General features: G+C 48.0%; 2 long non-coding RNA genes across 3 annotated transcripts in view; one reads left to right on the top strand and one right to left on the bottom strand.

The window, feature by feature from the left end:
* Positions 1-3537, top strand: part of LOC122464788 — a 19575-nt gene extending 16038 nt beyond the window's left edge. Inside the window, exon 3 of the long non-coding RNA XR_006289153.1 lies at positions 3375-3537. This is a non-coding gene — a long non-coding RNA (uncharacterized LOC122464788). The remainder of the gene's footprint in view (positions 1-3374) is intronic.
* Positions 3538-36514: 32977 nt separating this feature from the next.
* On the bottom strand, positions 36515-56820 carry LOC122464787. 2 transcript variants are annotated; one of them, XR_006289152.1, is made up of 4 exons: positions 56432-56820; positions 54599-54881; positions 53670-54106; positions 36515-36809 (listed from the first exon to the last, which is right to left on the bottom strand). It is a non-coding gene; the product is annotated as an uncharacterized LOC122464787 (long non-coding RNA). The 2 variants fall into 2 exon arrangements; XR_006289151.1 differs by lacking the exon at positions 36515-36809 and having other exon boundaries at positions 51371-54106.
* Between the last annotated feature and the right edge of the window lie 15110 nt (positions 56821-71930).

The raw sequence follows: 71930 nt of genomic DNA, 5'->3' as shown, positions 1-71930 counted from the left end.
TAAGTTGGAAAAGGGTTGAAATTAGCTCTCTGGCCTGCGCCTGGGGTAGCCCAACGACCCACTTACTCAGGGCTGAACACTGATCCCTTTATGCAGCAAATTAAATGTAATAAAATAATCCTGTTCCTTGCCAAATATGTTAAGGTTGCAAAGTTAAGCACTGTGGAACAAAAGTTAGTTGTATGCGATATCTTAATTTTGCCCCCTTGTGTGGATGCATTATGAGACAGTCTTTAATTATACAAATTTGAAAATAATACAATATCATATACAACGTGTCCTAGCTGCTCTTAGCTGCTCACCTGTAGCCTCTTTTGTTGTACTACAAAGTCAGACCCAACACTGCCGTGGGATGAGTACAGTTACCCGGCCCTTTCCAGACCAAGTAGATTTCATTGGCATGAAGGAAAAATATTTCCTGAAATAGCAAAATAAATGCATACATAAATACGTGTATTTACCAATGTAGATATATGCAAAAATAGGTTTTAATTATTTCCTGTTGTTTAGCGTCGCTGCTAACTACGGCTAGAATACAGTTACTATGTATAGCTATTATTATTATGTATAAATGCACAGACACCAGAATTAACTTGTCACACTTAATTTTAGTCAAAGTCTTTCTTTCCATCCCTGATTCAGAAAAGCACATAAGCATTAAAGTCAGTGCAACTTACGCACCTGCTTAGCGTGGACTTAAGAGCTTTGCAGAATCAGGGCCTACATTGGCTAGAATGAACATTAGCCCAAAAGACCTTTTCCTTGCAGCCATGCTGTTAGACATTATTACACTACCAAAGACCATTTTCTTTTAGAATCCATCCACCTCTACACAAAATATCCCCTGCAAAAAGGGGTTAATCTAGACTGAAAACAGCAGCTCTTTTTAACATCACTCAGCCTCTGAATGGTGAAATTTAAAATGGAGCAAAGGAGATGGTACTGATTTTTACCAAACCTTTTTAGTCTGCCTTTAATTCAGTTCAGTACAAGGCTCCCAGTGAAAATGAGGGATGCATTTACAGGTCCCCTCTTTATAATTATATGGTCCACATCACCACAGTAGCTGAGCATCTCCCAGATATTTATGGATGTAGCTTCGTGACCCAGTATCTCAGTAGGACAGAGTGATTAGCTCCATTTTACAGATTAGGGAACTGAAACATGAGATGAAGGCTCAGGTCCCCAGAGTGATTCAGGTGCGTAACTTCCATTGATTTGAATGGGCATTAGGAGCTTAAATACCTTTGAGGATCTGGGCCGCAGTGACATTTCCACGGTCACACAAGGGGTTTGTGCAGAACTGAGCCCAGATCTCTTGAGTCCCAGCCTAGTGCCTTCATCACAGCTTTCCTCTCTTCTCATTTCCCCCAGTTTCACTGAGGGGACTGCATTAAAGTATGGAATGATTCTGATATTTGCAAGTAGGGTGTGGCCTCCATAGACTTTATAATAACAGCTGTTTCCCCTTTCATTCTTCACTGTGGTTATGTACTCTAATATAAACTCATTAAATAATGAGCAAGCTTCTGTTGCTTGTATCTTTTCCCTACAGTAGCTGATTTTCCAACACTATATTAAATTATTAAAACTGACAGAAGTTTTTCAGTCTAATTTTGTTCACAATATACACTGTTTATTTATGATTTATTACATTTCACTTGGTATATACAATTTGTCTCTTTCAAGGTCTATTTCTAGTCAGGTTCATTTTCTACCTCTCCTGCAAATACCCTAATATTTCCCAGCTACCGTCTCTGGGGCACCCACTGTGGATCTGAGAAGAAGTCAGTCGCCACATAGCATTGATTCTCTTCCTTGTTTCCAGCTGCTCCTGCAGATGCTCAACACTGTTGCTGTTGTTTAATGAGATTATTTCACTGACCTTTCTCTATCACACAATGGAGGGTTTTAGGAACACCAGCCTTTCCTTTTGGTCTGCCTTCAATATCAGCATGACGCCCCATCTCTCTGAGACGGTGTTGGAGATTCTGTAAGAGGGCAGGGTCTTATATGAATAATATACAGAGACAATGGAAAAGTGCTGAGAATATCACCGGTATCATGAGGTATTTGGTACATGAACCACCCCTAAGACAAATGAGACCAGCGGTGAATGCTACCTGGACATGGGCAGTGTTCTATCTGCGAAATCGCTGCTCAACTGAGCTGAAAATGGGCTGACACTGTGTACAGGGCACAAGTGATGCTTTGAACTGGAATGTGCAAGAACCGTGCATCTCTGTCAGACTGAGGCATGTTTTTAAGGGAAGATGAGGCACCTTGAGGGGTCTGTTTTCTGTGATTCGTGCTGTGGGATCAACACTCATTTTCTCTTTTCACAACAGCTCGGGGAAAATTGCATCTGGACAAGGAGCTGGCTGTCCAGGCCAGTCAGTAAAGCAATTGGCTTAAGGGAGCTAAGTCCACAGGACCCATTTGTAATAATTTTGTGCAGAACTGGGTCTCATGAGGCACGGGATCAAATTGCAATGGCCTTTGAGGGGTTTGCACCATGGGGCACAGAATCGTCTCATGATAATAGCTTCCCTTGAGAGACTCTGCATCTTTTGATGCAGCATCCCTTTCAGATGGCATCTCCCGAGCACGTGCATACCACCAGGGGCAGGATCCGTCAGAAGTTACTGGGATCACTGGCTGAAATTCTCTGGCTTGTGTTAGACAAAAAGGTCATTCGAAATGATCTCCAACGGTGCCCTGTGGTCTGAATATCTGTGAATGAACTCTTGGACACAGCTCCCTAAAACAAAGAGTGAGAGATCGAAACACAGCGTAAGAAAAGATCTGAATGGGAGAAGAGAATGAAGGGGAGACACACAGACCAAAGGGCAGAAGATGATAGCAGTTGGCCAGTGTTGTCGGTAGCTACCGGTGTGGTGCTCCGCTCTTGTTCAATAATAACAACAGTCAGCTGCGTGCGTGTTCCCCCTGTGTGCTGCCCCAGTTCTGCGCAGATAGCTAACACAGCAGACCCCCAGAGAACCCGCAAAACCCACAGACTCTAGTAAGGTACAAAGGAACCCAAGCCAGGTTTATTGTCAAACGAAGCACGGTAATAGTGCCCTACAGACTCTACAGGGCATACTACAAATTTGTGCTCCCTGGCAATGGACACAGCTCAGTCAGTGGCGGGACACTCCACTGCCCCCGAGGCTGGACAAAGATATGCGCTCTGGGACCTACTTTTATACCGTTGCAGGACAGATTACTCATCATAGGTCAAACGAAATCTATCCATCATGTTGTCCTTTTGACCCTGTCTTTAAGATGCACCTGCCTGTTCCTTGTTATGTCTATGGAGTGTCTTGCCGCCATCTTGGCGCAAGTTCCTCTCATTAGCCCTTATGTGTGAGTGTGCACATGCCTCCAACAACCTTTTCTTGCCAACGTCTGTGAGTGGGACCTGCCTCTGGCTCACAGCCCAGCTGTGCTTATCACTGCCTGGAAATACTTTGGTTCAGGCTTTACTTTGGTTCAGGCTTCAGGCCTCGGACTGGGCCTCTGATACAAGAACTTATGTTTCAGGGCCTCCTCTTACTACAGCCAGAAAACCTTCCCCTCCCCCAACCTTTGTAAATAAACTTTGCTGGAGCCCAGCTCTGAGATAAGTTTCTCTTTCTCTTTGATGAAAACTAAAGGTTTGAGCATCTTCTAGCCCAGAGCTGTCATGGAAATTGGCAGAGGGCCAAACTGTGACAGAGGGGACCACATTTCTCAGGGGCCTTGTGATGGGGTGTACTCCCCACACCAGCCCCGTAAGAGCTGAATAAGGCCAAGTGGACCCAGTTAAGCTGCAAAAGGCAGAAATTTAGGCTGTGTGGAGGGAGTTAATTAGAAAGAAGCTCAGCTGTGAGGCATCAGGCGGGGCTTCTAGAAAGCCAGGAGCAGCAGGAAGGAAGCTGGCAGTTCCTTTCCCTGAGGTAAGGGAGAGCAAGCCTGGTAGGAAAGGTCCAGGGGTGAGAGCAGTAAAGTTGGCGTAGATACAGACCTTAACCCTTCACTACAGGGCCCCAGACTGGAACCCAGAGTAGAGGGTGGGCCTGGGTTCCCCAACCAACCACTGCAGAGTGGTGTTACTATGGGCAGTGGATACAAAGACTGCCAGAGTGACATACTCAGGGTGGTGGGCATGAAGATTGCCTGCTGCTGCTTGTGGAGTCCTTGAAAGACCACCCCAGAAAGGGAAACCACTGAGTGACCTGGCTGGAGGGCCAAGTCACAAAGAGTAAGCAGCAGCTCCTTGCATGAGAGAGGGGCTGCAGGCTGAGAGAGTGACACAGAGTGATGGTGTGCAACCGCAGGAAGGGACGTTGGTCTTGCAGAGCTAATCCCCAGAACTGCCAGAAGGAACTGCTATCCAGCCATGCATAGAGCACCCAGCTGGAGGCCTGTAATACCCCAGTGCCTACCTGGGGCAGGGGGTGAGAAGGCTTCACTAAATACATGTAAGCAGGGTCTGAATGAGCTCTCCCCTGACATCTAGTGATGACTTGGGGAAGAGGGCTTCAGGAGCTGACCTTGTTTGCAAGGACGCACGCATTCTGCCTCGGTGAGCTGCCTGATGGAACTGCTTTGCCCAAATGATCACTTTTGGTGGGCATTGGATTGCAAGCCACTTTGTTATTGGCTGCAGGGGTACTAGAGGGTTGTTTCCTTGTTGTGAGAGTCAAGGGTAGTAGAACTGTGCTTGGCATGCCCTGATTGAGGGGTTCACCCTCAACTGAACCGTGCCCGCTAAGCAGTGCTAAAGCCTAGTAGAGAAGAAAGAGGGTGGGGAGAGGTACCAATACTGGAGAGATAGGTACTGCCTGGGGGTCCTTGACACCATTTGATCCTTCTCTGTTTCTACTGTGTAATAACAGAGCTGATTAAGACTCAATTGAGAGTCTTTTGTTGCTGAACAATAGAGCTGAGATCACTGATAACCATGTGTAAGCATTAGACCTGCTTTGGGACAGTGTGTCTGGTGCAAGAGACTGTCCAGTCTGCACTAGCAGTGAGGTTCCCCCACTAACAGCTGAAATCACTGAGGGCTGTGTTAAGTGGTGGGACCTCAAGACATCCCAGAGGGTGCAGAGCAGAGCAGTGAGCAGCCAGTGGAATGGTTGGCTGGCAGGGCGGAGCAGATGACAGCAGAGCGAGCAAAGTGCCTTCCCTCCCTTCTCCCCACCCCAGGGTAGGAGGTGAACTCCTGCAGATGCACCTCTGAACTCTGGGTTGTCACTACCCAAGGAGAAGAAGTGTGAGTGCGGTGTGGTGGAGAGAGACGGGAGGGGCACATTAAAGGAACTTTTGGTTGTTGGACGTAAGAACCTGAGGCAAAAAGACACTGCCCAAAGTACTCCGGGGTGTGGGTGGTGCTCGTTGTTTTATGCTTCTGAATCCTGCTTGGGGCATTTTCCCAAGTTAATGCCGGGTTATTTTCCTCCTTTTTATTAAAAGTTTCTTTCTACGCTCAGACTCTGTGCATGTGAGAGGGGAAGTACTGCCTCTCAGAGGCGCCCCAGGGGTGTTTTGTAATTGCCCCAGGTTACCGGGTGGGAGCTCCCGCTGGTTCTGTGTTGTCTTGTTGAAGAGGAACCCCTAGATATTGAACTCGGCCCTTCTCACTGACGACTCCAATTGGAAAAAGGGTTACAGGCACAAATAGACTAAATACACCCATGTTAACACTTGTCAATTATCGTCAGCGAACCTTCCCTGCGTTCTCGGGAACAAATCCAGACCCAGTTTCCTCAGGAGCTCTGAACAGTTTCTCAAAGGAAACCAAGAGTCCCAGGAATGCCCTTACCATAGCAGTGAGGTGGCTGACGCTGTTCTTCCTCAGTCAGTGAGGTCACCGGAATTCCTGGTGGGGCAGATAAAATGAGAGAACCGGGTATGCTACGGTTTGATTGAGGGGAGCCATCCAGCTGTTTCCATACCGGGTTTTACTGGTTCCTCTGAAGCCTCCAGCACCTTAATAATGAGAATAAGAAACTGGTGAACAGGGCACTGATTCTCTTGTCGTTTTGTCCCAACAGCTCCACAGCCCTGCATTGGCCTGGGGTGCTTTCCTGATGGCCAGTTTGGTTCCAGTTCCCTTTCATTCCCTCCTGGGCTTTAATTCACTCTCCTGTGTGCTGCCCGTCTCTAGGCGATAGCCAGGCCTAGCTCACTTTACATACAGTAAAATTTAGACAGGGCTGGTGTTGAACATCCTCCATGTGCCTCTACCCTTTTGGGAGCACCAGTATGAGGTCATCTGAGTCCTTACATACCTGGCCCCATTGTGACCTACTTGGTTGGGTTCATGCAGCAAGTAACTGTCCACCACAGCTTGACTTTCTGGAGCCTGGCTGACGTTGTCTCAGCACAGCGATGATTTCCTGTGGTTTTTACAGCTCTAGTGATACCCTGGGTGTGATGGAAGCAGTGCTGAGTGTTCCAGGAAGCACTGGCCAGCAGTAAGTGGACGTTCTCTCTCCTGTTCCTGCCTAGTTCTGCCCACTCTTCCAGCCACCAGCTGGCAGACACTCGGTCACAACTTGTTTTTCTGGGGAGGGGTCAAACATTGTGACTTTTCTATAGCTTGTCTGTGTTCTAGTGAACTGGTTTGTCATCTAATCAGAGCGTTGTCCAACGGTGTGGCCCTGGAAGGGGATACGGAAGGGGATACAGCAGGGTATGAATAACAGAAGTTAGAAATGGAAAAGATCTGCTACGTGATCTTCCATCCCCACCAGGGCTCTTTGGCCGTGGTTCACCGCTCCAGGCCAATGGGGGCTGCAGGAAGGGCGGCCAGCACATCCCTCGGCCCATGCCGCTTCCCGCAGTCCACATTGGCCTGGAGCGGTGAACCACGGCCAGTGGGAGCCGCGATCAGCCGAACCTGCGGATGCGGCAGGTAAACAAACCGGCCCAGCCCGCCAGGGGCTTTCCCTGAAGAAGCGGCAGCCCTAGTTTGAAAACCACTGCTCTAGATCAGGGGTTCTCAAACTGTAGGTCTTGCGGGGCTATTTTGTGGCAGCCACAAGCTGTCAGCCCCGACCCCGGCCAGGTGGTGGAGCTGTCAGCTCCCAACCCCCACTCCACCTCCAAAGAACGGACTCCAAACCTGGGGCACCATTTCAGATTTGGTAGTGGGGAGGCACCTTTAACCGTGATTCCGGGGGCTACTTAGGCACTTGAAAACTCTAGGTTTTTTTGGCAGATAACTTAGCAATTAGCTGACAGGAGCCCTGTATCTAATTCCTTTATAAAAGAAAGAAAATTAAATAAATATTAGACCCACTCACCTCTAATAACAACATGTTCTGACATCTTGTGGCAAGTCACACTGGTTAGGTTTAAAATTTTTATGTATCTTCTTACTTTATTACTAACTCTGAGAGACCCCGTCAGGACTCCTGGGTTCTATCCAGGGAGGAGAGCGGGGTCTAGTGGGTTACTGCGGTGAGCAGATACATCTGGGTTCTATATAAGAACATAAGAACGGCCATACTGGTCAGACCAATGGTCCATCTAGCCCAGTATCCTGTCTTCCAACCGTGGCCAATGCCAGCTGCCCCAGGGGGAATGAACAGCACAGGCAATCATCAAGTTGCCCTGTTGCCCACTCCCAGCTTCTGGCAAACAAAGGCGAGGGACATGCAGAACATGGCATTGGAATCCTGCCCACCCTGGCTAATAGCCATTGATGGACCTATCCTCCATGAACTTATCTAGTTCTTATTGGAACCCTGTTATAGTTTTGGCCTTCACAACATCCCCTGGCAAAGATTTCCACATGTTGACTGTGAAGAAATACTTTTTTTAAAAAATCTAGTGCTTATTAATTTCATTTGGTGACCCCTATTTCTTGTGTTACGAGAAGGAGTAAATAATATTTCCTTATTTACTTTCTCCACACCAGTCATGATTTTTGTAGACCTCTATCATATATCCCCCCTTAGTCGTCTCTTTTCCAAACTGAAAAGTCCCAGTCTTATTCATCTCTACTCTTATGGAAGCCGTTCCATACCCCTAATCGTTTTTGTTGCCCTTTTCTGAACCTTTTCCAATTCCAAAATATCTTTTTTGAGATGGGGCGACCACATCTGCACGCAGTATTCAAGGTGTGGGCGTACCATGGATTTACATAGAGGCAATATGATATTTTCTGTCCTCTTATCTATCCCGTTCATAATGATGCCCAACATTCTGTTTGCTTTTTGGACTGACGCCGCCCATTGAGTGGATGTTTTCAGAGAACCATCCACAATGACTCCAAGATCTCTTTCTTGAGTGGTAACAACTAATTTAGACCCCATCATTTTATATGCGTGGTTGGGATTATGTTTTTCAATGTGCATTACTTTGCATTTATTTAACATTGAATTTCATCTGCCATTTTGTTGCCCAGTCACCCAGTATTGAGAGATCCTTTTGTAGCACTTCGCAGTTTGCCTGGGACTGAACTATCTTCAGTAGTTTCGTATCATCTTCAAATTTTGCCACCTCACTGTTTACCCCGTTTTCCAGATCATTTAATGAATATGTTGAATAGGACTGGGCCCAGTACAGACCCCGGAAGGACACCACTATTTACCACTCTCCATTCTCACCTTTTATTCCTACCCTTTGTTTCCTATCATTTAACTGAAGTGCCTGGCAGTGCTTTCAGGATCATCTAATGATCCTTAATTTACTTTAATGGCAAGCCTTTTGTTATCTTAATCGCCCTGCCTCGGTTTATAAACAAACTCCCTGCCTTGAAGGTTGTGCTGTTCCCAGCTTCCGAACGTCACATATCACACTCAAGCTATTGTAGTTAAGAGCTCCGTCTGGGGCTAGGGTGAGTAGACCTCCCCTATGAAACTCAAGTGTGGGGGGGCTAGAGCCCTCCCCTGCCCCCCCTAAATGGCACCCCTGCTCCAAACCTCATGTCAAGGGCTTGTTCCAGTTCTGAATCATCAGTCTCTTTTCTGGAGGTAAGTTCTGCAGCATTGTCATCTCTGGGCCACTCATGTTGGCTGCTAAAACCAACCTTTCCTGCCATTCAGTAGGGCTATAATGTTGAACTGAGCCAAATAAGCCTTGCAGGGAGTTTTTTCCTCAATGACAGTGAGCTTTTTCATTATTTGAGCTGGGACAGCCTGACCTCTCCCCTCTGGGGGTTACAAACACAATAGAAAACAGCTGCAAACCTCTGGTCTTACCCAAGTCTTCTGGCTATCTCAATTCCTCATCCAGGTGGCTGCCTTCCACTGTGGTCTGCGACCCTTTGATTTCCAGACCTGATATTTTAGCTCCTTACATTCTTGCTGCAGCTAATCTTTGTTATCAAGTTGACCTGTTTTGATGACAAACTAGCCCAGACAGCGCTCAGACAGATTGGGAAACTCCAGCCTGGCAAAGTTGTATCTGGGTTTCCCAATCTGTTGAGGCACTCAGCAGTTGCTGTTCCAACAAAGATTTCATCTAGTTATGTCTGAGCCCTTTCAGGGAAACCTTCAGCTCCTGTTTTAGGTCTTGTTTCAGTTCCTTCCGGCCATCGTTGATCTCTGTGAGCACGGCCTTCATCTGTTCCCTCTTGATTCAACAGGAATACCTGCTCATAATGTTTCTCCTTGGAAACTGAATCTCACACCTGACCCCAGTGTTACCCATTTAGACTCTAGCCAAAAATCGGGGGTTGTGTAGGTTGTTCCAGTTATGAGGAAAAATTGAAGATGGAATGTGGTACTATTGACGCAATCTTGTTTATTTAGAGAAAGTACCAAGTCCTGTTTCCCTGAACACAGGAGGAACCAAAATAACAGGAGCCGGTGTCCGTGCTCACAGGCCCAAGCTTCCTTGAGCCAGCACCCCCAACCCAGACCCTCTCCAGGCTTCTCCCCGGGCTTGCTTTTGTGTCTCTGTGTACCCTCTTCGTTTCTGTCTGCCCTTCAGCTTGTCACACTCCCACACAGTCAAAAATACCAGTGGAACTCCCTGCCCACATGGTGCTAGTTTCTGTGGGCCTCCGTTATGCCTTGTTTTAGGTGGGGCTTCTTAACTGTCTCTTACAGCTCTCATAAATGAAGGGCACATTCACACCCATCAGTCTCAACACAATTTTAATCCAACCCCTAACATGCCAGAGGGTTTTTCAGCTTCAGCCAGCTGGGAGGGGAGAGAGTATACCTTTTCCCTCAGCCCTAGTCTTCTTCCATAGCTCGGCCTACATCTTCTATAGTTCCTAAAGGTGGCAACCTGATTTCCTGTTCACATGCCCTCTGGACATTCCCTCCCTCTTGGGAAAGCACTGTTACATGTGTGAGAAAGTGGGAATTTCCTGTACTTTTTTTTGTGAACGATATGCATGGCACTGACTTACTTGCTGAGGTGCATTGATCCCTGAAGAGGCCAAAACATCTCTGAACAGGAGTCTACCACCGTTGGACTCACTGAGCAGAACACATCATATGAAACTAGGGTTGGAGCCCAGAGGTTCAGTCTCAGAGACACTGAGGCTGTGTGGCCTACCCTTAAGGAACAGTGGGACCCCTTAGGGGTCTGTCACACTGAAGTGGTTCCTCTGAGGGGCTGTTTAAAAGCTGGGCCATAGCACGGGTCCCATAGATCTGTGACAACATGCACCAAGCGCCTAATCTTCAATCAAACATGCATAGCCTAATACTAGGGCCCGTTATGCCAGTCGGAGTGACTGATGTTGATGGTGACACATCAGGCGTCGTGTAGCACAGTTCCCAGATCTGGCTCAATCGTGCAAATCCACAGATCTCTGGGGCAGCCCCATGGGCTGCTCCAAGTTGCGTCAGGGCACGCACCCATCATGTGTCGATGGAGAGCGTGGCATGATGGGGTGGTGACATGGCTGAAGGGATTCAATACCGCTTTTGAGTATAGTGAGGATGGTTGGATCTTACACTTTAACGCCTAACTATTTCACTTGTTATGCGTTTTGGGAGTAATGTCATTTCATAGTCCCTGGCCAAAATGAAATTTTATCATGGTGTTTTGCTGCTTTCACCCATCTTAAGAATGCAGTGGGATTCCAGTTCTCAGTAAAATAAGGCTAATACTTCCTTTTCCCAACCTTTGCCAGTCTCGTTTATACTGAATGCAAACCTCTTGGGGCAGGGACCGTCTCATGTTACGTGTATGTACAGCACCTGCCACAACGGTATGCTAACCCTGGTTGGGTCTTATTATTTGTTGATTGCGTGTATTGCCAATAATTCCTAAGCATGTAAAGATCTGAGATTCTTATCTGGCAGCAGATCAAAACTTCATAGTCTTCCCGGAGAACGTGATAACGGATATGTTAACCATATATGTAAGTTCCCTCATTTGGAAGATTGTGACATTTTGCACAAAGTCAAACCACTTCTGCTTAGGATCTGGTACTGACAGTGCATATGGAATGTCTCAGCTGCCCCAAGTCCGCGTGTAAGAGTGTCCAGGTTTCTGACCCATTATAGCAATACATCTTGCATCTCCGTCTTGCAGGTCTCCAACTTGGATGGCGCTTGGTGGCATTAGGGATTAAGGCCCTGGGGGACAACCCCCTCAGCGTCCAGCCTGCCCCACAGCAGGTCCCGCACCAGGTCTCCCCATACACACTGAGTGAGCCTGATGGGGTCTGTGCACAAAGGTTCAAGGGCTTGTTTGCTTAGGAAGGGATGAAGATTGTATCCCAGCAACAGAAGAGATCTCTTCAGCACCTTGTCATGGCAGGAAACTCTCGAAGTCAGGCATGAGACACTGGCCGGATTTACCGCCGAGTTACTTAAATTGTTCTTGTGGAACCACTTTGCATCTGCTCTCTCAGACCTCTGCCCCGTTACAGCATGAGCACCCTGCCAGTCCTGCTCCTCACATGCATGGTGACATCACTGGTGATAGTGAATCCTCCTACTGCAAGCTCCGCGGCAGGTGATCTAACATACCTGGTTTGTAGCGCTTGGCAGCCACTCCTGTCTCCGTTAACTCACCAGTGTGGCTGGGGCTGACACTTTTTGCTGTAACTGGTCACTGTAGGGGTATGGCTAAACCCGGGTTCTGATTCAGGTTGGAACAGGTTGGGCAGCTGAGACATCCCATATTCCCATAAGCAAGCTGGCGAGCAACCCAGGGTGCTGCTGCTGCGTCCAAGAGAACCCAGAAAGAGCCATGCGGTGTTACAGACATCACCTTCCCATAGCCCTGGCTGTCCGTGCAAGGGGCCCCGTGGGGAGAGCACGCAGCACATCCACCACAACCCCAGACTCTGGGGGCTCAGAGCTGAAAGCAAAACACAACTTCAGAAAGTAAAGTTTAGTAGAACTAAACCCCTCCTGATTCTGCCATCCCTCCAAGTTTGTAGCTCGCATCATGGGCCCATTTTGCTCCCAAACTCAGATCTCAAATGCTTGGTGTGTGGATAATGTCAGGATCTGGGAAGCCTCCCCTCTGCATGTCCCAGGGGAAGGGCAGGGATGTGGGTTCCACGGCACAGGCAGGGTGTTGAACGTGTGACTAGAGCTCAGGCTCGAAGCCCCTGGGTTGGGAAGCTGCGGGGGCTGGGCAATATAAAGAAGAGCTCCGACAGTCCTGAGATGTGTGTGTCTGATATCCACTGCCCATGCTTGGGCATGTTATTGGTGCCATTGTGTGGTTACAGGGGTCGTTTAACTAAGGAGTTCTGCTCTATGCAGGTTAAAGCCTCAGCTATTTGTGTTCTGGGATTAAAACACCTTCCTTCTCAATTTTAGCTCTGAACAAATTGCTGGAGGACCATAAACCATCTGCCATCAGGTAAACTAATGCACTTCCTGAAGACCAGATAATGGGGATCGGGGCCACAGGAAGTATTTACAAGATCAAGGGCAAACATCCCGTGGCTCAGCATATCTATTAGCGTCACCCACTTTACCCCATCCTGTCGGACATGGGATCAGCCCATAGCAACATTTCCGCAGGATCCTCTCCCACTGGGCATCAGATGGTAACAAATCCTGAGGAAGCCTGTTCCATCACATGCTGCTCCAGCTCTCAGGAACATCCATGCTGGAAAACTTCCACAAAGCGAGTGAGCAACAGGAAGAAAGAATCCAAGGAGGAAATCCAAGGAGAGAGAGAAGCAGATTAGAGGGGGACATGAAGACCACAGAGGCGAAGATGCCAGCAACTGTCCAGAAACTCTCCCCATCCCTGTCGTACATAAACTTTGCCAAAACCCAGCTGTGCAATGGGGGTTCCTTTTCCCTTTGACAGAGACTGAAGGTTTGAGCATCTTCTAACCCAGAGCAGCCATGGACGCTGGCAAAGGGCCAAACTGCGACAGAAAGGCCTGAGGCCCCAGATCAAAGGTATTTAGGTGCCTAACTCCCAATTAAACACCTACATACCTTTGAGGATCTGGGCCTGAATCTCTTGGGAGGGGACCATAAGTGGGTTATCAGCTGCAATCATCTTTCCCATCCTCCCGAGGGAGTGTGCAACTTCACTCATTCATGGGCTGAGAGACCCTGGGAGGGAAGAGGGTGAGGTTCTCATTATCAGAGTCAGGGGAGCTCCTTCCTTAGCACTTGGAGTGGGGCACCAAGCTCTTCGCACCCAAACAGAGGGGCCGGTGAGAAGAGAGAGGCTTCTGGCCCTAATGGGCACAGAGGCCAATACTGCTCGCAAGCTGCAGCTGCCTGCCAAGTGCTCTCAGCTGGTTGTTCTCCCCTTCCAGGCTTTGCCTGAACTGGTTTCTTTTGCTTGGGTTTTGGAGCTTCTGGGACGAATTCACTGCTGTAGAGCAAGTGGCTACCCTGCGTCTTTATGCTGCCCCACAGCTGGGCAGGGCTTCACAACCCAGTAAAATAATGGGTCCCTGCCCCCCTGTAGCTTATAGTCTAACTGGGCTCAGGAAGCAGCATGGGGAGGATGAGGAATGCAATAGGGAAAAATCATGAGGTGGGCTTCTCTGACAAGCCCGGGAGACTCCGAGTCCTTAAACCTATCCTTAGGCAGCCCAGCCCTCCCTAGACAAGCTGGTCCTTTGTTTACACTCCATTTATCCTTCCCTCAGGTCCCGACAGGCTGGAATATGCCGGTGGGGTGAGCTGCCTCTCCTCTGGGAGCATACAGCCCTCAGCGTTCCACGGGCATTGCTCAGGGCCGTGCACAGTGTCCGGCTCTTAAAAAGCTTATCCAAGACTCTGCAAGACTGCCTGAGCCACGCACACTGCCAGGCCAACCCAGCTCAGTACGGGAAAACAGACGTGGAGCTAAGCTGGGGGTATAAAGAGTGCCTGGGGAGGAGCCTGGGGAGTCACGGGAACAGGCGTAGCCTCCACAGAGAGAATGAGCTCTGCCTGACCACACCAGAGGAAGAGAAGATTGACAGAAAGGTTTAAGAGAAGAGAAGGACAACACTGGAGAAGTGTTGGCCCAGGGCTAGGGCAGGACCTTTCTCTGCCACATTGTGGAAACGACTTAACTCCTCCCTACCTCCTCTCCCCCATATTTAAATGTTGGCTAACATGTCTCACTAGGACAGAATGCATTAATGTCTGTAAAATGCTTTGGATGCAAGACTCCGCATAGGAGGAAGGATCATCTTGTGTAATTGGCATGGGACTGGAAGTCACGAAAGCTGGTGCTTCTATGAATTTACCTCCATGACCTTGAATTAAATCAGCTCTTCTCCCTGTGCCTCGGTTTTTCCCATCTAAAAATGGGGAGAGTGATTCTTCTCACCCACGCAGGAGTATTGTGAGAATTAGTTCACAAACATTTGCGAAGTACAGCCGGATCATGGCCTGGAAGGAACTGCATGTCAGCTAGATCCAAGCTACAGAAGTGGAGTTGTGTTCTTCTGCCCTGGGCAGCCACACGCTCCAGGAGTTTCCCTCTCACGGTTTCCCTTCTGTTGTGGGGGAGAGTGGTAAATACAAAAATAGGGGGCCTGATTCACCATTTATGTCTCACTGTCAGCATAAAGGAGCCTTAAATTGGGTAGAAACAGCTCCCTAAGAATATCCCATGTATAGGGACCACCTTAGCCGACATAACGGTTATAACCCAGCCCTGCTAGCAGCAACTGGGTAAAGGGCAAATTAGGGGCATGGCCAGAGTACAATGCACTGGGCCCACTGAGGATTATGGGAAGAAACTGGAAAGTTGAAAATTAGAGCAGCCCTGAGGCTGCTCTGACTTACATCAGAGGGCTGGATAGGCCCATGCATGACCCCAGAATAGAGTACAGAGAGTTTAAAGCCACTTTTCCCTTCCCACATGCAGGAATGGAATAACTAAGAATACAGTCCTGGGGGGAGGGGGGATGGAGCAGGCCACATCCTCAAAGGTGCCTAACTCCCCTTGAAATCAATGGGAGTTAGGCCCAGATCCTCAAAGGTATCTAAACCTCTAAGTGCCTTGTTTGATCCAGTCCTAGAAAGTCAGCCACGCTTGCTTACGCACAGCTGCTGTCTAGTCACATTCAGCAACCACATGCTATAGAACCATGAATCAAATGGACTCATATTAGGGGAAAAACACACACACAAGAACCTGACCGCTGGGTGCTCTCTCTAATGAGAGCGGCTACGAGGAGTACACGAGCCATGAATGGCACCATTCCATTAACCTGTCCTTCAGCGCTGACCCACCGCGGGGGAGGTATTTTGAATTTTCTCAGTGAAATGCTCCTTGTGGCTTTATGCAAACACTGAAAGCACCTAGAGCACGCAGCCTGGTTACCTTCCCCTCTGTGCACACGAGACCTGAAAACTGTTCCCCATTCTTCCCTCACAACAGCTCCACTGACGCAAACAGCCCCGCTCTCCCCCCTGCCTTCGGCCTTGAGAAGTGTCTCTCATTTCCGTGAACGCACACTGACTCACTCACCTGATTCAAATGCGCAAAGACACATGCTAAGCCCATCCGGCCGGCGCCGCTGGCTTCATTCAGGCCCATTCAACTCAGTGAGGAGACCTTGATGGAATGGCCTTGTCGAGCGCTCGGGGCTCCTTTCCCCTCGGCTCGCCAGTGGCTGTGTCTTTCAGCACAGGCCACGTGCTGTCTCTCGTGCTCACCGATTTCTGAACCCCGGGTGGGCCGTGCACTTGAGGGGCTCAGGGTTAGATCTGCAGAGGGCCCAGGGCTGCGCTCCTGAAAGGGGCTGAGCTCCCACTGAATTCAATGAGCATTAGGCACCCACATGCCTTTGAGACGCTGGGCCTTAGGCCCCTACTGCCACTTTAGGCACCACTAAGCCACTCAAAGAGCCTTGCTCAGCTCTGTCTAATGTTGGAGGTACCTAAATTCCCTAGCTGGCTAAATTTCTGCCAATAAAGTCCCCATGCTTCAGCTGCCACTGCCAGGCATGCACAAAGCAGGTGGGTCTCAACCAAGGGGGTCCATGAGCTCTGGACCCCCGCCCTAGGGCTAAAGTTGGGAGCCTGGGGCCCCGCAGGGCTAAAGCCTGGCACCCTGGCACCCCATGGGGCAGACACCCCAAGCACCGCCCCTCCTCCATCCCGGAGGGCTAACGCCAGGAGCCCCAAGCCCTGGCACCCCACAGGGCAGAAGCCCCAAGCCCCAGTGTCCTGCAGAGCTAAAGCCAGGAGCCCTGAACCTGAGCACCCCATGGGGCTAAAGCAGGGAGCCCGGAGCCCCTGTGCCGCGCAGGGCAAAAGCCCCAAGCACCCTCCCTTCCAGTGGCTGAAGCCCCCCCATCTCCATTGGACCCTGGGATTGTTATAGCATGTTGGAGGAGGAGGCCCAGAAAGAAAAACGTTGAGCACCGCTGCACAAAGCCATTGATGTCCTGATATCACTGAGTTGCTTGACAGCTAGCTCTCTCTTAAGCCTCAGTGGTAGGGTTGCCAACCCTCCCGGTTTCACTGGGGGTCTCCTGGGATCGGGTTCTATCTCCCAGAGACACTGAAGCCAAACCAGGAGATTTTAGCCTGCTAAAGGTCTGGTGGCGCATCGGGGCTCAGGCAGGCTCCTTGCCGGTCCTGGCCCCGCACCACTCCTGGAAGTGGCCGGCCCAGCCCTGTCATCCAAGGGACGCAGAACAGCTTGTAAACCCACAAGAACGGCTGTCGTAGGGAGGGTGTCTAGAATCTACTGGGTCTGGGATTCTCAGTCAAAGAGGCACAGAGGTGACTATGGAGACCTACTGGGTATATAAGGAGTTTACAGTGTCAAGGGCAAAAGCAGAGCAAGGAGGAGAAAGAGGGTGTAAGACATCGAAGGCCAGCTCCCCAGCTCGTGTAACTGGTGTTACATTGAGTTATAGCATGGGAGGTGCTGGCTCTGGGTACAAAGTGGAATTAATTGTATGAGAGTTTCGAGGAATGGCTGATTTCGGCTGGTTATTGGACAATCAGTGCCCATTTTTAAAAACCTTTGCGAGTTTATACAGAAGCAGGTTAAAGCAACAGGTAACAAGGAGACACAGATGAAATATTTTTCTCCTCCAGGGCCTTTTATTTTCAATCCCTTTCACTCTCTTCCCCTATTGATATTAATTGAAGCTGAGATGAGTCACTGCATTTGCAGGTGCTTTGGTTACCTTGAAGTAAATCTGAGCCATCTGCTTCCACAGGGGCTTGTTGTGTTCGCATGGGGGCACCATCAAATAAGAAGCACTGGAGGCCTAGTGGATTAGCTGTATGGGAAAAAAGCCTGGAGGTAGTGCAGTGAGGTGGCTAATACAAGCCAAGATTTCAAACAAGCCAGCAAAAGAGGAGATATTGTAAGCCAGAGAAGAGTGGGGAGAGAACGAAGAGGAAGAAAACAGGCAGGCTAATTAAATCTAGTCAGTGCAAAGCCACAAAGTTCTTTAGCATCTTTCAGTACTGGATTCCGCAGGAGACTTGAACCTCTGTGGCAGCAGGAAAGGCAGAGAAATGTGGAAGAAAGCCAAGAATGGTATTGAATTGGAGATTGAGATGGCTACAGAATTGCCCGTGTGAAACCTCACAACTCAGGGTTGCAATCAGTCTCTAGAAACAGAGATGAGACCAAACTGGGGGGCAGGGGGGCACCTGCTGAGTGTAGGAGTCTTACACATTCTTCTGAAGCATCCGTACAGTCCACCGCCAGACACAGGATGCACCTCAGGCCCACCAGAACTGCCAGACGGGATCACACCTATCTTGGGGAGAATGAGTTCCCACACATTCTATGTGGCTGCCCTATTCTCACTTGGATGAAGAATTCAGCACAAAGGGTGAGGGTGCCGAGATTTCCTGTTCTCTCATTGCTCTCTCCCTATGGCTGAGGAGACCATCTAACAGCTACTGCAGGTGGGAAAACTGAATGGTGAGCCCTAACAGCCACTCCTACAGGGCACAGCTAAGCCAGGCCATTCCCCAAGGCCGGGTTGGGCTCAGCCTGGCTTGTCATGTTTTCCCACACACTCCCTTGCTGTTGTCATCTCCCTTTTCCAGGAGCAGCACAAGAAGAGAAGCAGCATAAGGTGACAACCCACTCTAGACATTGAGCCAAAGAACTATGGGCTGGAGCTGGACTAGTATCATAGGAGAATCCTCCAGGCTAATTAGTGGAGACCGTTAAAAAGTTAACCCTTGCTTTTAGTGCTGTTCAGGCAAATAGCTTGAACTAACGTGAAACCTGGCTAGATCGTTGGGCTCAACGGGTAATGATGAACAGCTTGATTTCTAGTTGGCAGCCGGTATCAAGCAGAGTGCCCCAGGCATCGGTCCTGCAGCCGGTTTTGTTCAACATCTTCATTAATGATCTGGATGATGGGATGGATTGCACCCTCAACAAGTTCACAGATGACACTAAGCTGGGGGGAGAGAGAGATCACCTGGAGGGTAGGGATAGGGTCCAGAGTGACCTAGACAAATTGGAGGATTGGGCCAAAAGAAATCTGATGAGATTCAACAGATACAAGCGCAGAATCCTGCACTTAGGACAGAAGAATCCCATGCACCCCTATAGACTGGGGACCGACTGGCTAAGCGGCAGTTCTGCAGAAAAGGACCTGGGGATTACAGTGGACGAGAAACTGGATATGAGTCAACAGTGTGCCTTGTTGCCAAGAAGGCTAATGGCATATTGGGCTGCATTAGTAGGGGTATTGCGAGCAGATCGAGGCAAGTGATTATTTGCCTCTACTCGGCACTTGTGAGGCCACATCTGGAGTATTGCGTCCAGTTTTGCTCCCCCCACTACAGAAAGGATGTGGACAAATTGGAGAGAGTCCAGTGGAGGGCAACGAAAATGATCAGGGGGCTGGGGCCCATGGCTTACGAGGAGAGGCTGAGGGAACGGGGTTATTTAGTCTGCAGAAAAGAAGTGTGAGGGGGGATTTGATAGCAGCCTTCAACTACCTGAAGGGGGTTCCAGAGAGGATGGAGCTCAGCTGTTCTCAGTGGTAGCAGATGACAGAACAAGAAGCAATGGTCTTAAGTTGCAATAGGGGAGGTCTAGGTTGGATATTAGGAAAAACTATTTCACTAGGAAGGTGGTGAGCAGGTGGGTTGGACTAGGTGACCTCCTGAGGTCCCTTCCGACTCTGATATTCTATGATTCCATGAACATGCTGTCAAGTTTCCTTCCCCACTCTGAACTCTAGGGTACAGATGGGGGGACCTGCATGAAAACCTTCTAAGCTTACTTTTACCAGCTTAGGTTAAAACTTCCCCAAGGTACAAATTAATTTTACCCTTTGCCCTTGGATTTCCACTGCCACTATCAAACTTTATCTGGGTTCCTGAAAAAACGGAGTTTGGACACATCTTTCCCCCCAAAATCCTCCCAACCCTTGCACCCCACTTCCTGGGGAAGGTATATAAAAATCCTCACCAATTTGCATAGGTGACCACAGACCCAAACCTTTGGATCTTAGAACAATGAAAAAGCATTCAGTTTCCTTACAAGAAGGCTTTTAATAGAAGTAAAAAAAAGAATCACCTCTGTAAAATCAGGATGGTGAATACCTTACAGGGTAATTAGATTCAAAACATAGGGAATCCCTCTAGGCAAAACCTTAAGTTACAAAAAAGACACACAGACAGGAATATTCATTCTATTCAGCACAGCTATTTTCTCAGCCATTTAAAGAAATCATAATCTAACACATACCTAGCTAGATTACTTACTAAGTTCTAAGACTCCATTCCTGTTCTGTCTCCAGCAAAAGCATCACCCAGACAGACACAGACCCTTTGTTTTTCTCCCTCCTCCCAGCTTTTGAAAGGATCTTGTCTCCTCATTGGTCATTTTGGTCAGGTGCCAGCGAGGTTACCTTTAGCTTCTTAACCCTTTACAGGTGAGAGGATTTTTCCTCTGGCCAGGAGGGATTTTAAAGGGGTTTACCCTTCCCTTTATATATATGACACATGCCTTCAGCCCTGACAAGAGTCGGGCCCCAAGTCTCAAACTGAGTCCGAGCAGTAGGTTCTGCTCTCACTAAATCATTGGGCAGCTGATGCCCATTATTCAGTGCACCAGCTTCACCATGGGGTTATTATTCCCAAACAGAGTTCCTTTTGGGAGAAGGTTAGATCCTCAGACATGCTCCTTCACAGGCTCTGTAACATCATTCACCACCAGGGAAAGACACTGGGAGGAAAGGGGCAAGCTCCTGGCAGGTCACAATTACCTCTTGAGAGTTCTGTGTTTAACTATACTCAGAAGGGGACATGGTATGCCCAGGGAGGAGGTGTTTTGGAGGATTCATCCATGTATTGTGAGAAGCAGCAAATCACCAGCCCATTAAATAACGGTTATTTCTATCTCTTATTACAAGGTGCAATCATCAAAAATTCAAAACTGCACATTTATCAAGAAGTCTTTGAGCTCCAATTCCAGTGCTCAGTAATTATCGAGCAAGTGCTGGGTGGCATTTCTCCACCCACTACCATGACTGTTAATTATAGTCCCGCCCCACATCTGCCTACCCTGAATTAAGAACACATGGCTCACATGCACCAGGGCCTCTGTATCCCAACTGGCACGGTGAGGCGGTGGTGGGGGGAGATGAAGAGGAGTTTCTTGGCAACGAGAAATTAAGGCCACCTGTAAAATCACCCCTCTCCCATTAATGGCCTTGATGCTGGTGGAAGCAAACAGAGAGGCTGTGAGTGACGCAGAGCCATCCTTAGGCATACGCCACATATGCAGCAGCGTAGGGCACCAGAAAATTTGGGGCACCACCGGGACCATAGGCGCAGACTTCTCATCTTGCCAGGGGGTGCTCAACCCCCTCACCTCCGCTCCAGGCCCTGCCTCCATTCCACCCCTTCCCCCAAACCCCTGTCCCACCTCTTCCTGCTGCTGCTCCACCCCCACCCCGCCTCTTCCTTGCCTCCTCCCACTCCTTCCCGGAGCTTGAATGCCACGAATCATCTGTTCGCGGCGCTCCAGAAGCACCGGGAGGGTCGGGGAGGAGTTGATAAGCCCTGGGCCGCCGGTGTGGGTGGGTGGGGAGCTTGGGGCTGGTAGGTGCTCTGCACCCACTAAATTTTCCCTGGCTGGAGCACCCACCAACGCAGTCCACACCTGTGACCGGGACAGCAGGTAAGAGCGAGTCAGCTCCTGCACACCCAGCGCGTGCTGCAATCTCCTTACTAGACAGAAGGCAAGGGCCGAATGCGCCAGCGTAGGGGCACCAGTTGCACCGGCATTGGGCCGCCAGTATAGGGGCAGTATAGGGGCACCAGTATTCACAGAGCCGAATGCGCCGGCGTAGGGGCACCAGTTTAACAATACTGCGTCGGGCCCCATCAATCCTAAGGACAGCCCTGGAGTGATGTATTGGTTCTCATTACTGATCTGGCCTCCAGGGGCGGCAGGTTTGTATAATTTGTGGTGGTGCCTAGAATGGGTCTGGGAGGGAGTTTGGGTGGGGGAGGGATGCGGGCTCTGGGAGGAGGTTTGGGTGTGGGATGGGGGTTGAGGTGCTGGTTCTGGGCTGTGGCAGGATGCTGAGGTGCAGGGGGGAGGGGTGCAGACTCTGGGAGGGAATTTGGGTGTGGGGTGCAGGCTCTGGGCTGGGGCAGGAGGTTGGGGTGCAGGAGGGGGTGCGGCGCTCACCTCAGGAAGCTCCCAAAAGTGACCAGCATACCCCTCTGGCAGCGGCTCTGTAGCGGGGAAGCGGGGGGGTCTCTGTGTGCCACTGCCTGTAGGCACTGCCCCCGCAGCTCCCATTGGCCACTGTTCCCGGCCAATGAGAGCTGCGGAGTCAGTGCTCAGATCGGGGGCAGCACACGGAGACACACCCCCGCCCCCAGGGCTGCAGGGACGTGCTGGCCGCTTATGGGAGTAGTGCAGAGAGAGGGCAGGCAGGAAGCCACCTTAGCCCCGCTACGCTGCTGATGGTGGCGGCCATGGCCACGGTCAGGGGCCCCCGGAGGCAGCAGGCAGAGCCAGGAGACGCTCCCGGGGAGGCATGCGGGGTGGCAGGCAGGGCTGGGGGAGAGACCCGGCCCCGAACATTGGTGGAGCCGGGCCCCCGGGCCCTGAATATTCCTGGAGCATGGGCACCACGGTCCCATATAACTCGCTGCCCCTTCTGGCCTCTCAAGTACTTGCGGATAATAGATTAGCTCAACAGGGAGCTGGGCTGCACCATTGATGGCGCCAAATCCAAAAGTCCTCCTTTGTAATCTAAATGTCAGGGCCAATCTAACTGTAGCTGGGCACCCTGTTTTGTAATAAAATGAGCTCCTGCTCAGGGATAGAAACCCAGATGCCAATTACGGCCTGCTACACCAGAGAGCTGCTTCAGATTTACAAGGGTGAGACTGCTACGTTTGGCTATTACAGTTTTATTTGGCAAAACTAGATATTTTAATGGCATCTTGAATGGATGCAGGCACACAGAGGATCAAAGAGGGGCCCTCAATTACTGCAGCCCTCTTCTACATTGCTAACAACTTGGGGAGGAGATTAACTTTATTTGTGTCTCTTGCATAGCATGAGCATGCTGGCTCTTAAATAATAATAGCAAGCAAACCCCATGGCAGGGTGGGACAAGACATGTTGCAGCCTTCAGTCTCCATAGATCCAAAGGGGCCATGTGAAATCAAGGTCCATTGCTGTGGATCTCATGGTCTCACTGCAGTTATGCTGCTTAGTGGGACCCAGACCCAGCACCCTAACCCACTTTAGGAGCTATGCACTAGCCCCCTTCTTCCCCACTGAGCAGGGGCAGAGAGGCGCAATTACTATTCACAGATTGCTGTAGGTGTCTGGTGGGACATATGCCACACAGCCTGTGCTGTGAAGTTGATGGGATTCACTCCCAGACCCAGGGTCCAAGGTTGCCTTTAGAAACAAGAACGCCAATCACCCCAATGTTAGCAGTAGTAATGCCCTCGTATCTGACCACAGAAATGGGTCTCATTCTGAACCTCCTTATGCCCAAAGAACTCTATTGGGCCCCATTTCACTACTGAATCACTCCACTTTTATGCCAGTGTAAAGTAGCGGTGGATCAGGCCCACTGACTGCAGGGAAGTTAAATCATAGAATAGAATATCAGGGTTGGAAGGGACCTCAGGAGGTCATCTTGTCCAACCTCCTGCTCAAAGCAGGACCAATCCTCAATTTTTGCCCCAGATCCTAAATGGCCCCCTCAAGGATTGAACTCAAAACCCTGGGTTTAGCAGGCCAATGCTCAAACCACTGAGCTATCCCTCCCCCGATCCACAGTGTGAGTGGCAAGACAATCACATCACACTCAGTATCATCTTCCCTTTAGAGAAAACATTCCAGAGGCAGAGTGTCACTATTTTCTTTCACTGGAATGCAGCCTGATGTGTATTTTATACCTTAAATATTATTATTTGTAAAATATGTATTAAGAATACCCAACAAAAATAAATCTGTTTTCAAATAGAGTGTGTGGGTGGGGGTGGGTGGGAGGGGAGGATTAACTAAAAATCATACCCCAAACATTCAGCAAAAAGAACCAATTAACTATGTTATCTTGGATGCATTTATATTAAAGTCTACAACATAACCATTGCTTTCATCTCTAAGCATGCAGCTCCCTCTGTCTCCTGTTGGAACACATTGTTGGAACACAGAAAGGAGGGAGGACAATGTGCTGTATGAATCTTTTGACTTTCTCTCTCAATCTTTTGGCTTTCTCTCAAGCCCCAGTTCTGGGCTTGCTGGCACATTTGAGAATCAAGCTATTTCTCAGCTAGAAGAGGCTTTTCACATTTATGGCTATTAACTCCAGAGAGGCCAGTCAGGATCAAAATTCTTATGCCAGCCCTGTACAAACATACAGGAAGATACCAGGCTCAGCTCTTTTCTCACTTACACCAGTTTTACCCCACTATAATACTGATGGCCTAATCCTGGTCTCGCTTGTATTGGTGTAAACTCAGAATGCGCCATTTGGCGTCAATGGAGTTATTCCAGATTTAGGCTGGTGTCAATAAAAACAAAATTTGACTCTGACTTTAACAGGGTTCGTGCTGATTTGCAGGGTGTAAGCAAGAGCAAAGACAACCCTTGACTGCCGCCCTAAACAGCTGACAATCTTAGATTTACAAAGCATTAAGGCGATACTGCTGACCTGTGCCAGTGTAACGGATCAGAATCTGGTCCTGTGTCTATGTATATCATGTAATGTCTTAGTGATCATTATGATGATGGTATCCAAGTCAGACATTAAAGAGTCCGATTGCAGAATTTCCTCTTTACCATATCCAGCAGCTCCCTTTCACTGGTCTATATAGGACCCTGTAGAAGGCATGGTTACTCATGTAGCACTAACTGCAGGTTTAACTATAGGAATGACAGAAGGTGGAATGAAAAGGAGTACTTGTGGCACCTTAGAGACTAACAAATTTATTAGAGCATAAGCTTTCGTGAGCTACAGCTCACTTCACTGGATGCATACAGTGGAAAATATAGTGGGGAGATTTTATATACACAGAGAACATGAAACAATGGGTGTTACCATACAGACTGTAACGAGAGTGATCAGGAAAGGTGAGCTATTACCAGCAGGAGAGCTGGGAGGGGGATGGAGGGGGAGGACCTTTTGTAGTGATAATCAAGGTGGGCCATTTCCAGCAGTTTACAAGAACAGCAGGAGGGGAAATAAACAAGGGGAAATAGTTTTACTTTGTGTAATGACACATCCATTCCCAGTCAGGACTGTAGGTGACCTTGCAAGCCTCCTCTGACTAATACAAGCTATTTATTATGAAATAATGGAGGTGAAGAGGAATTATGTTTGTGGAATTGCTTTGCCTATAAATAGGTGTGGGGATAGGGTGCTCAGAATTCTCACCCACCACAACAAAATCAACTATTCAGAGATCTCTTCTTCCCACACTTTGTGTGCAAGACAGCTTTGTCCGAGCGTCTCCCCCGACCGTGCGGGATCCAGAGTAGGGCAAAGTTTGCCATTTGAGAGGGGTGTCCTACGTAACAGGATTCCAGACTGTCCTTTGGGGCCTGCTGGAAGAGTCACTTAGAGGCCCACAGCATTAGGCAATTTCAGCTTCCTCTTTGAAGCTTCCACCTTTTGCGACTAACTTGAAAGTTCATGGGCTTCTACCCCGGCTCTGAGCAGCCACACCAGAGACTCAGCCCTTGATTCCGAACAACAATCAGGCCTCTTTTGTGCCACTTTGGCAGGGTAAAGGGCTTAAAAGGCACATGCAGCCCCCTGAAAATAACCCCTGTGCATGGGGCTTCTTGAGCCAGCTCAGAACTGCCGTGAAGGCTCTGTAGGAGAGAGACAGTGGGAAGGGTAATATCTTGGGCATCGCAACATGGGGAGTAGATGGCCAGCCCTCTGTGGAGAAAGAGGTGGTTAGGGACTATTTAGAAAAGCTGGACGTGCACAAGTCCATGGGGCCGGACGAGTTGCATCCAAGAGTGCTAAAGGAATTGGCGGATGTGATTGCAGAGCCATTGGCCATTATCTTTGAAAACTCGTGGCGAACAGGGGAAGTCCTGGATGACTGGAAAAAGGCTAATGTAGTGCCAATCTTTAAAAAAGGGAAGAAGGAGGATCCTGGGAACTACAGGCCAGTCAGCCTCACCTCAGTCCCCGGAAAAATCATGGAGCAGATCCTCAAGGAATCAATCCTGAAGCACTTACACGAGAGGAAAGTGATCAGGAACAGTCAGCATGGATTCACCAAGGGAAGGTCATGCCTGACTAATCTAATCGCCTTCTATGATGAGATTACTGATTCTGTGGATGAAGGGAAAGCAGTGGATGTATTGTTTCTCGACTTTAGCAAAGTTTTTGACACGGTCTCCCACAGTATTCTTGTCAGCAAGTTAAAAAAGTATGGGCTGGATGAATGCACTATAAGGTGGGTAGAAAGTTGGCTAGATTGTCAGGCTCAACGGGTAGTGATCAATGGCTCCATGTCTAGTTGGCAGCCGGTGTCAAGTGGAGTGCCCCAGGGATCGGTCCTGGGGCCGGTTTTGTTCAATATCTTCATAAATGATCTGGAGGATGGTGTGGATTGCACTCTCAGCAAATTTGCAGATGATACTAAACTGGGAGGAGTGGTAGATACGCTGGAGGGCAGGGATAGGATACAGAGGGACCTAGACAAATTGGAGGATTGGGCCAAAAGAAACCTGATGAGGTTCAATAAGGATAAGTGCAGGGTCCTGCACTTAGGACGGAAGAACCCAATGCACAGCTACAGACTAGGGACCGAATGGCTAGGCAGCAGTTCTGCGGAAAAGGACCTGGGGTGACAGTGGATGAGAAGCTGGATATGAGTCAGCAGTGTGCCCTTGTTGCCAAGAAGGCCAATGGCATTTTGGGATGTATAAGTAGGGGCATAGCGAGCAGATCGAGGGACGTGATCGTTCCCCTCTATTCGACATTGGTGAGGCCTCATCTGGAGTACTGTGTCCAGTTTTGGGCCCCACACTACAAGAAGGATGTGGATAAATTGGAGAGAGTCCAGTGAAGGGCAACAAAAATGATTAGGGGTCTGGAACACATGACTTATGAGGAGAGGCTGAGGGAACTGGGATTGTTTAGTCTGCGGAAGAGAAGAATGAGGGGGGATTTGATAGCTGCTTTCAACTACCTGAGAGGTGGTTCCAGAGAGGATGGTTCTAGACTATTCTCAGTGGTAGAAGAGGACAGGACAAGGAATCATAGAATCATAGAATCATAGAATATCAGGGTTGGAAGGGACCCCAGAAGGTCATCTAGTCCAACCCCCTGCTCAAAGCAGGACCAAGTCCCAGTTAAATCATCCCAGCCAGGGCTTTGTCAAGCCTGACCTTAAAAACCTCTAAGGAAGGAGATTCTACCACCTCCCTAGGTAACCCATTCCAGTGCTTCACCACCCTCCTAGTGAAAAAGTTTTTCCTAATATCCAATCTAAACCTCCCCCATTGCAACTTGAGACCATTACTCCTCGTTCTGTCATCTGCTACCATTGAGAACAGTCTAGAGCCATCCTCTTTGGAACCCCCTTTCAGGTAGTTGAAAGCAGCTATCAAGAGCGGAGTGGCCAGCAGGAGAAATAGGTGGTCTGGTCCCGCCCCTTCCGCTCCCCGCCCAGGCCCGGCTGCCAAGGTCAGAGGCTGAGTGAGCTGGAAACATCCCGGGCAGCAGAAGGGGCGGGACCACCCACTTCTCCCCCCAGTTGCTCCGCTCTGGGTGGGCGTGAGGTAACTGGTGGGGTGGGCAGAGTACGGTGGTCCCCGGGCTGGGGGGGGGAGGGAGAAGAGTGGAGGAGGGGGTGGAGCCTCAGGGGAGAGGGCAGAGCAGGGGTGTCCAGTTTCCAGAAATTGGAAAGTTGGCAACCTTCTCTCCCACTCGCCTACAGCTCTACAGGTCAACAGCAGCACCTTGAACGCCAGGGGCCAACGCAGCACCCCGTGTATTGGCATCACGTGCCCCTGGCCTGACCCGCTGCTGGAGAGGAGGGAAGAAGTGTTTTGCACCAGCAATGGGGGCAAGAAACCCTTTGAGACCTCTCACGCAGGAATGAATGGAAGCACCCAGGGGCAACCCAGCTCAAGTGTGACCTAATGGGTAGAGCACTGGACTGGAACTCAGGAGACCTGGGCTCTGCCGTGGGCCTGCTGGGTGACCTTTGGTAAGTCACGTCACCTCTGTGCCTCAGTTTCCCCATTTGTAAAGCTGAGAATTCTGCTGACTTCTTTTGTAAAGTATTTTGTGGTCTGCTGATTAAAAGAGCTACAGAAGAGTGAGGTATTCGTAATAACTGCAAGTGTTCTAACAAAACCTCACAGTACAGGAAAGCCAGCCGACAGCTCTAACAACATCTGCATGCAGACTTGATCCTTCCCCATGGCTAGGAGACTATCAGGAAGGAGGGCAACCAGCGCCATTGGTAAATTAACTGGTGTTTGTAAAGCACCATTGGGTGCCTCAGCTGAAGGAAGCTATAAAACTGCCTCAGTGGGCAGGCACGGGGCTGGTTTAAGAACACTCTGCAGAGAGGCAAAATGGAGACCGCCTACACAGTCAGTTCCTGGCAGCAAACCAAGGGACTCACAAGAGAGCCAGGCAAGGGTCACATGCACCCCCTAGGGGGGTTCCACAAACACAAACATAGGAGACAGCCTGGGGAGATTTAGCCAGCCAGCCAGGTTGAGGTTGCAGGACTCGCGAGTTGGCTGGCATGAACGTGCTCACTGTCACAGAAACGACTGGGCAATGTGCTGGAGCTGGCATAGATTCACTGACATTTATATCAATGAGAGCACTTCACGCCGCCTGGTGCGGCTCACGACTGAGTGCCAGCCTCAGGGCAGACTGTCAAAAAGCGGGGCAGAAACCCCCAAACTGGTGTGCGTTCTAGAATTAGATCTCACCAACCCAGTAACAACAGTGAACTCCTAAAGCACTATTAGAGCCTTCCCAGAGAGTCACAGACATTCCCTTTGGGCACTCCAGTCTATACTGCCACCCAGGCAAGCTGCGTTATGTGATAGATAGTCACTTGACACCACCAATCACAACATAAGTCAGGTTATTCCTCGTCCCAAAGGACCAGTCATTTACCCCAGGTCAACTGTACTCAGATCTCAAATCAAAGACAATGATTGTAGCCAATCCTGTAATGAACTAAAGATGTGTTAACTAAGAAAGGAAATAAGATAGTTCTTTACAAGGTAAAAACAAGAAACACACACAAATGAGTTACAGAATAGATTTAAAAAGGCAATATAAGCTCTGTGCGTCCTTTAGGGCAGAGCAATGCCAAGCAGCACTGGGATCTCTTCCTTATGTTTAGGAATCTTTGCCCCTCATAGTCCAGACAGCATAAAAGATCCAGTTGCTCCTTGTCAGGGATTTTTATCCCCGCCGCCACTTGCCCCTGAATCCCAGCTGATGGGACAAATGTTCCTGCATGTAACCTCTTCATGGGTGGGTGGGTGGGAGCAATCGACAGTCTTTGTTCCGCAATGTCCCATTTGGATTCAATAATCCTTCCTCATGGGCAGGAGAGAACACCTCTTGGGGTCAACTAATAATGCTCCTCCCCTGATGTGGGCGATTTACAGTCAATCATTTTCATAGAGCAAACATTTAAACATTACCGTATAACCTGGAATACAGATATTATAGGTAGGATTAACATGCAACATCCTACAAGCGTTCCAGAAAGTCTAAACACTAAACACATTGTTCCAACTCTAGTATCTATTTTGATCATGCTAACACATAGGGGAGCCAGACTGGTTTCCAGCTAGGTATTTGTCAGTGTTCCTCGAGGCCTAGGGACCTTGGCGTGAGCTGGCATCTGGTCTGCCAGCACCATAAGGCACGCAGCTGGAGTTGAGAGGTTCAGAGAAGCAGCCAGTTTAACACGAGGACGTGGTTAGAAAACTGCCCATAGCCTTTTAATGCTACATGTCAGCCTGCATGTATTCAGTACATCATCTAACTTTTCCGTACATGCTAGCTTTTCCCTACTGCTAGCACTGCGCAGCCCATATCTAGGTACCTATCGGGCTCCCTTTACCATAGGATCTGAGCACTTCACAATATTTAATGTATTTATCCTCACAGGTGTGTTCTTAGGTAGAGAAATGCTATTATCCCCATTTTACAGGTGGGAAATCAAGGCACCAAGAGATTAAGTGACTTGCGCAAGGGAACCCAAGAGCTCGGTGGCGGAGCAAGAATTTAAACCCTGGTCTCCCAAGGCTAGTGTCCGTCTTTCCTCTCCTAACAGACAGCTATGAGGGAGTGAGCTTGATGCTATCACAGCTCTCGCATCATCTAAAAAGTTGTCCACTAAGTTCCAACTGAAAGATCTTTGCTACAAATGATGCTGTGCAAGCCAGACAGAACCTTGCTTTTTCTTCAGATCCCAGAGCAAATTTGTTTCGCTGGCAATTGGAAAAGAACCATATGCGTTGAGGATGATGGAGTGACTTCAGTCTGGAGTCACTGAAGGAAAAATGGAGAAATTCCCTCAACGCCCTGTGCCATTCATTCACAGCGTCACTTTTTCACACTTCAGATACTTGACACAGGCTATTCTCGTTCCTCAGAACATTTATTTGGCAGCGTTCAGGAGGGTTTGTGACATTGCAGCAACTTCTACAGAATCTGCTCCTCCAATGAGAAATACTTTGTTGCATGAGAAACATGAGGGAAAGATGCCGAGCAGACGGCTACCGGCAGAATTAGCGGTATGAAAACATAGGAGTGGGAAAATTTAAAAGCGTTCAGATAAGCAATGTTAAAATACTAATGAACCAGAGAAGAAATAGCTGTAGACATGGAAAACAAGTAACCACTGATGGTCTAATCTTGCCACGTCGAAATCAAGATGCAACTCTAAAAGGAAAACAATTGAAAACACTGATAATAAGCGTGAAAGGACAGCACTGGATACCGACTGGATAGACCAAGGAATACTGGGCAGAGGAAAAGATTGCCTCTAAAATACAGAGAGGGTAACCATGCTGTTTGACCAGTGGTTACTGGCTAACACAGAAACCTAATCATGAACTAGCTAACAATTCACCTGCAATAACAATAAGGAAGAACAAGTCCACACTAAATTACAGCAGCAAGGCTATTCAATGTCAGCAAGACAAACTCAGAGGGTTTTTTTTTAAAAAAAATACTAAGATTTACTTAAATAAGAGAGAGAAAACCCTCCAGCAAGGAACACCTCCCATAGCATAACTCCAACAGGCCCAGCTTCCTCCATGTGATCCTTTCTCCTATAAGTCTGATTCAGTTGGAGTCAAGGAGTTTTATAGAGGGCTTCCCTACCCAGAACTCTTTGTGGGGAAAGGAACACCCTCCCCTGTCTCTCTGGGTGATGGACAGCCTATCCAGCCAATCAGCTCTCTTCCTCATTCCTGGCTCTACAAGAGCTTCACTACATCACATGGTCCAGCACACCCAAGTACCTGAATGCAAATTCAAATTTGGCCGCTGTGTCCTTTCTCTAGAACATAATAAGCCAAAGCCCCAGTTCCAGACACCTTTGAATATCGGGGAGAGAGACAATCCAGATCCAAATTTTACTGCCTGGGCCCCTTCTCTCTAGGCAGGTTGTTGATTGGATTGACAGCAACCTCTTTTGGAATGACACATGGATGCACTATTGTTATTTGTTAAGCTCTGACAATGTTCTCAGCTGCATACAGTGTGCGTGATGCTGTGAACACAGCTGAACTTCACCTGGAGGAACTCAACATAGCTTCAGTGGTTGGAGGATTATCACAGAGGACACCAAGGATATCAAAGGAGCTTGGGACAGGACACAAAGCTGGGGAGCAACCATGTGATCCAAGATAGCATAAAGCAGCCAAGTGGGTCATGCAGTGTGGAAGAGCCTGGGAAATTGGCAGAATGGCAAAGAGTGAATTGGAACTGTTGGGTCTGTTGCTCTCTACACAACAACAACTGTACCAGCACAACTGGGTTCCAAGTAACCATGTTTGCCAGCCATACACAAACATGCACCACATCACTACATATACTCTGCTGCTCTGGGCTGGTTTCTAGTGCCTTCGAAAATATAGACCACAGTGAGCACCACTAATGGACTCACAAACTATTTAAAGAGATACTAGCCTATTCTTATACACAACAGGATTGAGCACCCAATTTAAGGAAGAGCATGAAGATTTCTGATTTAAACCTAAATCCAAAAGGTGAGTGAGTGCCCAGCTGATTATTCCGTCAGCGCCTCGGTATTTGCTGAGACTGTAAAAAGAAAGGAATAGCCAGGGAATCAGATTACAAAAGAAGCATTCAAGAGCACCACAGCCCATGAGCATCACAGTCGGATCTGAGCATCTTCCTCACAGAGCTGAGGATGTCACCCACTGTCCGCTCTGCAGAGACGGAAGGGCAAGTATTTAACAACGCCACTGCCTCTTAGCTCTTGCTGACTGTGCCTGTGTGTCTGAAAGGGTGAATGCAAGAAGTACCATATCCTTGGATATGCACCAGGGATTATCTTGACAGAAATCAAAGCCCTCAGAGGTTAAGGACCCACCACTAAGTTGTGAGCTCTTAATGATACAGAATTATTTGAAATGATTCATGGGACAAAATCTAGCCACAGTCCGTCTATCATTTTTGTGGTTCAGATCAGGCCCTTAAATGGGTGTGCTTTGCCCAGTTAAGAAGCTGTCAGGTTCTACCCCAGAGGTGGCAGCATGACAGTGGTGGGTGAAGGGACTCCTGTAAATGTGAAAATAGAGTGAAAGACTTTGGGATCCGAAGGATGAAAGGTGTTGTGTAAAAACTGGGAAGATATGATTACTTAGATTGTAAGCTCTTTGGAGCAGGGGCTGTCTTTTTGTTCAGTTTGTACAGCGCCTAGCACAATGGGGTTCTGGTCCATGATGAGAGCTCCTAGGCGTTACCATATGCAAATAAATATTAAAAGCCAATCAGAAGCCAAAGCAGCATAGCCCTAATATACTAGTGTCATTCACACAAGTTCAGGCCCCAATCCAGCAAAGCAACCAAGCTTCACTTTGAGAAGTCTGAATAAACTTGTGCTTAAGTGCTTTGTTGAATCACAGCACTGGTGAGGGGAAAACAGCCTCTCAGTAAAGTTTTATGCCTGTTTACTGATATACTACTTAAACATTTTCAATTCAACCAGGAATCAATGCAGCGATAAATTGGCCCTAGGAATCCATTTTCCTCTCTATATCAACATGTTGTGTGCTAGAATAAAGTAATAGCTTTCTGCACAATCCCAAACCTTTTAGATGTGATTGCATGTGCAATTTAAAAGCCATTATCCACAAATATTTTAGCTGTGTTCTTCCCGTCCCATTCCCCCCACCCCGTATTCATATCAAAAGTTCATATCAAAGGCTGTCAGCTGTCATAATGCTTTGATCCACATTTAATTTGCCTTTCTAAAGTTACATTTAAATTGTAAGCTGAATCACTATATGAGAAATTTCCCCAGCTGATGCACAGTTGCCAGCATTACCGTTTATGTTTACAAACCTACGGAACATAAGAGTTGTCAAGACTGGAGTCTAAACTTGGTCCAGGGAGTCTGGAGTCCTGTGTCTGATACTGGCCAATGCTGCATGCTTCAGAGGAAGGTACTTACCCACCAGCTTGGTGTGTGGGCTGCAGCAGTGTCTACACCGGACATTACTCCGAGGAAAGCTGGGGCACTGTAGATTCACACCCTGGCTTCCCGCGCAGTAATGTCCCAGGGATCCAGAGAAATTGCATAGTTGTGTGGAGGACCTCAGGTCAAAGGGACCCCCCCCCCCAACCTGCTCAGTGGGGAGACTTGGTTTTATTCATATTAATTAACAATACTTAGTACGAGAGCAGGGTGAAATCTTGACACACCTCTCCACCCCCACCCCAAAAAAAAAGCCAAGGGAAAAAGTTTCAATAACAAGTTGGGAATCCCCTTCCCTCCCCCACCATTTTCCCATCAGCTCTCCTTGGCATTTAACTAGCTTGTTTCTTCTACAGAGCTCCAATCACTTTACAAGGAAGGCCAAGTATCATGATCTCCATTTTACAGATGGGGAAACTGAGGGACAGGCATTAAAGCCAAAAATTGACCTCAGGCTGCATAGTCTTATATGCAGAGCCTCTTAAAGGGGCACGTTAAGGGTTTGGGCTCACCTCTCTTAAAAAGGCAGCTGCAGGTCTGGGCAGCTTTGGTAGCATGGCTCCGGTGGAGTCACAATTCCTGGGAATCCGAGGACCCTAGAAGCAATGTAGGGAAATCTATACAACAATTAAACACCTGTGATTGGCCTGTGCCATCTGACTCCTGCTCAGGGTTGTTTAATTGCACTGTAGACGTTCAGGCTCAGGCTGCAGTCTGAGCTCTGGGACCCTCCCATCTCGCAGGGTCCTAGAGCCTGGGCTCCAGCCAGATCCCGAATGTCTACACCACAGTTAAGCAGCCCCTTAGACCAAGCCCCTCATCCCGAGTCAACTGGTACAGGCCAGCAGCGGGTTTTTAATTGCAGTGTAGACATAACCATGGGGGCCCAGGGGGAAAAAATAAGTCTTTTGTAGTGTCATGATCACCTACAGGGGGGTGGACAGATCCAGCTCCATCAACCTCAGTCCTAATGGGACCAACATTACCAGTGGCAATGGGCCTGTATTTATTTAGGGTTTGACAGACTCAGGGTATGTCTACACTACGGAATTAGGTCGATTTTATAGAAGTCAATTTTTCAGAAGCGTTTTTATAGTTGATTGCGTGCATCCCCACTAAGCACAGTAAGTCGGCGGAGTGCATCCACAGTACCGTGGCTAGCGTTGACTTTCAGAGCGGTGCACTGTGGATAGCTATCCCACAGTTCCCGCAGTCGCCACTGCCCATTGGAATTCTGGGTTGAGCTCCTAATGCCTGATTGGGCAAAAACATCGTCGCTTGAGGTTTTGGGTACATGTCGTCAGTTGCCCCTCCCTCCCTCCATGAAAGCAATGGCAGACAATCATTTTGCGTCTTTTTTCCTGGGTTAACCGCGCAGACGCCATAGCACTGCAAGGGGGAGCCCGCTCAGCTCACCGTCACCACTGCTGTTGCGGGCAAGTCTACTGTGGGGGCTGCTGTGATCCAAGTAGCCAATGCAATCATTGATGTTTTGTTATCAAGGGTAGTGACTCTGGGAAATGTGCGGGTCTTTTTAGATTTTAGGTGCAACCTATTCCTGTCCTTTGTCGCTGGTGAAGAAGTCTTGCAGCCGTACATTCCAGTCTGGTCCGCGCTGTAACACCCCATAGCACTTCTGTGGTTGACACATGTAACAGCTCCAGGGCTCTTGCTCTTTTGCCTTGGCCACACAGTAGCAGCTCCTTGGGTCCCTTCCATTAATGGTGAACGGCTCCACCGCTTCTTCTGCAACTCTGCTATCCTGATCTCCTGCGAGCTGGAGGCTTCTGCCTCAGGCTGCTCTCCCAGCCGGCAGCACCGTGTGATCGCACCAACCCCAGCCTACCCCTTGCTCCCATGGCTCATGAAGCCTGGACAGTAGTAAGGAGCAGTTCAACTATAGGCTGAGTAAGTGCAAAATAGTGGTAGAATTTTTGTACCTTTGGATGTTTAAAAGCTCGCTGGCGCTGTTGGTCAGACCTCAGCGCAACCAACATTCCCATTGTTATTGCTGCTTGCTGTGTGCTCCATAATATCTGTGAGAGCAAGGGGGAGATGTTTATGGTGGGGTGGGAGGTTGAGGCAAATTGGCTGGCGTCCGATTTTGAGCAGCCAGACACTGATTAGAAGAGCACAGCAAGGCATGCTGCGCATCACAGAGACTTTGAAAACCAGTTTCATGACTGGCCAGGCTATGGTGTGACCATTGTGTGTGTTCCTCCTTGACACCCCCTTTGTTGATTTTAATTTCCTGTAAGCCAACCACCCTCCCCCCTTCGAAATAAAGTAACTATTGTTTTGAAACCAGGCATTATTTCTTTATTAATTAAAAAAAATTGAGATAATGGACAAGGTAGTCACGGGTGGTTTTGGGTACATGTCGTCCGTGACCATTCCCTCCCTCCCTCGCTCCGTGCAAGCAATGGCAGACATTTCTCACCCTTTTTCCTGGATTGCCCATGCATACGCCACAGCACTGCAAGCGGGAGCCCACTCCGATCACCGCTGTAGTTGTGAGCATTGTAAAGATCTCGCATTTGCCCTTGGAGATTTTGGCATATACACTGGCATTACGTCTTTTGGAACGGAGTTCTGATAGCACGGATTCGTCTCCCCATACAGCGATCAGATCCAGTTCCTCCCATTCGGTCCATGCTGGAGCTCTTTTGCAATTCTGAAATTGCATGGTCACCTGTGCTGATGAGCTCGCCATGCTGGCCAAACAGGAAATGAAATTCAAAAGCTCCCAGGGCTTTTCCTGTGTACCTGACTAGTGCATCTGAGTTGAAAGTGCTGTCCAGAGCGGTCATAATGGAGCACTCTGGGATAGCTCCCAGAGGCCAATACCATTGAATTGCATCCACGCTACCCCAAATTCGACCCAGCGATGTCGATTTTAGCGCTAATCCGCTCGTCGGGGAGGAGTAAAAAAGTCGATTTTAAGAGCTCTTTAAGTTGACAAAAATGGCTTCGTCATGTGGACAGGTGCAGGGTTAAATCGACCTAACGCTGCTAAATTCGACCTAAACTCGTCATGGAAACCTTGGCTAAGAGCCAAGCCTTGGAGTGTGACTGCTGGACAGTAGACAGCTGGCTTGCAGTTTATTCCAACTCTGGAAAAATTCAGAGCACCAGACTTTCTAGATCTTGAAGGCAGAGGTCATTCCAAAAAAACACTGCTTTGGGGAAGTGCTTTTTGTGCTGGATTTTCTTTAATAAGTATAATTCTCTCTCCTTCCTGGCCCCCTGGAACAAAAGGTAGAAACTGTAGATACAACGATGCAGCAGAAGGCAATTAGTTCCCAAGTCAACAAAGCATTTAAGCATGTGCTCAAGTCCCACTGCCTTGTCAAATAAGAACACACCACTGAAATGGGGCCTAAAGGAATTACTCAGTTTTTAGATGGCAAAGTAGTCATTCCTGATCTCTCTTAGGTAGGGCTTCCTTATCTTACAGGGATGCCATCAACTTGAGATCTAGTCAATTTATTTTTTAGAGTTTAAAGTAGTTTCTGTTTCTGCTCCACCAATCCCCCGCAAGTCCCCTGGCCCATCTCTTAAAATAATGTTTCTCTCTCCGCAGTTGCTGTGAAAAGAGCCACACAAACAGGGGAAAGTGTGAGACTGACGAAAACAGAGAACTGTTTCTCATGTAGGTCCTGGGGAGCTTTACCAATAGCAGGTAGGAAAAAATTGAGAGGGAAATGGGATTTTTCATTGGACTAGCCCTTTCCAGTGCATTTATGGCTGAGGTAGGTGCCATTTCTCACAGAGTAGGGCTGCTGGAACAATTTGTACAGTGGGGGTGCTGAGAGCCATTGAACCAAACTGTAAACCCTGCATATTATGGAGACCACTTCAAGCCAGGGGGTGCAGCAGCACCCCTAGTTCCAGCACCTGTATCACAGAGTGAGCAAGCTATGACTATCTTCTCCCTGTGATTATTTAATTATATTAAGATTGTACCTCCCGACGCCAGCCAGGGATCAGGTCCCTGTTGTGCTAGGGGTCTCTGAGTGGTACCTACCTATTATTTTTCACTAGCAATCCCAGGTTTTCCTTCTGTTAGCACTGCTGGTGTAGCTCAGTCACACACCACCTAGTGACATTACAGGGAACTGTGACTTCGCTATCAAGATTCAGAAGGGTAGCCGTGTTATTCTGGATCTGTGAAAGCGGCAAACAGTCCTATGGCACCTTATAGACTAACAGACGTATTGGAGCATGAGCTTTCGTTGGTGAATACCCACTTCGTCGGATGCATGTGGAAACTTCCACTGCATGGGAATTGCAGTTGGGTGCAAGGGGGGATATGACCAGGTAAGGAACCCATTGATTCACCTTGCAGGAGTCTCTAAGACTACCAGGGCTGTAGTGTCCCTTGCTTCCAGATTGCTGTGGAGCAAGGGACACTACTATACCTTCTAGACAAAGAAAGTCAGCCAAATGCACCTATCCTTTCAAAATGCATCTAGAGACTAATTCAGCTTGAGATTGGCATACTGGGAAACTGCCTGGGAAGTCCCAGGTCAGAATTTAGCCCCTAAAGTGTTTCCTCAATTAATCATCTCAGCTAGAATTAGGCTAAAGCAGATTATACTGGCTATCTAGGTCAGATCCGCCCGAAGGTGTTAGCACACTCCAGTTTAATCAGATCCAGAGAATGGTATGGGTTAGGCTCCAGTGACCCATTTCTAGATGGCAATTAGACTTACAGGTATTAAATGCAATTATGCTCCAACTCCCAAATTTACAGCTTTCAGTGACTCAGTTTCACACTGAACCTAATAGTTTCCAGGATGATTTCTGAGTGCTGTGATTGTGCATTAGAACTCTCCCACTGTGTATGTAAGCACACAAGGACACTACACCTGGATATACCAGTAATATGGGAATTGAGAGAGTCCAGACGATGCTATTATTATTTGACATTTCTATTATCATAATGCTTAGAGACCCCAATCAGGGATCAGAGCCCTGTTGTACTAAGGGCTGTAGGAAGAGTGGAACAAGCTCACAATCCTGGATTAGGACAAAATGTAACAGGTGGATAAACAGACAGACGACTAGGGGTGGAGGAAAAGGTAACAATAAAGAAGGGTCAGTTTTGCGTATGTAAGTCATGTCAGGGTAAAGCAGTCACGTGATCGCTGTCTTAGCCATTGCTGGTCATATCTAGACAGCACCAAAGCTCTAGCTCTGAGTTCAGATGTCCTTTGTGCTAAAGGCCTATGGCATTTATTAGAGACTCGCCTGTCTATAGGCTTCCTGAATCATCCTATAGAATGTAAGAGAATTATAACCAGGCTATAGAATTCTGTAAGGTGGCTTTAAAAATAACCTACCAACAGGATCTAATTTGCTATTAAATGCTACCTGTTTAAAAAAGAAAATTCTGTAGTAGCCAATTGGCTTCATCCCTATGGAAATATCCTACAGACTTTAATAAGGGTCTTATCCCAATCCCAGCAGAGAATCTGATTGAATTCTGATCCAACAACTGATCTAGCAAGATTTCTATCTCCTCTCCCCACAACTCTATAGGAACATAGAAATTGCCAAACCAGATCAGACCTAAGGTGATTCTAATCCAACATCCTATTTCCGTCATGGCTAGCACCAGATGCTTCAGAGGAAGATGCAAGAAATCCTCTAGAGGACAATTATGGAATAACCTGCCCTTAGGAAAAGATTTTTGCTACCCTCATCAGTTACTGGCTGACTTGTGCTCTGAAATATGAGGGTTTAGATCTCTTTAAAAAAAAATTAATACCTCATCCATTATAACTATGGATGGTTTCATTTTCCATATAAAATGTCTAATCCATTTTTAATCCCATTAATCTTTTGGCCTCAGCAACATTCAGTGGCAATGAGTTCCGGAGTTTAATTATGCCTGTGTGAACGTCAATCAGTTTCAGATTTGCTACCCTTTGCTTTCATTGACTGTCTCCCTGTTCTTGAGTTATGAGAATAGACACTTCTATTCACCCAATCTCCCTTCTCTATGCCGTTTGGTATTGTGTATTCCTTTGACACATTCCCTCTTCTTCATCTCCCCTCTGACTAAGTTGTCCCAATCTTTTCAGGCTCTCTCCTCAAAGGAAGTCTCTCTGGGCCTCTAATATTAATTTTCATCACCCAGAATAGAAAGGACACGGTAGCCATCTATAAATGTTAATGCCAAGGAAGGGAGAGGAATCTTAGCACAGTGAAAGGCCACATAAGGGGGCGAAGTCAAGAATGTTCACAGGTAGGGGGAGTTATCCTGGAGCAGTTCTTGACAGCGAGACCTCTTGGAGGGAAGCTTTAGAATTCTTCTTCTCCATTGTGAAAATCCCCCCCCCCCCCCCCCAAAAAAAAAGTTCAATGGGAATTTTCAATTGGAAAAAAAAAATCAAAATTTAGAAAATTTCAACCAGCTCCTCTAGACTAGACAACCCTCCTGTAACACCACATTAGGAAACGATCCTGGGGGGAGATGAACCAGGTGAATATACCTGGGCTTTTCCATCCCTATATTGGATCATCTGGGAGTTCTGAGTTCTGAGCCCCGTCTCCCTGGAGCTTCAAGTAATCAGGGCGAGTACAGTGTGGCTAGGTCTCAGCGGGGTGCCTGTTTTCATCTCTCTAATCGTCAGTCCCATCCACCGCCCCCCACTCACTGGGGTAGTCCTCGTGGCAGTGAGTCAGTACAGCATCAGCCTGAGAACACCACATTAAATGCATTTGCTATGTATGTGTCTATCAATCAGCTGTCACTCTGCAAAATCAGCAGCACCTCACTGAACAAGATACACATGAGGGAGGACGTGCAGCCACGCTTGGTTTGAAGCAGATTTCGGACAGGCCGTGTAGGTGGCACCTCACTGTCCCGCATTCCAGGGATGGCAGCATTGCGGTGGTGCTCGTTCTCTGGTGCAGAGACTTCCCCTGGCACTGCTGCCAACCAAGGCTAGACATGTCTCCCTCCTGCTTGCTGCCCTGAGACATCTGCCCCCCACAGGCATGATCCCTTCTCCCAAGGCCTATGGCTGCTCCTCTTATGAAAGAAACCCTCTTGAATGTGTCTTACTCTGTGAAACCAACACCCCAGCCCTGTTCTCCCTTCTTCCAAGGAGATGCACCCCCTGAGTCTTGTAATATACCCAGCTCTCCAAATACAGACCCTTTGAGATAGACATTACCTCTGCATGATCTTTTTGGTCCTGGGGCGATACAGCTATGCACACCCACTGCTCTGGGCTAAATCTACCCCTTTAATAAGAGGCACACATAAGGCTAACAGAACTACAGGGGCAGAGTGAAGGCTGCCTGTGTGCTAGTCTTTGCACTGCTAGAAGAGCATGGACTGGGTTCTGCGTCGGAATGGTTTATGTTACCTTAGCTTGCACCCTCCTGGATTTTTGCAAGTTGATGTGTGTCATGTGATAAGTCTCATTAGGAATTGCTTTTGGCAAATGTGGGCCGGATCCTCAGCTGGTGTAACGGGGGCAGAGCTCTGCTGAGGTCATTGGGGTTATGCTGATTTATACCCCTTCAGGACCTGGCCTTTTATGGGTTTTGTGGGAGAAGACAACCTCGCCGACAGGATAATGCTGGCACTGTGCAGCAGCACCGGTTAATCACGACAAACAGCAAAGCGCTGATGAGCAGGAGGAGAAAAATCTACATGGTTCATTCCCCGCTCTCATTTCTCAAGCAATTGCTCAACTTCTGTGGTTTGGCTGAGAGTTTAAAATACAGAACTGGAGTTCGACACAAACAGAACGTGAACCTTTCTGCTTCACTGCTCCTTATACTATTGCGCTCTGCTAAGCGCAAAAGGCCTATACGGTGCTACCAGCTCAGTCGTTGTTCCCGGTTCTTTACATCCCCCCTGTGATTTCAAAACTGACCCTGGTGTCGTTCCAAGCGCTTGTGCATGAGCGCCAAAGCTGCGACTGGCTATCGCTCTGTTATTTTCATATAGAAGCTTTGCAGGAAATTTTGGCGATGAAAATATGATTCTGGAAACTCACGTGTGTGGAGGCAGAGGTGCCGACTTTCTGGTTTCCCCAGGGGGTGCTCGACCCCAACTCCGCCCCAAGCCTCACCCTCAACCCCCCCCTTCCCCCAAGGTCCCACCCCCACCATTTCCCACTCTCACTCAGCCCCCGCCCCGCCTCTTCCACCCCCCGAGCACGCCCCACCCTCGCTCCGCCTCTTCCTGCCCCCGTTCCTCCTCCTCCCTCCCAGTGCCTCCTGCACACCGCTGACCACTGGCAGGCAGGAGGTGCTGGCGGAAAGGGGGAGGAGCTGATCGGTGGGGCTGCCGGTGGGTGCTGAGCACCCCCTATTTTTTTCCCCAGGGGTGCTCCAGCCCTGGAGCACCTATGGAGTCGGTGCCTATGTGGAGGTACTAAAAGGTAGGATGCCACTGCAACAGAACGTTCGTACATTTCTGCTTGCGGAATGGAGCCAGCAGGTGGGGGCCACGGGCCTTTGCATTTGTGAGAAATGGAATAAACAAGAGGCTGATCCAATCGGCCTAGAACTGTTCATATTATTATCGCTTGTAGTTCAGCAGCACCAGGAAGCCCCAACTGACCTCAGGGCCCCATTGTGCTAGGTGCTGTACAAAGAGAGTGAGAGACACTCCCTGCCCCAGACAGCTTACAATCTACATAGACAAGAATGGCAACGGAAGCATTGCCTCCATTTGACAGACAGGGAAGAGGCAATGCCCAAGGTCACACAAAAAATCTATGGCCAAGGAGGGAAGTGAACCAATGGCATTTTGGGATGTATAAGTAGGGGCATAGCGAGCAGATCGAGGGACGTGATCGTTCCCCTCTATTCGACACTGGTGAGGCCTCATCTGGAGTACTGTGTCCAGTTTTGGGCCCCACACTACAAGAAGGATGTGGATAAATTGGAGAGAGTCCAGCGAAGGGCAACAAAAATGATTAGGGGTCTAGAGCACATGACTTATGAGGAGAGGCTGAGGGAGCTGGGATTGTTTAGTCTGCAGAAGAGAAGAATGAGGGGGGATTTGATAGCTGCTTTCAACTACCTGAAAGGGGGTTCCAAAGAGGATGGCTCTAGACTGTTCTCAATGGTAGCAGATGACAGAACGAGGAGTAATGGTTTCAAGTTGCAATGGGGGAGGTTTAGATTGGATATTAGGAAAAACTTTTTCACTAAGAGGGTGGTGAAACACTGGAATGCGTTACCTAGGGAGGTGGTAGAATCTCCTTCCTTAGAGGTTTTTAAGGTCAGGCTTGACAAAGCCCTGGCTGGGATGATTTAACTGGGAATTGGTCCTGCTTCGAGCAGGGGGTTGGACTAGATGACGTTCTGGGGTCCCTTCCAACCCTGATATTCTATGATTCTATGAACCCAGACTTCCTAAGGGCCTGGCCAGTGTCTTAATCACCATCATCAGCCTTCCTCTCTCAATGGAGACAAGGCATGGTTCTTACTGGCCTCCCTAGAGGATGCTCCTATTTGGCTCACCCAGCAAAGCTGTGTGTGCTGGACCACAAGAGTCTTGGCTATGGTGAAATGCAAGACACACGAGGGGCAAATTTAGGCCTCCTTTAAGTGCGCTAATCTCCACAGAGGGCACCGGTGTTGCAATGGTTGGAGTCCAGCCACTGAAGGACTCCACTGCCAGTTTGTGTGCTGGGGATAGCTGGGCAGCAGCCAGCTCCCCCACCATCTCAACCAGCTGGTGGCCTTTACAGGCACGCTGGACCCTCCTTTCCTTTTGAGAAATCCTGTCGGATTAATGCCATTTCCTGGACAGTGAGTCTCTTGGTCCTAGCCAGCTCCTGTCAGCTGCAGTGGACATTGCAGGTGCTTGGTGTCAGGATCACTCTAGTTCACAAGCCTTGGTTGGGCCACGTGACAGGCTGTTAGGCAGCCATCTTTGTCCTAGAGACTAGGAGATAAAGGGACACGTTCACAGAGTTGTGGGGCTCATGGCCAACACACCGGGATTGAACGGGAGCCTCCCAAGCTAAGAGCATTGAGCTGTTACAGCTTGAGCGAAACAGCCCCAGCTCTGTAGTTGGGGGCTGTAATAGATTTAGATCCTCTGCAGCTCAGGCACGGGGGGTGGTGGTGGGGAACGACCTGTACCACCCCCTTACCTCCAGTGGGGCACAGTTGCACTTCCTGTATCCTCCTGATACAATAAGGGCATGGTTCGAGAATCTCGCTGTCCATCCCTTTGCTAACACAAAACACTCCTCTGCCAAAAGAGGGTCTGCTCCTGATCTCACTTATGTTTGGTGTAAATCGGGTGTAACGATATTGAAGCCAGTGTAAGTAAGAGTAGAATCAGGCACCAGGGACTGCAAAAACATGGCACTTCAGTGGAGCTGCGTTAATTTACATGGACATATAACTTGGCCAAGGTCCGAGCTGAAGGCTGAGGCAGAGGTGCAGAGGGCCTTGAAGGGGGTGATCACACAGGAAGACTGGCAGAACCAGGAGTAGAGGCCAGTCATGGGAGGCTAGCCAGGTGGCCCCGCCCCTTCTGCCCGAGGCCCCGTCCCTACCACATACCCCCACAGCCAGAGGATCCCTGGCCAAACCACCCTGGGGTGCCAGCCAGCCCCATCGCTGACCAGCCCCAGCGCCAATCCCCGCACTGGGCCACCCGCCGCCACTCCCAGCACCAGACCACTGGCCTCCAGCTGGAGCTGAGTTTATGCCGGCTTCAGGGACAGGGTGGAGCATGGGCAGTGCCAGGACATGGCTTAGGGGAGGCTTAGCCTCACCTAGCCTATTATACCTACCGCCCATGAGTCCAGTGCTGATTCTCAGGCCAGAGTTTTAGCTTCAGAAGGGAGAATCTTCTTGCACGCAAATATTCGCCTTATTTCAAGAGAGATTCTTTGGAGAGAGCTCTGCTTTTTTAGGGTCTAATCTAAGTCCCATTAAGCCTAGTGAGTATCTTTCCCCTGAGTTTAATGGGAGTTGGATAGGGTCATTAGGAAATGCATTTTACTCCGATACAGCCTGCCAAAGATGGATTTAGATATTTCTTTTCCAAGGTCGATTTTCTACTACACTTCACTTTGATGCCCTAGAACTTTATAGATACTTTAACAAGTGTATTCCTTTTATCTGTTAGTCCCTGGAAAGGATTTTCACTCTATTTCTGAGCAGAATTGAGTTTGTTGCTTGAAAAAAAATTAATCTTTTTTTAAAAATGGGTCTACATATTTGAATAAAGCTAATTTAAATAACGAAACAGTTTGTACAGTGACACAGAATAATGGGCCTTTCCCATTAGTAGGAGATTTTACATAACAACATTATTAGCGTTTGGGGGAAAAGTGACTAAATTATGCCACCCTGGGTGGGGGGTGGGGTGGAGAGATTCAGTCCCATTGAAAATTCCATTAAGAGCGCTTGTTAAAAATGTTTCCTTTCTTGAATGCAATTATGCTGTTTGGTTCATTTTAATTATTGTGAATTGATGTTAGCACTGGAAAAGCATGAATGGTTTTTTTCCCCTCCCCCACACTTGCTTTGATAGTTTCGTCAAGGTCAAAGTAATTAACCATCCCTGGGCTTTAGTCTCCAGAATTGATCATCAGCTCCCGGGAAGCCTGAAGGATGCTTCTCCCGGTTTCAGTGGTGTTATACCAGGGGGGAAACCTGAATGAAAAAATTTAGGTGCTATTTGTCCAGCTAAACTAGGGACTGCTGAGAGCTAAGTCCCTATCCAGTGGAAGGCTGTGAAAGCAATCTGGGAAATCTGAATGTTTATAATAGTACACTGGTGCTGGCCACTACTTTGGCCAATAGCTGGTGGCAGTGGAATTGGGAACCTCCAGAGCGAAAAGCGTGAGTTTCTAAAACTATAGAGATTATTCCTTTCAGCTTTGGAAGTCCTCCGTTCAGTACCTGGTGTTGGCCAAGATGGCGGCCGTCACATAAGCAAGCACCTAAATAAAAGTGGCCCGCATAGTGTTCTATTAAATTACTATATATCGTAGAAATGTAGGGCTGGGAAGGGACCTCAAGAGATCATGAAGTCCAAATCCTTGTGCTGAGCCAGGACCAAGTAAATCTAGGCCATCCCCGACAGGTGTTTGTTCAACCTGTTCTTAAAGACCTCCTGTGACAATTATTCCTCAGCCTCCCTTGGAAGCCTATTCCAGAGCTGGACTACCCTTAAAGTTTTTCCTACCATCCAACCTAAATCTCCCTTGCTGCAGATTAAGCCCATTACTTCTTCTCCTAACTTCAGTGGACATAGAGACCAGCAGATCACCATCCTCTTTGTTACAGCACTTAACATAGCTGTAGACTTATCAGGTCCCCCTCAGTCTTCTTTTCTCAAGACTAAACATGCTCAGGTTTTCTTAAACCTTTTCTCATAGGTCAAATTTACTAAACCTTTGATTATTTTTGTTGCTCTTCCCTGCATTCTTTCCAATTTGTCCACATCTTTCCTAAAATGTGGAGCGCAGAACTGGATGCAGTACTGCAGCTGAAGCCTCACCACCGCTGAGTAGAGTGGGACAATTACCTCCCATGTCTTACATCCAACACCCCTGTTAATATGCTCCAGAATGATATGTATATTTGAGAAAGAGGGACATTTTCATAAGCACCAAAGAGAGTCTGGCTCCCAGCTTCCATTGCCTTTCAATGGGAGCTTAACCTGTTTAGGCATTTCTGAAAAACCTATCCTAAGTAGGCAGCATAGTGTTCTGGATAGAGCATTGGACTGGGGCCCAGGGGACCTGGCTTCTCTTCCTGGCTCTGTTGCTGACCTGCTGTATGACCCTGGGCAAGTCCTTTCACCTCTCTGTACAACATGCATGGTGTCTTACACAATGGAATGGAACTCAGCTGGGACCTGGAGGCATTACAGTTAAACAAATCATTATAAGAAAATGCAACCCACCTAAATGAGCTCAGACGTCCTGTATATCACCCTGGCCCAAATACCTCTCCTAACTCTTCTGTAAGAGTATTTCTCCAAGTAATTCCAAATCCCTTTTTCATTTTTTAATATTTAGATCTTGCTTCAAAACCCTAATTTCAGTGAAGCCACGTGACCTTTGTTTGAGGCTAGTTCTGGAGCAGTGGTTCTCATGAAAATATGATAAACCATGCTACCTTTAAAAGAAAAAAAAGTATATTGTGTTTTCATCCTAATGACTTTTCTCATATGATTCAGCGACTGATACCGTCACAGTCATTTCAAATGGAGCCAGATGCATCAGCAAATGCACAAAAAGCCGGTGAAATCGCAAACCACCTAACACAAAAGCAAAGGAAAAAAAATATCCTAATGGATTTCCCTGAAATTTTGTGCTGGTACCACACAAAAACTTGTAAAATTAATTGTTCACTTGAGACTTCATAATCTTCAACAGAAGATGTGATAATCATTTCTGAAACCAGCTTTCCAATGTCTTAATATCCTCTCTGGTACACCATGCTGCTGTAATTATTAGCTCTTTGAAGGAAAGCTAAAGTACTGAGCTTATCATTATAAATCATGAGTTTCTTTGTAATCAAAAGTGAAATTACTCCTTAAGTGAAAAGAAAGCCCAAGAAATCACCTCTTTAAATAATGTCTTCTAACCCCAATTAGAAATCAGATCATTAGATTATCTCAATTTTGAATACAATTAACAAAACAGAACAAAAACCATATATTTTAAAGTTTGGACTCTTCACATACCACGGTGTATATTCACATAATCCAGGTGTATATCCATAGTCCCAGTTCCCCCTGTGTAGGGTGACCAGATAGCAACTGTGAAAAACGGGACACAGGGTGGGGGGTAATAGGCACCTATATAAGAAAAAGTCCCCAAAAACGGGACTGTCCCTATAAAAATGGGACATCTGGTCACTCTACCTCTGTGCATTCCTGAAATCCAAGTACAGAATTGATATCTAGGGTTCCCAGTTTCCTCTGAAGGGGGTATACTGTTTTCAGCTCATTAATACATAGCCTATAGCCTGCAGAATGCAGATGTCCCCCAGCACATTGGATGGATTCTTTAAACAGTAGCGAGGATGGCCCAGGGGTCTAAGCACTGGCTTTCAGATGCCTGCTGTCCCTGCAAATGCAGCGTCACGCTGGGTAGTTTGGACTCGGCCAGTTGTCCTTTTTGAGGTAGTAAATTGCATACTGTGGAGTTCACTGTGGGGGGATCTTTCAGATGAAACCCAGAGATTTTTTAGTCTGAGCAAGGGTTTGCCTGTCACTAAACCTTCCTCCTTTTTCCAGTGTGCTAATTACTGGTTTATTACTGGGCTCCCACCTTTGGAGCTGCAGCATTTCAGTGGTGTTGTAAGTACATTGAACCCCTTTCCTCGGCTGGTATATATCGGAATCGCTCCATCGAAACCAACAGAGCTACACCCATTTACACCAGCTGAAGATCTGGCCCTGTCTGTGTCTTTTGATTTATATGGAGCCCATCACCATGGCATCTGAACACTAATTATTAACTGATCGGTTAATTCTGTGGCTTTTCGTAATTAAGCTTGAGTGCCAAAGTTCAAATCATCACTTTGGGACTCCGAATAGGTGAGTGCCCGAGACAGATTTAGCCAAGCCTGTGTTTGAAACCTGGGTTCCTGAAATTCCACCCAGCACCATCACAAGAGCAGCCAGCTAAAAGGAAGGCTGATTAATCACGTATTTCCATTTGGGGTTGAGTTTTTTTCCTGGCTTTCCCATTTTATCCAACTGACAATAGGGAAGCGGACAGCAGGCCTGCAATTTCCATAATGGATGTTTGTTGTTTATCACTGTAAATTGCTGCCTGATTAGCAGCACTTCGCACTTAATGGCTGTCAATTAATTGTGAACGGCAACGATGCTGGCTGCAGTGTTGTCTACACAGACCTAAGGAAATCCCCATCTGCAGTGCCTCTCTGAGATATACACAGAGGAAGAATGGGGGTAGGCCCAGATTTCCCAAGGGACTTTGGTAGCCTCAGTCTTCGGGTGCCCACCTAGATCCACCTTAAAGGAGCCCCATTTTCAACACTAACATCTGGACCCAAACACTGAGGCATCCGAAACCACTTGTCGCGTGGGGAAATCTTGGTCTACAGTTCTTCTGTGCTACATAAACACAGCTGCACTAAACTGCCTGGCATTTTCAGCACCTCCTGGGTCCTTAGACTTCCGATTTGCCATTGGCTGAGGCTATGTCTACACTTATACTGCTACAGCAGCACAGAGGTTCTCCCATCACTGTAGTCAATCCACCTCCCCGAGAGGCAGTAGCTAGAATGCTTCCATCGATCTAGCACAGTCCACACCAGGGGTTAAGTCAGCTTAACAACGTCACTCAGGTGCGAGGATTTTTACCTCAGATCCACCTCAGGTTCTAGCATACACAGGCTAACCATGTGCAAACACATGCCAACCAGGCCTAGGGTCTCCTGGAGAGTTCAGGAAGGTGTCAAAACACCAGAAGCAGAACAACTCACTATTGGGCCAGATGCCCCGTTGTCTCATGGCACTTCCTGATTCCTCCTGGTTGGACAGAACTATTGGTAACTTCCCTTTGAATATTCTAGAGGAACGACAGCATCTTATGTTCCCCTGCGATCTATTAGTAATACATGCAGGGTGGGGGAATATCAGACATGCCCGATGGGTATTTATACCTTCTCAAGAGCAGCTAGACGTGTCAGCTACCAAAGCTGACATAATGAGCAGAGGGGATAAATCGATTCATCAGCTGCCATGGAAGATTCAGATTCAATCAATCACACTGCTGATTGAGTCACATCCCCTGCTTTCCCCTGGGGTAGGAGCCCATGGTCAGTAATGCCCACTTGCAGGAGTGTGAGATGTACGTACTCCTTGGGATAGAAGCTGCTGAAATACTGTTCATAAAAAAGAAATTCTGCTTTCCTGGGAGCTACTGATCTCTCTGCCGTTCGCACAGGGCTAGCCATAAATTCGAGCAGGCATGCCGGGAGGGAGGCCTGTGACCCGGCCACCTCTACAGCAAGGAGGAGAGAAGAAGCAGAAAGCAGCAACTGGAAACAGGAGAAAAGAATGGAGGGATGGCAACCGGGATTGTCTAGGATGATACCTAGCTATTTTACAGCACTTTTTGTCAGTAGATCTCACAGTGCTTTAGAAGGCAAGTAAAGATCATTATCCCCATTTTACAGATGATGAAACAGAGGCACAGAGGTGACTTGCTCAAAGTTGTTACCAGATTTGCCCGTTACTTTGGGGTATGCACATTTATTAGGGTTACTCTTCTGGTGGATGGAGTTTTGTAATTCTATCAATGTACTGCCTGTGTCCCTTGTGTTCTCATACGGAGCTCTACTTCTCCCTGCTGCAAGTTCCCTCGCAAAGGAGCTATCCTGATGGACCTTGGTTCCCCAGGGCTGGGTTCTTCCAGCCCCAGAATCAGACACACACACACACTAACAGAGTGCGTCTGAGAGGACAGGGTTAATCAGCACTCCCAAGCTGACGCCTTATGTGTCCCTGGACTCAGCAGGCTGGATCAAGCAGCACCTCCAAGCTGCCACCCTCATATGACCCAGGTTCAGCACGTCCCTATCCCCATTTTCATGTTACAATTGTTCTGGTAGTAACCCACTTGATGAACAAACCCCACAGGACTTTTAGGTACAAGGAGCGTTGCTGCAGAGCGAATGGGGAAGCCAAAAAACACCCATGTGGGGGATGGAGGTGGAGGGGAGAGAGGGAGAGGGAGAGAGAGAAGCAACCAGCTTAATCCTGAAAGTTATTTATTGCCAGGTAATAACCACACAAGGGGAGCCAAACAAACAAAAACAGTTATAATATTAAAATCTAACAAATTTGATTATAAAAGTTAGGTTTAGAAAACTATAATTGATCACACAGGTCAGGGTCAAAAGGCTATACCTGGAGAGAGAGAGATGGGTTCTCATTACTCCATGAAGCTTGAATGGATCGGGGTTCCCAGGTGGTGGTGGCTGAGGATCCAGAGTGCTAGAGGCAGGCAGAGCCCCCAGCATGATCAGTCAGGAGAAGATGAAGTTCCAATGGAATTGATGAAGATTTTGGATCCAAGCATCAGAGCACTTATTTGAGCATGGGTAGGGGTTTTTGTAGGGAAAGAACAATGGTTCAACGGAGAACACTAGATTTGTTTGTGGGTAAACTGATGGCTCAAGGAAGTATACCAAAGTTGTTTTGTTCAGGCTAGACCATAGGAACTGATTCCTTCGAGGGAGCTCACAATGGAATTAGGCAGCTTTAGTATTTTGGATACTAATGAAGGATTTATTACTAGAATTGGTCTGATAACTACTGAGCTGGGTGTGTGCAGGCATGGGTTCATTAACATTTGGAGCAGAGATCCCCCATCATGCAGTGCTTCCCTGCTTTTCTGGTCCCAGAGTTCTTGCTATTCTTGCCTGGGAATCTCTGTTCTCTATTCTGTATGCTAAAGGGGATGCCTCCCTGTCCCATCTTCGATGCAAATGAGGCTAGGGGAGTTTCCTTAATCCTGTCACCCTTGTCCAGAGGGGTGTAAGTGTGTCTTCCACTGCCTTTTCATTGCTTTTTGTAAGTCTTTCTTCTGATCAGCCTTGGTTCAAGCAGAGGCTGGGAGTGGAGAAGGTATTTTGTGAGTCAGGCAGGCTGGGTAATGTGCCCTGCTTCCCCAAGAACACAGAGGCACTAGGTAACAAAGTCACTGAGCAGGCCAGTGGAAGAACCAGGCCTAGAACCCAGTTGTCCCAGTCCAGTGCTCTATTCGCTAGGCCACTCTGCCTCTCGTGGTCCAAAATACCCGCATTTCTTTTTCTTTTTGGTTAGGGCATTTAGGGCCCATGTCTACCCTTGGGGACGGGGGGCATTCTGTAAAACGTTTCATCTCTTTTTCATCGGACTCCCTCTCCTGATCCTGCTCTCTCCCTGGCTGTGCCTCACTTGTCTCCTGCTCTCTCCTCCATCTGCCTTTTGTCCCCCTTTTACCTATTCCGCTGTCTCTTGCTCCTGCAGTCCTCAGACCCTGTTCTCCCACCCCAGGATGCCAGGAACTCCCAGGAGAACAGGGCCAGCTCCTTTCTCTCAGCAGACTATGGACTAAGGATTGCCTAATCCAGTACGCAGAATCCTATTTACTAGTATAGAATTAAGTGACCACTAGGGGACGGTAATACCAATAGTCAGGGCCTATAGCCATAAGTACTTTGCTGGAGTTTCCTCAACATTCTCTCCCACACATATACACTCAATTCCCCTGCTAGCCCCTACATCTCCACACATTCTGGAGAGCCAAGGAAAAGAGAAAACTGTTATGAATCCAGCAAGGAGGAAAATCTCTGAAGAGAACTGGATGCTGAGCCAGCTAGTAGCGATGCTGCTTACACACTATGGTAACGGGTGCTAATGGAAACCCTTCACGAGATCACACACTGGTAAGCGGTGGACCCAAGTTTGGATTCCATGCTCAAGCCTTGCACTCCAGTTCAGCTGTAAACAAAATATCAGAGAAACATAGGGCTGGAAAGGACCTCAAGGGGTCAGCTAGTCCATCCCCCCATGCTGAGGCAGGACCAAGAGAACCTAGACCGTACCTGACAGGTGTTTGGCCAACCTGCTCTGAAAAACCTCCAAGGACATAAAAATCAGAACACATGCAGGGACACCTCAAACCTGGGCATATGAAAGACTCCTAGAGAAGTCAAGAAAGGATGAGGGATAGGGCCATAACTGGCTACTAGGGACCTCCCAAACTATTTAAAGGGATTCTTCCCTATAATTAGGGCCCTACCACATTCACAGCCATGAGAAACATGTCATGGACCATGAAATCTGGTCTTTTGTGTGCTTTTACCGTATACTATACAGATTTCACGGGGGAGACCAGAGTTTCTCATATAAGGGGGCCTGACCCAAAAGGGAGTTGCAGGGAGGGTCACACGGTTATTTCAGGGGGGTCATGGTATTGCCACCTTTACTTCTGCGCTGCCTTCAGAGCTGGGCGGCTGGAGAGTGGCAGCTGCTGACTGAGGGCCCAGCTCTGCAAGCAGCAGCGCAAAAGTAAGGGTAACAGTACCGCAACCCCCTCTACAATAACCCTGCAAGGCCCCCCCCGCCCCACACACACACACACCACTCCTTTTTGGCTCAGGACCCCTACAATTACAACACTGTGAAATTTCAGATATAAATAGCGAAAATCATGAAATTTGCTATTTTTAAAATCCTATGACTGTGAAATTGACCTAAATGGACCGTGAATTTGGTAGGGCCCTACCTATAATCTGCTAGCTACAGGTATTTTTAAAACCATTCCACAGAATTTAATAGGGAATTGTATGGAGTGTTAATTTAGAAAAGCTTGCAGAAAGAATTTACTCTGAAAAATGACAGAATTAAATAGAGCATTAAAGTCCATCAAGCTCTATTATTTATTATTGTATGTTATCTGGCAGTAGCACCTAGGAGCCTAGATCATGGACCCCTTTGTGCTAGGCACTGTACAAACAGAGAGACAATCCCTGCTCCGAGAGCTTACAATCGAAGTGCAAGGCAAGAGACAAACTGGGGGTGGGGGGGACCACAAGGAAACAATGAGTTCAGTGGGTTTGATGCAACTCTTTCAAACCAGCACTTTTTTTGGGGTGCTGATTATGAACCAACAGACGTTTCCGGGTGCCTGGGTGACCTGCCTACTATACTAAACTAGAAGAGCGATGAATGGGCAGCCCTTTCTGGTGGCCCAGTGGTTACCATGAACCTCAGTCATACAAGAGAGCATTCCTCAGCTGACATTGTATGCAAGAGCTGAATTGTGTGATATGTAACACTACTTTGTACCACTAGAGCTCCTGTACTTTATACTGTTATGCCTGCCCTTCCCTGCTTTTTTTTTTTTTTAAATCCACCTGAGTGGCTAGTCAAAGTTCTGGGCTTTGTGGCTTGTTCCACTTGGGTGTAGAAACCAAAGATGGAGCCTGGTACCTTTGATGCAATCTTGTTTCTTTACAAGGAATATAGAAAGTCCTGCTACTCCAAAGGCAGGAGGAGCCAAAACCAGCTGATAGCTTCTTTACTTCCAGCCCCAAGTCTCTTTAGACAACACTGGACCCAGAAACCTCCTCTCTAGGTTCTTCCAGGGTCAGACATCCTGCTTGCTCAGGCTGTCCCTCTGTCGGTCTCATTCTCTTTCTCAGGTTCTCGTCTGCCCTCCGGCTTGTCTCTCCCCTCACCACCATACACACACCTGGTCAGAACTGTACCCAGTGGAGCCCTCTGCCCACTGTTGCTGGTTTCTGGGCAGACTCCCAGAACTGGTGTCAGGTGTGCTCCCTGAACTGTCTCTTTAATTCGAGGAATCTTAAATGAAAGGTGCATTCACAAGGGTTTAACTCAGCCCATAGCAAGATTTCACCCAGCTCATAACAGCGTGCTCACCTTTCAGACAGGAATTAGCCGAATGGAATCTGAGTAAACAATGTGTGTGTTGCGAAAACTCTAGTTCATTTCTCCCCAACCTCTGCATCCAGGCATTGTTCGTCACACGCCCCACATCCTACCAGAAGACAGCAAGGGGATGACATGTGATGGGAGGGGGGCGCTGTACTCCTTCCCTATCATCAACCACAAGGTGTAATTTTTAAAGTTTCCATCCAAAGGTTAGCATTGAAACACCCGCCCCATTTTTAGCTTACCTAATTAATGGCAATTTTATCTCTGTTGACTTACAAAAACATTCACCAGCGTGGGATGTGGCTTTTGTCATACAGTTTTGCATGTACATGCACCCACAGATAATTCAGTACAAGTGGAGTTGGCAAGCTCTTGTATACCTCCTACACTCCCCAAAATACAGTATGTTAAATAAAGAAACAGAGCAGAGTTGTTTTAAAAGCCATTAAATGTGACTTGCAAATACATCATACCACTACTTCCCTAACCAGAGGGTTATCTATATCTACCATATGCCCGGCCTATCAAGGTAAGGACAGCCGGGGTAACTGATTTGAACATATACATGTTTTAGGCTCCCCTTGCAAATACCCACCTCACATTTTGGTTGAGAGTAGCTCAAGAGTTTTCAAGATGGATTTCTGATTCTTAGATTTTGCCAGCGTTTTTAGTGAGCTAGTGATGGCTGCGCCTATTTTGCCAATCCCCTGATTTTCCACATCTGGCAGCGTTGCCAAGGCTCGTGATTTTATTGATCACAATATTTGGAGTTTTACTTAAAGTCCCAGTTCCTGAAGTCAAGGGATTATGGGAGAATCCGCAGTTGTCCTTTAAGTTTCTAGCGGTCGTGGTTGCAGAGAAAAGCTGCATGTAAAATTCTAAAAAGGGATAAAAAACAGAAAGCAAATAAAAAGAACTCTGTCTTTAAAATTTAAAAAAAAAAAATCATGATTTTTAGGCCAGTCTCATGATTTTGGGTTGGCAATGCTGAATCTGCGCTTTGGATGCTGCTTCGGAGCTGCTGACTTCAACCCACTCCCACTCTGCAGCCTTTTTGACACAGTTCCCAGCTGGCTCCCCATCAGGCGGGCTGATTTCACTGCCCTGAAGGGGATTGTTTCCCTTACAGAACTAAAGGGGTGCTGAGAAATTAAGTTCACTACGGAGGGTCTTATTTCCTGAATTCTGCTCTCTAATGAGAGTTCAGAGTCCTTCTGCTGCCCAGCTGAGCAGCTTCTTCAGCATTCTCCGAAACCAAATTCTTCACTCCCGGGACAAAGGTGCCCCATTTTTAGCAAGAAAGTGTTCTCCCTGACATATCCATTCCCTTTCAATGCTTGATTTTCAAAATTAAAAATCATGCCTAGCTCTCACATACCACTTTCCATCAGAAGATCTCAAAGCCCTTTATGGGGAGGTGGGGGGAGGGTTCAGTATTATTATCCCCACTTTACAAATGGGGAAACTGAGGCACCGAGAAGTGAGGCTAGTAGCAAAGCCAAGACACTATCTTTGCCCACACAAAGTACGCAGTGCGCATGTAGAACGTGCATTTGCAAATGAAGTAGTCAGTTGTGTGGCTAATTGGCCATTTGCAGGCATGGGTAACCAGTTTGCGGCTGTGCATTGGGTACATGCAAACTGGCCCAACTCAGATACCCTTACTTGCACTGAGCAGCACCTTGTTCCACAAGGAGTCTTGCTGAAATTGGTGGAATTATTTGCAGAGTAAAATGCTACTCAATGTAAGGGTATCACAACCTGCTCCATTAGGTGAGCTCATCACGTATAGAGTAGCCGTAAGCATCCACCTCCTCATAAACTAACCCACACCAAACCACTGGCATTTTCTCTCTGTAATAACAAGATTTCACGGCCCACCCAATAACATTCTAGACACTAAGGCCCAGATCCTCATCCCCCTGTGCAAGGGAGGCAAGATGGAGCCTGAGAATCAGGAGACCTCAATTCAATTCCTAACTCTGCCAGTTACTCCCTAGGACTTTGGGGAAGTCACTTTGCCGCCTCAGTTTCCCCCTCTGTGAAAATGAAAATAATGGCACTTACCTTCCTCGCAAAACCTTTTGAGATCTGTGGGTGAAAACCCCTATGTAAGCATTCCTATGTGACACTGACCTAATCCCCATTGCCATGTTCCCATTTCCATATGCCATGGCCCCTTTTCTGCCCGCCTGGCCCTTAGACACTCAGACAAATCAGTCTGCACTGCCACATGCCTGCAGGCATCCTACCAGAGCAGCCATAGGTCAGTGCCAGCCAGGCTCAGCAGTGTGAGGGGAGAACTGCCGTATCTCTTGCACAATTTTGATTGTGGCACTGCAAACATTGGAGAAATTAGCTGAGCCCTGAACTTTTGCAGTTTTACTCCATCAGCTCAGTAGTTTGTCTGCCCCAGGAGGTAGCTTACCTTTTAGGCCCTGATCCTGCAACGTGCTTCACGTGGAAAGATCCTGACACCCACATGCAGCCCTGTTCAAGCCAACAGGGTTCCATGAAAGCCCTGTTTGCCAATGCAATACAAGAAGCTGGCTCAAGGCCTTAATTATATTCTTGCTAAATTTACCTCCCAGCTCGACACGTTGGGGCTACTAATCAGGGTAGATTGATTCAGATCAAAGCAATTAAAAATCACCTATTTTAATCATGCAAGCAGGAAACCTTGATTTGAATAGCTCTTTTTAACTGTGTTTTGCATTTGTACTTTCTACTTTTTTTCCTAAAGAAAGTTTGATTCTCATTGGGTGGTAACCATTAAAACATGGTGATCTACCGCTAAGTATAGCCTGTACGCTAAGCTTGGCACGTCTTTTTGCTAAGTAGGAGGATATACTATATCTATACATATTTATATAAGCAGTTACATAGCTTAATTTTTTACTAGATTATTATTTTTACTTGCAATTTGTGTGAAGCTCTATTTGGATGGACATTCAAATTGAGTTAAAAATTCACTGAAAAAGCATTTTAATTATTTGTATTAAATACAGCTACTTTAAATGTGCTGGATACTTAAGAAAAAAAGTTTATCAAAACATGCATTGCATTTAAAACTAACTGATTTATCAAACAAAGGCTTTTTTCATAGATTAGAAAGGGAGGAAAAACCAAGCTTTCCTGCTTTTTCAACTCCCAACTGATTTCTGAATTTTGAATGAGCTAGTCATTGAACTGAACTAGCTGAAATGAAGATAATAGTCTCTCTGCACCTGCAGAAGAAGCTACTACTCTCAAAAGCTGGTTTAGCACTTCAACAAACTGTGGTTTCAGGTGCTTAGCCAGTGACTTCCACCCGCTCAGTGGTTTGACTTTCTTTAAAACTCAGCAGCAAACTTCTACTGCTTAATATTATTTTTTGTTTTTAATGTAAATGATTTGAATAGATTATAATAAGGTTAGGCCTTAACATAGGCTGTCAATTTCAAATTTAATTCTAAATAGATTTATTTTCAAAACTGTGCTGAATTTAAATTAAAAAATCCAATTTATTTTTTTAATCTGATTTTTTTAATTTTTTTTTTTTAATCATCAATTTTTATCCACCCTGCTACTAACCCTACTCCATCTACACGTAATGTGAAAGCTGCCATTGGCTTCTAGGACAGGGACCAGAAATACCAAGGATTTTCCCTACTAATAAAGGTATGAACTTCCTTAAGTATCTGAACCATCCTCGGATTCCCAAGCAGCATGCTGTTCTCCGGGGAAGTGGCCTGTATTTATAGAACTGTGGCGGTTCCCCAACACGGGTGCAGAGGGGAGTCACAGCTTGCCCCTGCTCAGAAAGCATCCTTGAAAAGTGCTTGGGGATTTAAACGTTTAATGGAGACTTCATGTGTGCGCTTAGAGGCCTAATGCTTTCTCTTCCATTACACGAATTGCCAGCTCACCCTCAGTACGCCCTTGGATTTTTTGCTCACCCCGATCAACTTCTCAGCAATTAGGGGCTCAGGAGAATAACATTCTGGGGACTCTCGGGACTGTAACGCACAAGAGTATCAGCCTTCATTAGAAGGCACAGATGTATCAAAATAAGAAACAGAGCTCAAGCTCTGCATGAATGCACCTCAGCCAAGAGATATGAAAATGTGACAGCCCCCCTTTAAGTATATGAACAAACCCCCCACTTCACAAGGCAAAACTGGACCTCTTTCTAAACGATATCCTCATCATCATGGCAAACCCCAAAGGAATGTACCCCCCTTGCAGCTCGAGCGCCCCACGGATTCATCTTTAGAGAGATCCTTAAACTGGTCTACCTTTGCCTCCAACACACAGGGCACTGGAATGGCCCTTTCACAAGGTTTCCTCACTCATTTTCAGCTCAAGCGCAGAGAAGCTCTTGGCTGTTTTTGCTAAAAGGACAACTGATCAGATCGAGGCAGGTGGCCAGCTTCAGTATAAACCTCTTTGACGTGAATCTACCAACCCTACAGGCTTTCTAAACGAGAATCGGGGGAAGTCCTCTGCCCTGTGTTTTGCAGGAGGCCAGACTAGATGGTCACATGGTCCCTTCTGGCTTTGGAGTCTATGAATCTGCACATCACCTACAAAAGGCCAAACACCGAAAGCCAGATGCACACCCCCAGCCCTGAATTAAAACACCACCACAAATAGCTTGGACACAGCCTCACCAAAGAGCTTCAGTGCCTGCTCCTGGCTAACCATGCTGCCTTCCCTCTGCAATAGGAAGGGAAAAACACAAAGATACTTACCTCCCTTCTGGCTGGAAGAGGCAACTGACAGTTGCTAGCTGCAAAATGGTCACTTCACCCCTGCCAGCAGCTTGGCTCTGCGGTATTGAGAGGGCCAGCTCCAGAAGGTGCATTGGGGTGGGGGAAATGTTTCTATTCAAGGGCAACCTTACACTGGGGGAAGTTAGAAGGGACAAGGAAGTTACCGAAGAAGATGCTACTTATCACAGCTATATGGTACACACCAAGTTCTGTACACTATATAGGGAAGGTGGCATGATCCAGTGAGTAGAGCACTAGACTGGGAGTCAGAAGACGCAGATTCTATACCTGGCTCTGCTGCTGGGTAACCTTGGTCAAGTCATTGAAGAGCTCTGTGCCTCGTTTTCCCATACTGCTCTCTATCTATATTGGCTCTGGACTGTGGCTTCTTGGGGCAGTGGCAGCATCTCACTATGTGTCTGTACAGTATCTGGTGTGATGGGGCCCTGATTTTGGTTGGGACCTCTGGGCATCATTTTAATAAGCGTATGCGGGCCCATCTGTCATGTGCCTAACTTGAGCATCCACAGAGCAGAGACATGGATAAAGTCCTAACACAGCTACAAAATGGAATTATGCTCTAGCCAGGGTTGGGGGACAGTTTACATGTAACTGGATCCATCTCCATGGTTGTATCCGTAACGTTGTCGATGGAGGCTTGGAACACTAATGACCTTCGGTGTGTTTATCATGAATCAAAACATCTCTTTAAAGTTCAGCCGGCATGTTAGCCCTGAATAAATATGGAGGCTTCCTCACGTGAAGTACATCAGATAATACCCCAATGGTTGATAGTAATGACTGCAGCTAACCAAGGGCTGAGAACAATTCGTCCTCCAAAAAGGTACACAACATTTCGAGAGCAGCACAATAGGTTATGGCCAAACAACCCACTTCCCAGCTCTCCAGTACTGCTGCAGCAAAGAAATCATCTGTAATAAATAGGGGATGATTATTTAGCACCAGCAACAAATGTCTGCAGCATTTACTGAAAGCAGTCAGTCTTTGTAACAGCAGCGGCTGGTGATGTTTATGCACCAGAGGCTAAGGCCTTGAAGAGCTGATTTTTGCTATCCACCCATTTGAAGACTCAAGTATCTGGTTTGTTTAGCTCTTGTGGTATTCACCTGTAGCAATGCTGTGGAGCTCATTCAAAGCAGCCTTCACAGTTAGCTGTAGCTGAAGGAAATGTAGAGTGTAAATTCCCAGAAATACGGGATTGGTAATTGACCTAACAGTTTTCAGAATGGTAGCGGTGTTTCTATCAGCAAAAACAACGCAGAGTCCTTGTGGAACCTTAGAGACTAACAAATTTATCTGGGCATAAGCTTTCGTGGGCTAAAACCCACTTCATCAGATGCGTGGAGTGGAACATACAGTAGGGAGGTATAAGAGTATATACGGTAGGGACCTAGCAGTGTTTGATTGATTAGGACCTTCAGACAGCTGCTCCTAACTCGTGTTCCCCTTTGAACCAAAGATCCCACCGCTAGAACTCATTAACAAGCTCAGGAGCTGCTCAGAAACTGTGGACTCAACTCCCCCGGGAAGAAGGGCCCAACAGGCCCGCCAACGTGGGGGGGCAAAGGGGTCAATTGCCCAGGGGCCCGGCGATCTAAAAGGGCGCGGGCGGATGGGATAGATATGTATTTTTTAAATAAAAATTACAATTTAAAAAAAGAAAGAAATTCGTTTTCTGCAGCAGCTGCTCTGTACAGAGCGCCATCCCTCACTGTGCCAGTAACCGTTGGCCAGAGCGCTGCTGCACCCTGCTGGTCTGGCAGAGCGTCAGCACCAGCAGTCCGGGAACCGTGGAGCTTGCTGCCTCCTCTGGCTGCTCGGGAGCCGCTGTGCCTGCCGTGCCGGCTCTCCAGCTGCGAGGCTGAGGACAGGGAGACTTGAAAGAGAAACAAGCTCCCTCCGCGCTACCAGATTTCCTCCCCCAGGGCTGCAGCTCCTCCCTAGACACAAGCCAGCAAGCTCAGTCACCCAACGGAGCTGCCCTAGGTTTGCTGAGAGGCAGCGGGGGCCAGCCCCCGCTTTGCTGCCGCGAGCACTGGCTGATGAGCCACTATCACGATGAGGGGCCACCTCCCAGCCAGAGAATGAGGCGCGGGTTTTCCCTCTGCCTTCACCACGGCTGCTTCCTAGGAGATCTCTCGGTAGATGTGGCACACCACGCCTGCCATCTCCTCATTGCTCTGGGTGTTGATGTCCCACAGCACCAGCAGCACAAGTATTGTATTGTATATTTTAACTTTGTTGGTCATATTCAGTTACCTCTTGTATATCAGTTTTTCCCTCTCTTTTGATGACAAATGAATCACGATTAGGTGTTTCATTAGCCAACTCGATACTTTAGGTGTTTTCTTGGTGCTTCTTTAAATGTTTTATATATTAATTAATTTAATTCCACAATGTATTTATTTAATTTAAATACATAATTCAAAATAACAAACTCGACATCTTATATTTAGGCTCACAATTTGTTTAATACTGGTGCTGTAACCGGAAAAAAAAAAGTTAACTGGATCAAGCAATGCCACAATAGACCCATAGTGGTTTCTAATGTGTTATCAATAGCATAAAAAGTAATGTCGTAAACCTCAGCCTTCCCTTTCGAGGGGGGACATTGACTGTTCTGCCCGGGGGCCGGAATTGCTGTCAGCGGGCCTGGGGCCCAATCCAAACTTCACAACCTCCAATGTAAGTCAAGGCACTCTTCTTCGATCTGCCTTCTCTCACATCAACATGGAGCAATGGGGGCATTTTAAAAAGGAACAACCCTACGAAAACAATGCACTGCACACACAACTCTCCCCCTGGGGAGAGGATGAGAAAAAGGATCAAATACCGGGGACTGGTGTTAGTCAGGTTGCTTAATGCACTGTTGGCAGGCACGCAGTTACTATGGAAATGAAGGGGTTATAAGAACCTATATTGGAATAGATGTGTGATTCAAACTGCAAAACTAACTGGCTTCAAGGGAAGCAAGATCAGGCCCATAGGCCAACAACAAAGGCTGAATGATGCAGGTTACTGTTGAAAAAATAAGTTCTTTTGTAGTCAAGAGGAATACCAGATAGATAGAGCAAATGGGTGTGTTACTAGTTGTTACCCTGATGTCTGCAAACACAACGATCCAAGAAGCTACAGAACAATCTCCTGGAGTTAACACACTAAGCTATCAGGCAATGATATGATCTCAATCCCCCACTTAGTTTCTGCAACTGCTCAGCGTTCATATTGAATCATAATATTGGGCCAAATTATGAGACCCACACTCAGCAGGAGTTGTGCATCAATGAAGACTGTAGGATTTGGTCCACTGTATTGCACTGGCTAGTGTGGATGTGCACCATTGCACTCTGGTGGCTAGAATCGGAACTGCCCAACTGTGTGTCCTAGGCCTTCAACTTCTGATAGTACAGCTAAAATGGACAGGACCCAGTTTCACTGAATCCCTCTCCTGGAATTTGACTCTTAAAGCAACCTCTTTCCCGCCTACCAGATACATTTTGTTTTCTCCCACAAATGAAGGTTTTTTTAAAAAAACCATGAAATATATTCTGTGAAAAGAATATACAGCTGAAACCTTTGAAGCAGCCGATGAAGTGAGCTGTAGCTCACGAAAGCTTATGCTCAAATAAATTGGTTAGTCTCTAAGGTGCCACAAGTACTCCTTTTCTTTGAAACATCGTCTTTCATTGAATTTATAGTAGCTTCTGCCAAATAAATATAATCCGCATTACAATACCTGATACTAATACAGTAAACTGCTGCATTTTACCGGAGCAAGGGAACCTTTCAACAGTTCCTCACCTAAATATGAGTATATCATTTGCCCTATGAAAATGCATCAACACACACTTCCTGGTTAGCTCCTGTCTGCAGATCCAGCAATTATGAAGTCAACGCTCAACATTTCACAAGTACAAATGTGAGCTATGAGTATCTCCTTGTGGAGAAACAGCTACATTGCCAGGAGTATGTACATCGCTTCTGATGAATAGGTTTCACTTAAAGGGATCCTGTATGTCATCCTTTAAATTGCTACTGTCTGGTCCCAATGTGCCTCAAGAAAAGACCCCATTTCTCCTTCTGTAATTGTCTTTTCAGACTTTTTCCTTGAATCCAAAGGCTTTTCAGAGGGTGCAGTCCTAAAGGATCCAACACACACAAGCAAGGACTGTGCTCTGAAATGTAATGCAAGAGGTGATTTCTTTTACCCAGCTAAAAAAGAATCATCCCTTTCATGTCCTTAAATTAGTCAAATTTGTGCCCAATTCTCTGGCCCTTTGAGGACGTTACTAAGGCTAATGAAAGCTGTAACGCTTCTGCCAATAGGGATGCAGCAACAAGGGCTTGTACTTATTTTAAGGGATTCTCTACAATTTCTTAACTTTTTTGGGCTCAGGTCCTCACCTAGTAATCTGGGAAACTATAACCACTCTGGGTGCTTTCGCTAGGCAAATCTGTACCCACTCGCCAGGGCCGTCCTTAGGCATATGCAGCATACGTGGCTGCGTAGGACGCAGGAAAATTTGGGGCACCCCTGGGTCACAGTGTCTACCCTCCCTCCTCTTCCTAACCCTGTTTTGACCCTTCCTGCAGGCTGCCACCACAGCTGGCTGCTGCAGCCTGCTGAGTCTTCCTCCAGAGGGGATCTAGTACTTAAAAGTGAAAAAGCCCTTCCAGCCTGCCAGACCTATTAGCACAACACTGAAATTGTTAAAGAGCCATTCAAGTGGTAATAAGAAAAGGAGGACTTGTGGCACCTTAGAGACTAACACATTTATTGGAGCATAAGCTTTTGTGAGCTACAGCTCACTTGTAGCTCACGAAAGCTTATGCTCCAATAAATTTGTTAGTCCCTAAAGTGCCATAAGTACTCCTCTTCTTTTTGTGGATATAGACTAACAGGGCTGCTGCTCTGAAACCTGTCAAGTGGTAATGAAGCCATTTAACAGGCATTTGCCAACCCCCAGGTATCTACTGTCAGTTTCTGAATGTATTGACAAAAACAGTTGTGCAATACAATAATATTTACTCAGAACATGTTAGTCTACAGGACCTCCATTGAAAATTTGCTTTAAAAATATTTCATTAGTGTATTGCTGAAGATTATAAAATCACATCTCTAAAAAGCCTTGCATAGATTTTTAGATGCACAATCTGAGTAAAAAGAAAAGGAGGACTTGTGGCACCTTAGAGACTAACCAATTTATTTGAGCATAAGCTTTCGTGAGCTACAGCTCACTTCATCGGATGCATACTGTGGAAACTTGCATCCGATGAAGTGAGCTGTAGCTCACGAAAGCTTATGCTCAAATAAATTGGTTAGTCTCTAAGGTGCCACAAGTCCTCCTTTTCTTTTTGCGAATACAGACTAACACGGCTGTTACTCTGAAAACAATCTGAGTATTCATCTTTAGCCTTAAATGCTTGGATCTTCATAGTTTTTTAAATAAATCCATCAAAAGACCACCCTTATCTAAAATACACATGCGAGCCCAGGTTGCCATCAGGTATGGGGGCACCAGTTTAATAATACTGCATAGGGCCCCATAAATCCTAAGGACGGCCCTGCCATTCGCAAGCACAGAGGTTTAAACAAACTAACTATATTGGTGGGGGGAGGGGGAAGAAAAAGGAAAGGCCAGGTTGACCTGGGACAAGAATTTACAATTTAACACCTTCTACCACCATTTACCTCAGGGTGCATAAGTCACAGTCCCATGCAATTGGACCCTGAACAGCTGATGCAGTGTTTGTTCTGCCTCCCACACTCAGTTCACAGGTCCCCAACTTCCTCACTCGCAGTTTGTGGTTCCAAGAGTCCAGGAAAATCACGGTCCCTGTTTTGTAGGCAGTCCTGGGGCTCTACCACCTGTCCTGCTATAATGAATGATTTCAGCAGCTAGGACAGGGAGGCCCCTCACCAGTTGACAGGAGTCATAGACAGTTGCTACCAATTACTTGGCATACTGCTCTCCTGCTGGAAGCTGGGGGCAAATCCAAATGCTGCTTCGCTCTGCATGCTGGGTGCTATGGCCAGGCCCAACTGCTGCCTTGCTTTGGTGGCCAGAACTACTTCTGGGCTCTGACCTCCGCTTGACAGTGTCTCAGCAACTGGAACCTCTGGTGAGCTCTGTCCACATAAGGCAATTACAGCTCATTGCTCTGCTCTTTCAGATCCAAGGGGATCAGTGACCTCAGGAACCCCTCAGAGCCCCTACCACCCAGAAAGATACTCCTCAAACCAAGCCGGAAACATGCACTTTCTCCCCCTCCATAGGGCTGTCCAGGGCCTCTGCCCCACTTCAGCAAGCATCAGTTGTCATCAGGGTGACCCCATACCCAGTCGTTGTCCAGGCTTTGCCCAGGTCGGGTACTCAACAAGGTAATCTCAAAAATATGGGCCCCAAGTACAAAATTTAGTCAAATTATACCCCATATCCCCAAACCTCCTGCAGTGAATGTGTAAATGAGGTACTGCCTCGCTCTGTCGCCTTCCCTTGCTCTCCAACAGAGGCCCTCAGAGAGCTCAGTCAACTAACCTCTTTCTCTCCCAGGCTACAGGCCACCGGGCTTACAAAGCCCTCTGAGTTAAGGTTGCCAACTTTTTAACCGCACAAAACTGAACACCCCTGCCCCGCCCTTCCCGTAGGCCCCGCCCCTGCCCCACCCCTTCTCCGAGGCCCCATCCCCACTCACTCTGTCCCTCCGTCGCTTGCTCTCCCCAGGCCTCACTCACTTTCACCGGGCTGGGTCAGGGGGTTGGGGTGCAGGAGCGGGGGTGAGGCCTCCGGCTGGTGGTGCAGGCTCTGGAGCGGGGCCCGGGATGAGGGGTTTGGGGTGCAGGAGGGGGCTCCAGGCTGGGGCCAAGGGGTTCAGAGTGTGGGAGGGGGTGTGAGCTCCGGCTGGGGGTGTGAGCTCTGGGGTGGGGCTGGGGATGAGGGGTTTGGGGTGCAGGAGGGGGCTCCAGGCTGGGGCCAAGGGGTTCAGAGTGTGGGAGGGGGTGTGAGCTCCGGCTGGGGGTGTGAGCTCTGGGGTGGGGCTGGGGATGAGGGGTTTGGGGTGCAGGAGGGGGCTCCAGGCTGGGGCCAAGGGGTTCAGAGTGTGGGAGGGGGTGTGGGCTCCGGCTGGGGGTGTGGGCTCTGGGGTGGGGCTGGGGATGAGGGGTTTGGGGTGCAGGAGGGGGCTCCAGGCTGGGGCCAAGGGGTTCAGAGTGTGGGAGGGGGTGTGGGCTCCAGCTGGGGGTGTGGGCTCTGGGGTGGGGCCGGGGATGAGGGGTTTGGGGTGCAAGAGGGGGCTCCAGGCTGGGGCCAAGGGGTTCAGAGTGCAGGAGGGGGTGTGAGCTCCGGCTGGGGGTGTGGGCTCTGGGGTGGGGCTGGGGATGAGGGGTTTGGGGTGCACGAGGGGGCTCCAGGCTGGGGCCAAGGGGTTCAGTGTGAGGGAGGGGGTGTGGGCTCCGGCTGGGGGTGTGGGCTCTGGGGTGGGGCTGGGGATGAGGGGTTTGGTGCGAAGGAGGGGGCTCCAGGCTGCGGGTTGGGGTACGGGGGGGATGAGGACTCCGGCTGGGGGTGCAGGCTCTCGGGCAGGGCCAGGGATGAGGAGTTTGGGGTGCAGGAGGGGGTGGGGTCCCAATGACATTTACTGTGGCTCCCAGGAAGCAGCTGCCAGGTCCTAGCGCCCCCTAGGCACACGGTCAGCCAGGGAGGCTCCGTGCGCTGACCTCACGCCTTTAGGCGCCGCCCCCACAGCTCCCACTGGTCTCAGTTCCCAGCCAATGGAAGCTGCAGAGCCCGCACTCGAGGCAGGGGCAGTGCACGGAGCCTCCCTGGCCACCCATGCGCCTAGGGGCTGCTAGGACCTGGTGGCCGCTGCCGGGAGCCCCGCGGAGCTTGGGCAGGAAGGGAGCCTGCCTTAGCCGCGGGCCCCTGCTGCAACACTGACTGGACTTTTAACGGCCCAGACGGCGGTCAAAAACTGGACGCCTGGCAACCCTACTCAGGGTCCTATTGACTGCTCCTATTCTCTGTAGATAAAAAGGCACTTTGTACTGGCAACTACTCCACAGAAAACACCTTCTAAAAGAGGACTATATTTCCTCTATTAAATTTCCACAGAGCTTCTTTATGGGACTGCGTTCTGTTCTGATCACCCCAGCTCAGAGGAGACTCAGCAGAAATAGAAGGGGTCCAAAGACAAGTGTTGGAAACAATCCAAGGCATGGACTGAAAGTGAAAATATAAGTTAAATATCAAGGAAGAACTTCCTGACGGCAAGGTGTCCCTTCGAAAAAAAGGTGCTCCGACAGCATACTGTCATGGTCCCAGTATTGCAGCATTCTGGGCTACCCCTATACAATACTGTAGCATTTGTATAGGGTATTAATCGGTAACATAGCAGCGCAAGCTCTAATGCTTGGGACATGTAAAATTAGACTAGGCAAAATACTAGGAAGTATGCAGTGGGGAACAATCCTGGGTTGGCAGGAAAATGACCTGGGATTTTCAAAGCAGCCAAAGGCAGTTATTAATTATTAGCATTACTATTTATTTGCATTCCTGTAGGGCCTAGGAACCCTGGTCAGGGACAAGGACCCGACTGTGCTGGCGCTGTACAAACAGAACCAAACAAAACAAACAAACAGTCCTTGCCCCAGGGAGCTCACCCTCTAAGTAATTCACCTTGCAGAACTGCAGGCCATCAATGTCGCAGTCCAATGGGCATTGGGCACTTAAGTCCTTCGACAAATCCCATCCCAAGTGAGCAGAGAGGAAGGATGGCCCAGTAGGTAGGGTGCTAGACTCTGACTCTGGAGTCCTGCATTTCATTCCTTCTTCTACTATAGATGTGGTGCTTGACCTTGGGTAAATTACTAAGGCTCAGATCCTCCAGGGTATTTAGGCATGTTATTCCTATGGATTTCATTGGGAGTTAGCACCCTAAAAGCTGCTGAGGCCCTGGGCCTCAATTCTCCATCTATAAAATGAGGATAATAGCACTTATCTGCCTTCCCTAGCCCCCAATAGCAATTGGAGAAAGGCAGAAAAATGGCCACTCATCTAAATACTTTATTAAGTTTCCCCCAATGTAAAATGTCCTTTTCTAAATTAATAAAAACACCCCATAGTTTAGAGGCAGCTAAAATCCCTCTTGGATTCATCTGGAATGTTCTATTAGCAAATCACAAACTCAATCGCGAATACGTTAACAAACCACGATACAAAGACTGTAATCTCTTCCGGCTACTTCTCACTGCCTGCACTGTACCACTCTCTGATCTCAGATGCACTCGGCAGAGTAAGCTGCATAATGCCCACTAACCTCCTGATGCGATTACCGGAGGCATTTTTAATAAAACCTCCGGCAACGTCTCCCTGCAGAAGGATGGAGATTTCTTTTTTTTCGTGTCTGAATTTCATTTTTTTTCATTGCTTAGTTAACAAATTGCTGCAAGAGCTGAGAGCATGGACCATATTTAGCCCTACCTACACCCAAGCAACCCTACTGGATACCGCTAAGGATCTGTGTTTGTCTGACACACAAGCATAGGAATTGCCAGACTGGATCAGCTAGCCCAGTATCCTGTCTCCAGCACTAGACAGCACCAGAACTTTCAGAAGAAGGTAACAAGAACCCTGCAGCAGGCAGTTAGGGTCAGATTCTCAATGGTACTTAGGCGCCAAACTCCCACTGAAATCAATGGGAGTGAGCTGCCTAAACACCTCTGAGGATGTGGGCCTTATAGAATAACTTGCCCCTAGGGAAAGATTTTCCTAACCCTTATTAGTCTGAGGTTGGCTTATACCCTAAAGCATGGGGGTTACACACATGCATACACACATGCACACACACAGCTTGCAGGCTAGATTAAGTGCTGGGTTACACAACCTTCTGCCAGCCCAGCCCAGATGGGAGCTGCAGGGGCGGTGCCTGCAGGCAGAGGCAGTGTGCAGAGCTGCCTGGCCACGCCTCCGCCTAGCAGCTGAGCAAGGGGAATGTCGCCACTTCCAGGGAGCCCCCCAGGTAAGCACCGCCCAGAGCCCGCCTGACCCCATCCCGTGTCCCAACCCCTTGCCCCCTCCCACACCCAAACTCTGCTGCTGCTGGGGCGGAGGCGCGGAGCCAGGTAGGGAGCCTGCCGGCTCCGCCAACCCCCACCTCCAGGATCAGTGGGAGTCCCGGGCCACGTGCCGCCACCTGCCCCCCACCAGCACCTGGGCCACCCTCCCTCAGCATCCACAGGGCCCCCGGGCAGTCCCCCCCCTCCAAGTTTTATTCACGAGTATTTTTAGTAAAAGTCACGGACAGGTCACGGGCTGTGAATTTTTGTTTACTGTCCGTGACTTTTACTAAAAATACCCATGACTAAAACGTAGCCTTAGCTATGGTTAGAGCCTGGGCAGGGGCTTTCTTTTACACTCTGTTGCTAGCCGCTTTTTCTGGTACCATCTGCCTTACCAGTCCCCTTGGACTGCTGTCTGCTACACTACCTTGCTACTTACTCTCAATTTACACTAATTACATGTTTCATGCCAAAGCTATGTTTGACCCAGAGGCTTACAACAGAGTCTCAGTTTATGCCAGGCTGTGTTAGACACCTAGATACTTCAACTGAGATCAGAGTCCCATTGTGCTAGGCGCTGTACAGATGTATAGCAAGAGAGAGTCCCTGCCCCAAAGAGTTTATAATCTAAATAGATGGATAGGAATGGTATAATTATCCTCATTTACAAGGCAGGGACTGAGCCACAGATGCTATAAATTGCCAGACATCCACTGATGTGAATGGAGCTATGGCAATTTACACCACTGAGGATCTGCCCCTGAGTGGTTTGCCCCAGGTCACACAGGAAGCCTGTATGGTAGAAACAGAAACTGAACTCAGATCTCTTCAGTCCCAGGCCAGTACCTGGCCCACAAGACCATCCTGAGAAAGGTTCCCCCAGGATGCCACCTGGAACTGGGTTAACACTGAGCCATCTGACCCACCAGCCTGGGCTCCCTCTCACACTGTGCTGCTGTGACAACCTGCAGACCCGCTCCCGGTCCTACACTTCCACCAGCATTCACACAGGTAGCGATTCAGCCAGCTGCAGTTACATGCAGGTTCTCTGACCAGGCACTGCATGAACCAACAATAGACAGGCTACAGCCAAGATAACCGCCGGCTTCCCAGCCTAGGACTCCAGAGCTGTACCGTCCGGCCCTGGTCAAAACCCCGACCAGTATGAATTTATTATCCAGTTCCCCTCCCCCTCAATGTGGAAAGGAAATGCAACAGCCCCTGCCCCTTGAGCTAAGATTTCCCAGCCCTTCACTCCAAACTTACTGGTTCAGATTAAAACATAAAACAAGTTTATTAACTACAAAAAGACAGATTTTAAGTGATTATAAGTGATAGCAAACAGATCAAAGCAGATTACCTAGTAAATAAACAAAAACACAACCTAAGCATAAAATACGAGAAAGATAGGATATGAATTAGCAAATTCTCACCCTGGCTGATAATACAGGCAGGCTGGCAGATTCTCAAGGTACAAGCTGCACTTGCTTCGCAGCTTGGAAATCCCAGGTTTTTCATACACAGGCTAGAAATCGCTTTAGCCTGGCTTCAGCACTTCCCGCAGTTCAGCCTCTCTGGGGGAACCTGTCACAGTGGCACAGCAAGGAGGGTTCAATGCACAGCTTGTTGTTCTGAGTGAAATTTGCGCTTCATACACTGGTGGTGATTTTAAGTGAGATTTTAAGTGTGGTGCTTGAGATCAGTCAAAGAGGTTACCAGTTTGTTGTTTTCTGTTTGCTTGTTTCGGGCAAGGGAATTAGGGACAGCAAAGCAGGAAGATGAGTGAAAGCAGTGAAACAGTTGCGAAATTGGAGCTGTGCAGATTTCAGGCAGAAGAGAAGGGGAAAGAACATACAAGACTTTTGGAATTAAAACAATTACAGAAAAAAGAAATGGAAGCAGAAGAGGCCAGGCAAGAATCATAGAAGATTAGGGTTGGAAGAGACCTCAGGAGGTCATCTAGTCCAACCCCCTGCTCAAAGCAGGACCAACATCAACTAAATCATCCCAGCCAGGGCTTTGTCAAGCCAGGACTTAAAAACCTCTAAGGATGGAGATTCCACCACCTCCATAGGTAACCCATTCCAGTGCTTCACCACCCTCCTAGTGAAATAGTGTTTCCTAATATCCAACCTAGACCTCCCGCACTGCAACTTGAGACCATTGCTCCTTCTGTCATCTGCCACCACTGAGAACAGCCAAGTTCCATCCTCTTTGGAACCCCCCTTCAGGTAGTTGAAGGCTGCTATCAGTTCCCCCTCCCCCCCCCCCGCCACTCTTCTCTTCTGCAGACTAAACAAGCCCAGTTCCCTCAGCCTCTCTTCTTAAATAATGTGCCCCAGCCCCCTGATCATTTTTGTTGCCCTCCGCTGGACTCTCTCCAATTTGTCCACATCCTTTCTGTAGTGGGGGGCCCAAAACTGGATGCAATACTCCAGCTGTGGCCTCACCAGTGCCGAATAGAGGGGAATAATCACTTCCCTCTCGATCTGCTGGCAATGCTCCTACTAATGCAGCCCAATATGCCGTTAGCCTTCTTGGCAACAAGGGCACACTGCTGAATCATATCCAGCTTCTCATCCACTGTAATCCCCAGGTCCTTTTCTGCAGAACTGTTGCTTAGCCAGTCGGTCCCCAGCCTGTAGCCGTGCATGGTCTGCAGCTTGTCACGGCAGCACAGTGTGAGAGGAAGCCCAGGCTGGTGGGTCAGAGGGCTCAGCAGTACCCCAGTTCCAGGTGGCACTCCAGCGGGAACCTGTCACACATCCTTCTCAATTTGTTATCTTGAGCCTACCATGCTCCATCCAGATCAACAGAATCTCCACGACGAGGTGGAGTTAACAGCTACATGCCATTGAAAAGGGTGTGACTAAACCTATTCCAGGTTTCAGTGAAACAGTGTTTTATCTGTATAGGGAACGCTGGGAAAATGGGTGTTGCTATGTGGTACCTTTCACTCCCTCTCCAGAGGGGCCCAGCATTACAACAAAAGTGAAGGACACTAAAAAGTAACAATCCCCGAACTGTGGAAAAAATAAAACTGCTAAAGCAACGTGGTTATGTAGCAAGATCCGTTTGTGAAGAGCTTTCACTGG

This window comes from Chelonia mydas, chromosome 2 (genome assembly GCF_015237465.2).
Source record: "Chelonia mydas isolate rCheMyd1 chromosome 2, rCheMyd1.pri.v2, whole genome shotgun sequence".
Classification (NCBI taxonomy): domain Eukaryota; kingdom Metazoa; phylum Chordata; order Testudines; family Cheloniidae; genus Chelonia; species Chelonia mydas.
This window is presented reverse-complemented; position numbering and strand designations above follow the sequence as displayed.